The 71034-nt window shown below is 44.6% G+C and overlaps 2 protein-coding genes across 3 annotated transcripts; one reads left to right on the top strand and one right to left on the bottom strand.

The window, feature by feature from the left end:
• Nucleotides 1-22202: 22202 nt before the first annotated feature.
• ZIC1 (Zic family member 1) lies at nt 22203-27542 on the bottom strand. Its single transcript, XM_081301207.1, has 4 exons — nt 27465-27542; nt 25777-27088; nt 24156-24319; nt 22203-23477 (listed from the first exon to the last, which is right to left on the bottom strand). Exons 2-4 carry the CDS (start codon nt 26756-26758, stop codon nt 23280-23282), a joined length of 1344 nt encoding a protein of 447 aa, XP_081157333.1. The 5' UTR covers nt 26759-27088; nt 27465-27542; the 3' UTR covers nt 22203-23279.
• Nucleotides 27543-27568: 26 nt separating this feature from the next.
• ZIC4 (Zic family member 4) lies at nt 27569-46483 on the top strand. 2 transcript variants are annotated; one of them, XM_081301208.1, is made up of 6 exons: nt 27569-27704; nt 30374-30627; nt 32853-33029; nt 34214-34298; nt 40448-41065; nt 45603-46483. In XM_081301208.1, the coding sequence occupies exons 4-6, from the start codon at nt 34229-34231 to the stop codon at nt 46097-46099; spliced, it is 1185 nt and encodes a 394-aa protein (XP_081157334.1). In that variant the 5' UTR covers nt 27569-27704; nt 30374-30627; nt 32853-33029; nt 34214-34228; the 3' UTR covers nt 46100-46483. The 2 variants fall into 2 exon arrangements, with proteins under 2 accessions (XP_081157334.1, XP_081157335.1); XM_081301209.1 differs by lacking the exons at nt 27569-27704; nt 32853-33029 and having other exon boundaries at nt 30591-30627.
• The last annotated feature ends 24551 nt before the right edge of the window (nt 46484-71034 follow it).

Raw genomic sequence — 71034 nt, 5'->3', positions numbered from 1 at the left:
TAAGGTTCATCAACAACTGAGGACATATTTAAAAAAAAACTTTGTTAATGAAAACTCCATTCTTCCAGTTATTTGAGGCCAAAAACTTGTCAAACTTGACTTCTCCTTGAGTGTAGTGGCTCATGCCTGTCGTCCCAGCTAATTGGGAGGCTGAGACAGGAGGATCACAGGTTCAAGGTCAACCTGGACAATTTAGCAGACCTTGCCTTGAGATAAAAATTTTAAAAAGTGGTTGCTCCAATTTGCAGTCCCACTATCAAGGCAGTGTCTTCTACCTGAATGAATAAAATTCAAGGCTTTAGGCTTATGAACAACAACCCAAACCATCAGTTGTCCAACTCCCTCTCCCAACCTCCCAGATCCCTCAGTTACCCTGACTTGTCCACTCCCTGGCTCGTTCTTCCTCAGATTGCACAGGGGTCCTCCATGTTATGTGAAGATGCTATTTCCTCTGCTATATGATGTGTTGTCTCTAGATGACCTTTTTTAAGCTTGGCCACCTTCACAATGACTGTCCTTTGACTTCCCTATATATGTCTTATTTACTTTCACATTTCATTTTTCTCCATCGAACCATGATGTTCCCCAAGTTCCATATAATATTCTAAGTTGGTTAGTTTTATGTCTGCCTCCCCTAGAAAGTAAACTTCCTAAGGCAAGGACTTCTACTCATGTTGTCCGATGTTGAATCCTGTGTGCATAGAATTGATATTTGTTAAGTGGAGAAATAATTTATATTTTATTATGTATATTTTCTGTGGAATGTGTGCACCTATACACCTATCTCCAAATCAAGTTCAGCTTTATAGGGAACAGCGAGTAGGAAAAAAGTGAAAGGGCCATGACTGGCAGTAGATAAAGGGGGCCATCAAAATGATTTCTTATTTTTCTAAGTTTTTAAATGTAAGATAGTCATCAATATTTCATAGAATGGGGGACTAATTATTTGGTGATAATAATATATCACATGTGCATACTATGGACCAGGACATATATACCTAATTTGAGTTGGGAAAATCAGAGTATTTTTCATAGGAATTGGATTTAGAACTGGGTCACTGAGAGATTGAATCTGTGAAATTATATTGATTGAATCTGGAAACTGTATTCCACATGAAATTTGAGTCCAGTTCCAAAATACATACAAAGGAAACTTATGGAAAGATGAGATAAAGGGACCATGAATAAGGCCTTCCATGAAAGGAAAAACAGAGATGGAGCAAATATATATAGAGAAATACATGTGGTCTCCTACTTGGCAATGGTACTTCTCAGTACCATTCACTATAGAAACTAGGCTCTGCTTCCTGATTATTCTTTCCTTTCAAAAGTAGTCCTTGAAATTAGGCTAATTTAAATAGATTTCTGTTCTTTTTAATATTCAAATATTGAGTGAATATTAATTTTTTAATATTTAATACTCAATATTTGTCCTATAGCATGAACTAAGGCAACACCCTACATGTAAAAGTCAATTTGCAAAGTACCAAGAAATATACTCTGTGCTGAGTATATTTATCAAGCTTTTAATAAAAAGGCATGAGAAGGCTAAGACAGATTCTTGCCTTTAAAGATGGAGAAAATTCATACTAATTTTTATACTATCATTTAATTTTCATTGCTATTAAAACCAGTATTTTTTCAGCAAAAGCTCCTTAATTCTACCATACATTCCCATCCACTAAAACAGCTATTTTCAGCTTTAATATCTCAAACCTTCGGTGAGGAGAATCACATGTAATTTGCTACCAATAAAGAAGTACTAAAATTTATTTTTGCTTCCCCTTTTAATACATTCAAATGACTACGACTCCATCCTTCCCACATGCACTCATGAACTGAAGAGAAAGTGGAAGGGTTACAGGTAGCTCCATAGATTCACACACCATTCTCAGCATGGTTGTGTTATGTCCCAACACACAATCTGGATTATGCAAAGGGAGTGCATCACCCAAGCAGTAGCCTCATATTGCCACCTTCTGATTACACAGACCGTTTATTCAAAAGGGCACCCACTGACCCCTCAAGCCAAGGAAACCAACCCCAAAATGTCTATCACATTATTCCATAGCACTTATAATTAATTCACTTATTATTATCCAATATTCAATCCTTCCTTCCTCTCTTCCTTCCTTCCTCTCTTCCTTCCCTCCTCTCTTCCTTCTCTCCTCCTCTCCTTCCTTCCTCACCTAACTGTAAGTTCCATGAGACCTTGAACCTAAAGTGTCTGTTGTCATTGCCATTCCCTAGCATTTTAGAATACACTACTCCTGGCACAAAACTCACTCTCAGCAAATAATTGATGCAAAGGGGAACGAATGATTTCGTTTACATGTCCAGCTGTTTCTCACACAGGGACCTTTACACCTCTCTTTCCTTGAGTCCTCTAGTCCACATTCTTCTCCTGACTTGTTCCTTCACATCCCTTCTGTCTCAGCTCAACTGTCATTCCTCAGAAAGGCTGCCACTGATTCCATTAGCCTCTCCACTCTGGAGGCCCTCTCTGTTACACTGCCTCCTTTTAATTCAGACACAGAACTGAGGTTTACCTGAAGTAACTCTTCCTGCATAGCCCTTCCATGTCCAGTGTTGTCAACCTCCCACCCTGGCTAGAACTTACGTTCCACAAAGGACTTTTGAAGTAGGTATCCACAGAACCTAGAAGATGTGCTGGCACATATAAGCATTAATAAATGAATAGAAGACACAGAGAAAACTCACACAGTTATCTGATCCTTGACAAGGGCATCAAAGACATGCATTGGAGAAAAGACAACTTTTAAAACAAATGGTACTAGAAAAACTGGATATCCATAGGTAAAACAATGAAACTAGATCCATATCTCTCATCCTACACAAAAGTCAACTTGAAATGGATCGAAGACTTAGGAATTATACCAGAAATTTTACAACTGCTAGAAGAAAAAAAAAAGGTAACACTCCAACATATAGGTACAAGCAACAACTCCCTCAATAGGACTCCCAAACTCTAGTATATAGTAGGAAGAATTAATGAATGGGATGGAAGCAAATTTAAAAAGCTCCTGCACAATTAAGAACATGAAGGGAGAAACTTCAGACTGGGAGAAAATCTTTATCCACTACTCTTCTGAAAGAGGATAAATATTCAGAATATAAAAAGACCCCCCCAAAAAAAATAACACCAAAAAAATAATAATAATCCAATCAATAAATGAGCAAATAAACCAAACAGACATTTCTCAAAAAAGGAAATACAAATAGGATATTTAAAAAAATGAACATTCAACATCTTTAGCAATCAGAGGAATGCAAATCTGCACTGAGATTCATCTCACTCCAGTCGGAAGAATAATTATCAAGAATACAAATAATAAAAATGTTGGTAAGGAAGCAGAGGAAAAAGAATATTTATACACCATTGTTGGTGGGACTGTAAATTATTGCAACCAGTATATAAATCAGTATGGAATTTCCTTTAAAGACTAGGAATGGAGCCACCATATGATCCAGCTATATCACTTCATAGTATTTATCCTAAAGAATTAACATCAGCATACCATAGCAACACATGCACAGCCATATTTATAGAAGTGCAATTCATAGTAACCAAATTAGAGAACCAGCATAGGTGCCCATCGACAGATGAATGGAGGGCTGGGAATGCAAAAGTGCTTGCCTAGCACATACAAGGCCCTGAGTTCAATGCCTAGGACCACAACAAACAACAATAAAAATCAACAACAACAAAAAGATAATGAATGGCTAAAGAAAATGTGGCACATATACACAAGGGAGTTTCATTCAACCATAAAGAAAACAAAACATTGTCATATTCAGAAAGATGGATGGAACTAGAAACCATCATATCAATCAAACATAAGCCAGACTCAAAAGGCAAGGGTTCCGTGTTTTCTCTCTATAGGAAGCTAGTGAGAAAAAAGGGGAATACAGGGACCTCATGAAAACAGAAGGGAGAACAGTAGGAAAGGAGGCACTAAGGGAAGGAGGAGGGGAGGGCAAGTGGAAATATTTGGACAAGAAATTCATCAAAGTACACTATGTGCCCTTACAAATATGCCACGGTGATTCCCACTGTTGTGTATAATTATTGTGCACCAATAAAATTTTTTAAATTTCCTTTTTTTGTGTGTGTGTGGTACTGGGGATTGAACCCAGGGCCTTGTGTATGCGAGGCAAGCACTCTACCAACTGATAAAAGTTAAAAATTTTGATTTCAAAATTTAAACCCAAGTGTGGTATCAGTGTTCTTCAGTATTGAAATACAACCAATTGAACTGCTTTGTGTGCAAGTAGATAACAACTAAAATTTCACACAATATAGATCAAGTGATTGTGAAATTGTATTTCTAGATATATTTATGATTATATTTGTGTCTAAGTGGCTTTTGGTTAATACCAAGGCCAAATTTAAGAACCTTCACTTTTTAGTTTCTAAGAGAAAATATTTGTAACTTTGTTCAGGTAGGTTGGAAAATTAAATTACAAAGGAGAATTTGCTACGAATGAATCTCATCTGTTACGACTTAGCAAATGTGTCCCACATTTACATATGTATTTTTTTAAAGAGAGAGTGAGAGAGGAGAGAGAGAGAGAGAGAGAGAATTTTTAATATTTATTTTTTAGTTCTCAGCGGACACAACATCTTTGTTGGTATGTGGTGCTGAGGATCGAACCCGGGCCGCACACATGCCAGGCGAGCGCGCTACTGCTTGAGCCACATCCCCAGCCCTACATATGTATTTTTTAAGAAAAAAAAATTCCGATTCAAATCAATCCCTCACATAGGTACATCCCCACACAGAATTAAGTCACACTTATCAAAGTTTCAGATCTAAAAGGAAAAAAAATCCTCTCTCAGCCAGAGAATTATGATTTCCACAACCCAAATCACTGGTTGTTGAGTTAGTCCACATCAAACTGACTGAAACTATCAAATATGGAATCGTTCACCTCTAAGATCAATTCTATCTTACAGAGCTGCAGTCCTACCCCATGTTACTATCCCCAACATTTGTGGGCACCTGTGACTTCTCCCTTTTGAAAATCTTTCCAATTAATTCCATTTAATCAACCACTCCATCAATAAGTCTACAGGTATTATGGCATATCTTTTAGGTATCAAGGAAGTATGAAACACTTGAAATAGATGAGTGAATGAAACAGACAAGCCCTCACACTCACGGAACTTACAATCTAATTGTATCACATTTATGTTAAAGATAAGCAAATAGATAGTAAATAGAAGATATTTGATAGAAATGAATGTCTATGATTCTAGATACAAGAATCAGATACAAGAATACAGATACAAGAGATAATACATGAATATGTATTACTCTAAATCTCCCAGGTCACTCAGAATTATATAAGTAGTTTGCATATCAGGAATATGAATCAGGTAAGTTGCTTTACAGTTGTTTTCCTGTAACATCTTGTGTTCATGTAATGCTCATTATGGGCTTTCCTTAGGCAGAAAATATGTTGTTCATTTTCTTTGTACTACATTCAGGGGGCAAATTGTACAGTGCCCCCAAATAGACTAAGAGTTCATTAACTGACTGTTTGTTAAATAATACATTGCTTTTATAAGGTGCTTTTTAACTTTTAAAAGGCACTTCCATGTACATTATCATTATTAATATCATGTGCAAGTTCCTATTCTAATGCTAGATCAAGAAGAGTATAGTTTGCAATAGGAGGATGATAATAACACGAGTAGTATGTTTGAGATAACCAGCTTTGTTTGCTAAAAACCAGTCTAGTGTTTTTTGCTTGTTTCATTGTTTTCTTGTTTTTTTTTTTTTTTTTTTTTTTTTTGTTGCTGTAATTTTCTGAACTCTAGCAATTCCAGGCTCAAGAAACAACACACAGGCAGTTTCAAAGCACAACAATGAAAATAGGAGAAAGACAAAACTCCAGTCCAGATAAAACTCAAATCCAAGGTCACAGTCTGGGGCTTTAGTGAAAGATTTTTCAACCCTCACTTTATTAAGATGTACATCCCCGATCGCCAACCCTACAGAGACATTCTAATTCATTACAGTTAAAATAAAGCCCAGGAGTATCAGCTTTCAACACACACCCTCTAGATGGTTTTGAAGCAAGTCCTCTGAGAAACACAGGTCGAAGGACAGTGGACGTGACTACAAAGGTTGGTTGGAAGATGCCTCCTTAGTGCAGTAAGAGCGCATCAGACTCATAAAGATTGGGCTAATAAGGTCAGTCAGTTCGACCTGTGCCTCCCAAGCCAGGCATGTTCAGGTATAGTTTGGTGACAAAGGTCTACTATAGTAGATGTAACACAGTGAGAAGAAAAGCCATTGTTTCTGAGCACTGGAAGAATAAGCATGCTGAAGGTTATTCTTCCAGTGCCCATGAAGGTTATTCATATAGGCTAGAATCTGGTTCCGAGGATCAAAAAACCAGGATGCTGCTAATGTCCTAGATGCATAAGAGAATCCATGGCTACTTCATACTCCAGAAGAGAGCATGGCCCCAGGCAGGAAAACCCAGTGATAGCAAGCACAGGAAGCTACAACAGAATTCCAATATGTGGGTAGGATGAAGCTTAAGGAGAAGACAAGTTTGCCACTTTGAAAATGTCACTTACTCTCATCCTTAATAGTCCAGACCTGGTAAGGTGTGGGAAGGTAATATAAAATAAAAGTATATCTTAAAGACCCCAGTCTGAAATTTGTAATTTAATTCTAAATTCCATAGTGAATTATAGCTGAGGGTATTGTTATGTTCTCAAAATCCAACAGGAAGGGCCCAGAAATGAAGTCTGAGAGGCAGATGGTTTTGGGACCTATAATAGCAAGGCAGGCATTAACTCTGAGCTTCCAAAGTCCATATTTCCCACCAGGATTATGCTGTAGCAGTAATCTCATTTAAAAATCTATAACTATCATTATTTTTTCCTCTCTACTAATGTTGAATCATAAGCAATGCACAAAACAACAAGTGGAATGTAATAACTAGATCTTTTCACAAATGTCAAAATAATTAGATGGCAAACATTTAAGTAACTGCAAGTTCAAATTCTTACACAATATTTTTTTCTTGCAAGGTTTTAGGAGTTGACAGCTAATATACAGAATTGTCAGGAAAAAAATACTATCCCTTATTTACATGAGAGGAGGTATTTTTACACATGTAAAAACCCAAGTCAAGGGAGGCTCATTGGCTTATCCAGATAAACACACAGGTTATCCAGGATGAGGGAAATAAACTCCTAGTTATCTGACACCTCTTCTGATTATTAGATAGATTGATACTTTGAGGATGCTTTTCCCTTTTTATTTCATTTTTAAATATTTTACTTAAAAATGCAAACATATACTGAGGCATAGAGAATATTATTCGGAATCCCCAAGTACCCATCAGCTAAGCAATGATAATTTTGGCTCACCTATATTTGCTCATTCTCTCTCACCCAAGGATATTTGAAGCAAATTTCAAATATCATATCATTTCAGCCTAGTTTTCTAAAAGGTAAATTCTCTCCTCCTAAAAAATAAATAAATAAATAAATAAATAAATAAATAAATAAATAATCACAACATACGTCTTTATGTAATTTAATAAGAAAACATTTTATTTAAACCACATGAACTCATATCTATTATTTTACTGATAATTGAGAGGTTCCTCTAAGTAGTCTGAAGCTTAAATACAAGGGTTTTTAGCAATAGTTTTTTCAAGTACAGTTGTTCTTTCTATACAAGTACAAATTCATATTTCTTTTTTCAAAAAAGAATTTCTTAGTCATCACATCTCAAACTCAGAAACTTTTGAGTGAATTACTCTGTTTCCTTCATAACTACTGGACCCTGAGAATTATGAGATTCTCCACTTGAAACTTCCATTTTCATTGATTAGGATGATAATCAACTGAATTATTCCTTTCCTCCCGAGAACCACAGAGTTTCTTGATTCCAGTGGCTAATAAAGGCTCTGGCATTGGAAGCAGCTCTCTGTTAAAAGCAGTGAGAATAATGATCCAAAAGCTCAGAGTGGACGAGTTTCCAAAAGGCACACTAGCTGCCTTCAAAAACCTAGTCTGCTTCGTTGCAAGCATTAACAATATATTAGATAAATAATAAATATTTTCATATTAAATAATACAATGTCTAGGGTGTGCTCCAAATAATTTGGGGTTACAATTAGTGGATGCAAGTATAACTAAAACCATTGATCATGAGTGAAGAAATGTTAAACTGGGTAATGAAGGTTCATTATACTATTCTCTGTACTTTTTCTGTATGTTTAAATTGTTCACAATTTTTTTTTATAAAGAGGGTAAGAATCACACAAACACATATGCAAAGTCCTTAAGTACAGTTTGTAAGCTTCTATGCCACAATCTCTCATCAAAGAGCTAGCAAGTACTAATCAGGCTGGTCTGAGTTGCTCTTCTCTTCACTGTATCCGAAGGACAAAAACAGAAGAGAAAGAACAGGCCTCCCAAAAAAACACATATGGACTGGTTATTTTACCTCTTGTATTAGTTATAGATTAGCCCTACTTAGAACTTTCACCGAACTTAAATGCAACCAGTTTCAGAAAACATGAATTATTCCTTAGTCCATGGAGTAACTATTAGATGTTATAAGAAGGTCATAAAATTTCCCTGGAAAAAAATTGCCAGAGAATCAAGCCAGCCTCAGGGAAAGGGAAAACATGGTTCAATATTTCAAAGCAGATCGAAAATTCATGATAAAATTTGTCAGTATGCTGACACTTTTATAATAAATATTAAACAACTGCATATAAATGAATATATGAACAATAATAAAAGTTAAAAAAAGGCTGATCGTTAGTGACAAGAGAATCTCTATTTAGATCAAATAAGTAATGAGAGAAATTCTGCATAACTCTGTAAAATGTTAATGTCTTGGTGAACACTGAGGGTCCTTTTTCAAATATTTGCCAGAAGTTTTCAGAACTTGGTCCCTGCTCAGTCTGAATCACTTCACCCATGAACATGGGCATCCTGGGAGCAGAAAAGTTCAGACCAGACTCAGAGCCTAGCATTCACAGAGCCTGAGCCCATCCATGGAAGCCCAGGATAGCTGGCTGCAGATGGGCACTCAGACATAACTGTCCCCAAAAGACAAAGCCCGGGCGAAGATTCAGGCAGTAAGCTTGCCACACCAATGCCACCATTCTGAAAAAGGTCTTTTGAAAATTTTTATTGCCTTAGGTTCCAGAGCAAGCGTGAGCATAAGTAAAGGAAGAGGAGGCGAGAAGAAAGAGAAGGGGGGAAATGGCAGACAAAGGAGAGAGGGAGAGAAAGTTTGTGACATGGTTTCCTCTTCTCTCAAAGAATAAGTGACATCACTATCTTCAAATGAGATCAAAAAGTTAAAAATTCCCAAATCAAATTTTATTTATATTTTTCGTACAACAAATAATATATGTTAGCTTATATTTTGTTTAAGTATACTTGTCTCCGTCGTAATAATCCTGGAGGGAATAAGGGCATTTTAAAAAGCCATGGCCACTATAACAATGACTCTATTTGTCTTCAGAGCTTGTTGTGCTTATTAATTAATCAATTAATTGATCCATACAAGTACAGTCAACTGATAAGTGACAAGCAACAGCTGAGAACCTGTAGATTAGATAATATACCCAATATATATATATCACACTTAACCATGCAATGACAGTGTATAAGAGAGTTGCTAGCTGCCATCTTATTTGTTACCTTACATAGCAAACATATTTTGCATCTTTTCACATGTGGCCAGAACCTAAAGTTGACACTCTAAGGAATGTATGTCCTTAAGCAATTTAATTCAATATTGCACCCATCTCTAACCGTGGTTTAGGAAAACATGCTTTATAATTCATGTAAAAAAAAAAATTTAAAGATTGGGCTGGGGTTGTGGTTCAAAGGTAAAGCACTCGCCTACCAAGCGTGAGGCACAGGGTTCGATCCTCAGCACCACATAAAAATAAAATAAAGATATGTGTCCACCTATAATTAAAACATAAATATTTTAAAAATTAAAGATAAATAATTTTCAAACCAAGAGAGAAAGATAGGTTTATTTTGTATCTTTTCATGCTAAATAGAGTGCATATAACTGAAATAGGACTGTCAGAAAAGAAAGATCTTAACAATGAGGTGTTAAACAGGGATTGCTGTCAACTACATTTACATCCAAATCAGTCAAGTAATTACCTTGATTTAAGTTTCATCACCAACTATCTTAAAGTTGTTTTTTTTTTTCTCTAATTGATAATCAAGAGTATGCTAAACCACTGCTTTGAAAACTGCTTAAGAGTTTGGGGAGCATCTTGTCCAAGGCACTGAAGTTCACAAGCAAAAACCTAAGAGCCAAAAGTACCAACTGACTTTATCAGGTTGGAGGTGAAATCATGACTGAGGTAGCACCCAAAACAGCATAACCCCACAGAATACTGTCTAAATTGTGCAAATTATTTATCCGAAGAAATACACAAACACATATAATGACCTTAAACTTTGGCACTTTAATTCAATTATTTCCTTAAGTCTGTAAATATTTATTGATTCAGGAATCATAATAATATCAGTTGACTTTTTAAATGTAGTGAGTATCCTGGGGTTTTTCCCAGCCAGAGTGTTATACAAAGAGTCTGGAATATATCTTAGACACATAAATTTCAGCCTGCTGTACTAAAAATAGCAGAGCCCTCTGGAAAGACTTACAGGACATAAAAGAAGTAGTACATAAAATAGAAACACAGTACTGAGTTATTGAATGCTGATTAACTGTTGTCCTCAACTCCAAATATTTTTTTAATTCAGTGAGCACATATTTTTGGAATTTAATTAAAAGTCTAGTTATTATAGGACATAAAAATAGGTAAGATTCATTAAAGAAAAATACTGTGGACCTTGAACCTTTGTTTGATTTTTTTTATCTACTTACTCTAAATGGGTTTTCTTTTTCCCTTTTTGTACAGCAATCTCTTTTTAAAATAATTTTAAGATAATTCTAGAAAATTTTTATCGGATCATGTTTGTGGAATTTTGTACATTAGTGGGATCACTTATACTTTGTAAAGTGTTCCCTCATAAAGATATAAATATCATAAAAAGTTATGCTTTATATAAAAGTGAAGGAACTTCTGTTTTACTTACATTTTATAAAAATAATTACTGCCCACCTCTGAAGCACCAGTACATATATGATGTGGTTACTTTATAACTATTGATTAAAAACAAATTGCTAATTTTAGGACAAAATAATCACCATTATAATTCAAACCAATTTCAAGTGCTCTAAAAATTAAAACAGAAACTCAAAAATTCAGTCTGTTATTTTACTTTGTTAAACATTCCACTAACTATTTCCTTGCAACACTTTCTTCTGGCTGTTTCTATAACTAGAGAGGCTTTTTATTCTGTTCCTGTGGGTGCTGACAAATACATTTTACATGTATTTTCATTATTATAAAAGTAAGTTTTATTTTCAAAATCTGTTATTTACTAACAACATGCACGATAAATGTGAGTAGTGTTTTTACATACAAGATCTTTCAAAAGAGTCAATTAGCTACTTTCAAGGAAATTAGTTTTGATAAAAAAGATAATATTCAAGTTCTTTCAATTTGCAGGGTTTTTACTCTTATGTTTAAAAAATCTCGTAATTTGAGTAGGTTTTTAAGTTTAAGTATGATTCCTCTTTATTCGTTTGGTTTTTATCCTCCCCCCACCCCATCACTTCTATATCACCTGTGGAACTCCGATATGAATGGCATGCTTTTTTTTTTCTTTCTTTCTTTCTTTTTTTTTTTTTTTTTTTTTTTTCTTTGCAGGGAAGAGCCCAAGAGAGAATTCGCCTCTCAATGACCCTGCTCCACCCCGGTTTACTCCGCAGTGATCCTTAGAGGAAGAATTTTCATAACGCATTAGAATTAGAACCACGAACTGGTGTGATTTTGAAGAAGTTAATGCTTAGCTGTTTAAAATTCTATTTTAAGCTGGTTATTATAATTCCTTTTAAAACAAAAGAAAAAAGGAAAACCACTTTTGATGTTACAAATAAAAGGTTTCATTCCTGATGCCAGATTGCTCTGTTCGTTTATCTTGGCCCTATCGGGCGAAGACGGGGGGGGGGGGGGGGTGTCTTTTTATTGAATAACAACAACATCTGATCTCGGGCAAAGGATCTGAACCAAACGGGAAAAGGTGATATGAACCAGCTATATCCAGCTTGAGGGACAATGCCCCCCTTGGTTGATGGATATGATTAAGACCTTCATGTTTGATCTACAGGGAAGTTGCAGCGATGCGGTTCCCACATGAACAAATACTGGCACTTCCTTCAGGAATCCCCCGTAACTAGGTAGAAAATGCGTAGCTCGCTATCTACAAAAGAGTGGACACGGGGGTTGACCTGGAGGGAGGAGGGTGCGAAGTTAGTAACAATGTTTTGAGAAACAATCTCGTTTCTCTTCCTATTCTACTCTTCCTTTCCGATCCCCCCCTACAAGAGGGAAAAAATATGTATCAACCACGATCCGAATAGCTTGCGTTTTCTTTGCAACATTTCGTGCCTGATAATTAATGATGCCCGCGCCGGGAGCCTGTGGCCAGGGCTCGGGTTCAGGCAGCCAACAGCCCCTGACGTCAGCGACCGTACTGCCTGCGTCAGGTCCCTAGCAGTCCCTGGGGTGGCCTGGGCTAGAGCTGCAGGGGGGGATGTGGAGCGGGAACCCCTGGCAGGGCAGGATGAAGCCCCAGAGGGGGCGAAAGGGGCTTCCCTCGGCGCCCGCTAGAAACTCCTCTCCCAGTTAAAACCGCAAAGCTTGCAGCTCCGGAGGATTAGCGGGCACCCCAGACTGCGACCAGGTCTGTAGGCCCAAACCCCCAGCGTTGGCTCCCCGGGTTAGACCAGGGTGAGGGTTTTGGAGAAAGGGGCCAGAGAGAAGAGCTGGCTAAGTCTGTGAACACAGAGTGCTTCCTTCCTTCCTCTTTTTTGAGCGTCAATGCAAAGTTGTTTTACCCTGAATCCAAAAGATGTGGACCTAAAATGAAATGGACTCACCGTTTCCGTTTCTACCTTAACTCGACACAACGTGGAGTTGCTCGCATGGAGTTTCTCGCTAGAGATCAACCTGGTAGAAGAGGTTGCGGAGACCCGTCACTGGGGGAAATAACCCGACAGCGCAATTAACCATCCACTCTTTTTCCTCTCCCCAACTTCCTTCTTGTCCCACTTGTCACCTCACCTTTAGACTAGATTTTATCACCCTGCCAAAGTGGAGAGTTCTCAAGAATATGGAAAGGTTTGATTTTTCTACAGGGGACCTTGGCCTCTGCCATACAGAAAAAGTAGGAGTAGCCCACGTCCCAAGGTCGGAGGGACCCAAGTTTGGGGCGTCCTGGGCCAGTGCTTGGGACTGAGTCTACACGAGATCACCGTGGAACTGACCCTGGAGCTCCCATAGGCCCTGTCCTATCTAGATTTCTGCAGAATAAGTTTTCGAGAATAATCTCTCTCCTGGACTCCTTACTTTGAAAGTTTTGGGGCTTTTTTTTTTTTTTTTAATGATAGTAGTTGCCTTTCTCGTTAAATTTCCATCTTTTCATTTACACCCCCGGAGGGGGGGATAGTGGGGGAGGGGGGACGGGAGGAAGGTCGGGTAGAGACTCCCTGGGCAAAGATTTGAGGCCCCAAATTGCTTATTGTAGTTTTCTGCAGTCCCAAGTAGAAGCCCTGGCCGACCCAGCAAACACCAGCGGCAAAAGACAACTCAGGTGCAGAAAACGGAGGCTGCTGTCGGGGGAGACCTCTCCCCAAAGCAGCAGCTAAAGGAAGTCAGCGATTGGAGGGCCACAGGCACAGGACCAGAGCACGATTTCCCTTCCTCCCGCTTCCACCCTGAGAGTGGTTAGAACTCAGGCTGGAGCTAATTTCTCTGCCTCTCCAATTGAGAGCAGTCAGCGGGCTCTGTCATTGAAGGAAAGAGAAGAAAAGCATTTTCTGGGGATGTTGTTGTTTTTTTTTTTTTTTTAAGTTAAAGTTTTAATGACGACTTAATAAAAGGACACCTTTCCCGAGTCCAGTCCGTCAATACATATAGAGGGAGTCCGCGCACCCTCCAAGTAAGTGGCCTCCTAGTCCCGCCGCTGCAGCGACATCTCCAACTGCAGTGTCATCTGCGAGACCCCGGGCGCTGCAGGTTCAGCCGCGGCACAAGACCAGGACTCTGACCAGCCTGCCTTCCTTTTGTGGGCTCCAAAGTCAGGGAATAAGTCGAACCAAATTAAACTGAGACTCATCAACTTTGAAAAAGCCTTTAAAACCTGTGACTGTCCTGCCTGTGGGTGCCACGCTGACTGGTGGATATAAATAGTCCCACTCTAGTATTTCAAAACTGCAAGTTAAACAAGTAGATATATATCAGTCTCAAAAAAAAAAAAAAGTATTTCCTTAAATGAGGCACTACCTTCACAGGATTATCTGGTGTTAGGACTTTTCAGACAGGAATTCTAATTAGAACACGACCAGCCTTCCATTCAAGCCTTGCCTCCAAGTGGAGGCCTGAAGCGTTTCAGGAATGGCTCTGAGAAGGTTTTTGTTTTGTTTTGTTGTTTCTTGCTGTTTATTTGTTTGTTTATTTAAAGGAGCTAGGGATGTGACTTTCATCCAGCATCCTTCGCTGCCCTTTTCAGGCAGCGATCGGTTGGGCCCGCCTGACACTTGGTTAAGCCTCAGGACTTAGAAAGATCATTTCCTAGAACACTAATTTGAGCGAAATCTGGATTCAGAGCGTGGGTCTCCACGCCCAGCTCGAATGTCTAATGTATCAAATCCTCGTTAACTAACGGCCCGCTCCGTGGCCGTGTCAGCCAAAGGTCAGCCCCGTGCAACAGGGCAGAGTGGTTCAAAAGCCCTCTTCCAGCGCCCTGTCTCCCCCTCCCCCCCAAAAAAAATCCATCTTTCACATTTCAATAACAGAGCACACTGGAGCTCCCAGAAATGTCATGGCTGTTTTTCTTTCCTTCCTTCTTTCTTCACATCAGTGACATGTAAACGACGTGTCCTAAGGCAATTGCTAAAAATTTAAGTTTATTTTTTTCCCCCAGTGAGAAGGGAGTGGTGTTAGTGGACAAGGTAATTGTCAAAATGTCCTCAAGAGGCACGTACATTTGAGAAGCTGTGACGCCTTAAAATCTTAAAATAGTAATGATAATTCCACAGCATTTCACTAGAAATCAGGGGTAAATTTTGTTGGCGACCTTAGTGATTAGAAACTGCTTAGGGGGAGAGCCAATTCCCCTCCCCGCTGCCCTTCCCTCTTTAAAGACCCTCAGAAAGCTGATTTTTTTTAAAGATAGCTTTGGTGTCCACAAGGCCAGAGAGGATCCAGGAGAGCACGGCCGGGCCCCTCTTGCTCCTGCTTCATCGTGGAGCCCCGCTACACTGCTGACTACCTTGGGGTCCTCGGCGTTCACACGCTCCAGAGGCAAAGGCCGAATTGGCGTGGCTGCTCCGAACCGGCCCAACTTCTTGGCGCGCGCCCTAGGCCACGCGTGCGCGCGCAGTCGCGGGCCGAGTCCGCTGAGAAGGTGGTGGGGCGGGGTAGGGGAAGAACTCCACTTACCAGGTCTGGGGTCTAGATTTCGGGCAAGGTTGGCAGCCGAGAAAGGCCGGGCAGAGAGTCAGTCCTACTGGATACAGGCAATTTGGGCAGAGGCTAAGGCGCAAGTGAGGGGAAGGAAAACGCCTATGCGGTGTGGGGTCCCCTTTAGCCTTGGCCCCCACGTCCCCAGCCGCCGCCTCCACGGACTAAGCTCGGCCTGGCCAGGGGAGGCTCCTGAGCCCGCGTTGCCGCCATCAGCCAGAGCCTCCGGGTCTCCAGGGCTCTGGCGCCGACCCCGGGGACGCCCGGGGGGGAGGGGAAGGGGCGTCCCTGCTCTCCAGCCCAGGAGAGGATAACTGCTTTCCCGGCTTGGAGGCTGGCGGCCAAGCTGAGCAGCCCGGCAAGTCCGCAGCGCCCGGCCGGTGGCGTGCAGACCCCAACCCGCTCCCGCCTCCGCCCCTCCCTTCTCTCAAGCCCCTCGCCAAATGAAAAGGGTTCTTTGGGCCTTGGCCTTTTGGGAAAGACGCGGGAACCCACGCTGGGTTTGAGCTTTCTGCCATACAGGTCCTCATCACTAGCTGTGAGGCCAGACGATCTAGATCGGTCCCCCGACCCCCATATCCAAACACAGAAAGACCCAAATCGCAAAGGAGGGTATTTTGGGGTGACCCCTGTGGCGGAGATTCAAGGATTCTGCGACCCTGACCAGACACTGGTCGCCCAGGCCTTCCAGAGCCTCTGATAGGGGAACCCTCGTGCACCAACCAGTTTGCTCACAGTCACCGGGAATCGGAAGTGCGTGGCTTCTGCCAGGCCTCCCTCCACGAGCCCGACGCTGGGCGGTGGTGGGTGGTGAGGCAGGCAGAGAGCCCAGGGCAAATGCTCTTCTCTGGTCATCCCCGGGTTATAACAGTCTGAGATTAGACTTGAGCTCAGATGCTGGTTAGGAAGAAAGCCCATGTCCTGGCAGGAATGTTTCCAAAACCTCTCCCTGCGTCCTCAAGTTCAAAGCCAAATTCTTGGCGAGTGCTATTGGACGGGTGGTGTGGTCTCAGGATTCCAGAACTGGCACTCTGAGTTAGACTGTAATGTGAACTGCGTAGTGACCGAGGACTTTCCTGTTGTCAGTGAGGGAAGTGGGTTCTATCTATTCTGTTGCAAGTGAAATCCAGAGGAGGATTGGGACCTGTTGTTTGCCATTCCCGCTATCACCGGACCAAATATTTTGTAAAACACCCAGAGGCGTTAACTCCGCAGACATCGGTGACCCAGAGACGTTCCACTTCTTCTCTCGTTTTTTTTAAATTTTTTTTAAATTTTTTACCAGGGTGGGCCTCTCCATTGGGCAGGTTATGTGCTCTTTCTGAAATCAGTAAACACACTGACCACAAAGTACCATTCACTGTGCAGAACTCTAGTATCACCAAGAGAGGAAGTCAAACCTGTACCTGAACTCCAATTGGAATCTGAGAAAGGAAAGAGGGCAGGCTCCAGGAAAATTCCCCACTGCCCCGCCTCCGGCCTGGGCTCTATCTAGGGGCCAGGTGAGTCCAGGGCCCATCTTCTCTGAGGGGAAAGGGATCTAAGAAAAGCTAAGGTGTCAGCTCCCAGCTTGTTGGGGGGCAGGGGGATAAAAGGAGGTGGATTCCCGACTGGACCCGGTGTAAACCAGAAACCCGGCCTTCCGAGCATAGAAGTGTGGCCCGCTGGGACTCAAGCACCGGGGAGCCCCGGACCCTTGGGGAAGGGGAGACCCCGCTGGGTTCGCTCGGCTCGCAGTTCCGATGGCGGTGGCCGCAGGTTGCTGGAGGCTTTGCTGGCATTGTGAACTCACTTAAACCAGCGTGGTTTGAAAACAAACACGTGCAGCTTCCCTGCCGCACTATTTTGGGAGCCTGGCCAGAGACTTTCACAGGCCCCAGCTCCGCGCGGTTCCCTCCTCAGCTCACTAAGGGCGGGGGCGCTTCATGCATATTCATCAGCACGTGGAACCGCGGGCCACAAGCTGCGCATGCGCCTTATCCGTCCAGCACGGCCGGAGCCCGCCGCGGCGATTTGGAAAGCGCCCCGCAGGGCTGCGGGGTGGCGCTGGAGGCCCCTCAACCGCTAGCTGCGGAGCCTTCTGTGGAACTCTGGCTGTATTTCCCTGTACACCCACCCTCGAGGCCTGCGTTTCCATACTTTCAAGAAATTCTCCAGAGCAAACATTTCTCTTTAAGTACACCCCACCCCATCCCCTATTCTTTCTTCCAGTTCCATCTTCCTCCCCAACTTTAGCTTTCTTCACCACAGGTAGGATTTCCCCCCTCCCATGGACAGAAAAGAATTTAAAAGAATCACAGTATGAGCTTCTCTCACCCCGTTTACGTCCCTATTTTCTGTACCTTAATGGAAATTGTTACACAATGGAGATGAAATAACAATTTTTAGATTTGCTAAGGTGGAATGCCTTAGAACTGGTATTAATGATTACAATGTGTTTACACCCACACTCAATAGCTTATCTTGTGCTGTAGGTGGACTTATCACCGTGCACCTTTCGCATATGCCTACAGAGATGCCCCACAAGCATCAGAGGCAGTCAAAATGTTGTGTTCAGTTGACAGTCACAAGTCTGTGGCATCATTACTGCCAAATGTAGTTTTCATATTAGATAGCTAAATCTGATTTCTTAATCTTAATAAAATAACTCACCTCTAGTGTGCAGCATCATTTGGAATCTTCATATAGTTTTATTAGCTCGTCTTTCTCAAGTGGAAATCAACCTTAGGAACTGATGAACAGATTCCAGCTTGTGGGGTAAAAATAGCCCTTACTTTGGCCTGATGTGTTTCCTCTTGCTAAGGAAGAGATTCTGGAGCCAGCCAGCCTTGCATAGATTAAAGGAGAACATTGTTCATATTCTGTGCCTATTAAATCATCATATTTGCAATAGATGTTGAGAAAAAAGGCTTGAAAGTAACATGCTATAAGTTATGAACATTTTTTTACTTCTTGCCCCAATCTAGCAGTTATCATTTTTAAAAAATAGGTTGTTGTGTAGTTTCCCCCATAAAAATTTTACTTTCTGTATCTAACTATTTTTAAATAAATGGATATATATATTACAGAGGCAGATGAGGTGATTAAAAAGCTAAAAGAGAAGGTATTATAGATAAAGAGAGACTTTTGTGGCTTGACTGGCATAGATGGGATCAATCTTTCCACTACCACTCTGTTTTCAAGAATTCTAAAACCAAAGTGAGTGATATCAACTGTGCCTCTCTGAGAAAGCAACATTCCCCCACCCCAATATGAACTCATAGTTCAGAGAACTACATTTGTTACTAGAAGAGGTGAGAATTCTTTACCTAGAGAGAATGAGTAATCAGTATTTTAAGTTGGAAAAAGGAAACAACTGCAAGTAAGGAATGTGTAAAATCTGATGTCTTTATATCTAGTCAACAGTGGGTTAAGGGCACAAGCTCAGTGTCTTCATTCTGAGTGTGCAGACCCCATGCAGTCATTCCTCAGAACACTTGAACTGAATCCATTCTTTAAGACTCAGGACCTTCTCCAAGTCACTCTATGCTCAGGTTCCAACTCTTCCAGTAATGACTCACACAGGATCCAGGACACTGATTATACCTTGAAACTCAAAAGAGGAACTTCTGGAAGGTTTGGGACTGGGTGAATAATTTGAGGTGTAGTTCTGTAGCCAACCCTTTAAAAGTTCTGAGAAAACTTCACAATCAACAAATAAAAACATCTAAATGCCAAGCCCATCAGTGAAGAAGGTTAGTGCTATTTTCATTGTCAGCTAAAGCCAAAAAAAAAAAAAATGATAAGCAGATGGGGCAATTGAAAGGTTACATCTTTCTTTTGGAGGTGGTTTGCTTCTTAAAGGTTAACTTGAATGCTTGACTTTAAAAAATCAAAATCATCAGCTGCAAATGCTTAAAGCAGTTGGGGGTAGCTTTTGAAGAAGAAAACAAAGGATCTGAAATGTTTGAAAATTACTTAGCCCCCATATAAATGGTGCTTGTATATTTATATGCTTGCTAAATAAATGTACACACACATACCACAACTCATTTCTCTTCATTTCTCAAATATGATTGCTTGTACTCAGGCATTTTCTGTTGACACAAAATAACATTTTAATAACTTGTTAGCTGTTCTAATCATTTGGTAGTATCCAGAATACAATGCAGTCACAATATGAACAAGTACGGCCTTCTGCCTAAATCAAAATCCACAGCTATACACAGAAACCAGCCATTTGCAGCATCTTCAGCTCCTGCTAAATAGAGTCTAACAATATATTTCGCTGTTCACATTCATGTATTTCAAAACCTAATAGTCCATGAAGAAAAGTATGAAGAATACATCTCAAGAAGCAGACATTAAAGGTACCAGAAAAATAATAGACTACATTTAAGTTTGAAGCATTATTTTAGGCGACTTACATCATTAATGACTCTTTCTTTGTGGTGGGCGTTGGAGCACAGACTGCAGAAGTGGGGATTGCTATATATGTTGGCTTCTATTATAAAAGTGCCTTTACAGGGAGACTATTCATAAATACACATAAACATACACAGAAGACTCCTCAGATGATTACTTAAAAATTATTTGACCTTCAAAGTCTAAATAAATATTTGAAATATGAAGTTGTTTTGAAATAAACATTTACCTCTAAAATGTATCTTCAAAATATTCTACATAAATCATCATATGTTATATTTCATTATCACACTCCAAAGAGGCATGAGTTACATAACAATAATCTTAAATTTGAAGTAAACAGCATTTAGGGATGGTCAAAACAAAGGTAAATTCATCATTTACTATCTTATTGAATGCGGAAGCAAAACTCCAAAAGTACTGATATTATTATGATTATCACTACCATACTTATATTAGGTTCCCAGACAACTTTAATGAAAAAGGGAAAGATTATTAATTGAGCTGTTATCTTTCCTAGAGAGATGAGCTATCTTTATTCCTTTCTATTTTTAACTATTGGGCTCAATGACTGGAGTCACTTCAAATACTCCACTGTTAATCAATTTCATCTCTCCAAAGCTGTACGGGGCCAGGTTTTGGTCTCACAAATTTTTAGAGCTAGCAGTAATTCCTGCTTAGGTGTTCTACTTTCTTAAATATCTCCAAATTTTGCAAGGTGGCGCTCTTTTCATGAAAGGCCAATATTCCTGCAATAATCAGAATAACTATTTTTAAAAAGTTTAAAACAACACAGTCCCCAGTTTTCTATGTACTACTGGAAGGGCAGCAAACCCCTTCATCAGCAAATAAGACTTTGTTGCCTAAAAATGACAAATACAAATAGCAAGAGATGGAAGGAACAAGTCAAAGCATTCTTAAATACAATACTACATTTTAATTTTGGAATTGATCAATGGTATGGTTTGAAAATTTAATACTGATTGAAAACAGATATAAGGATCTTACTGGACATTCATACTTTGGCCTATGACTTCCTGGACACAGTTTATTAAAGAATCAGATCCACCTTCCTTCTTGCCCACAGCTAGGTCACTTTCTCCCGCCCGATCTAACACATCCACACCCTCGCAGCTATAGCCAAGGGCCTGATATGTGATCTCGGGCTACGTCGTCTGCCTAATGGGGCGATCATGCAAGCTACAAGCAGAGACAAAGAAGCCTGCGTTCTTACCAGTGAAGCTAACTTCATGGAAGCAGCATAGCTTGCAAATCTATCAAACTAAACTGCAAGAAAGACAATCTGATTTAGAGAAAAGGCGTTCTGCTACAGTCATTAAGCACAAGTAATTTAGATTTTTTATATTGTCTCCTCATTTACAAATTTACTGTATCAACGCCAGCCAATGGAACGAATTTCTTAAGTAAATGAGAAATAAATAAAAGAGATAGAAAGATAATCAAATTACATAAAATAATTCTCTGCCTTAGATGTATTTTTTGAGAGAACTAATAACAGTGGCAAAATTATAGGAATAATAACATATCATAGGAAGTAATTAATTTAAATTAGCATCACATTTGAAAAAATGTAAGTGAAACGTTTTATGGACATTTACTTTTGTACAAAGAAGGAAGGCCTGGAAAAGCATGCATCGACATTCTGAAAATTAGTTATGACCATAAATGGTTTAATTGAAGACAGCAATTTAAAATATGATATTGTAAATCTGCAACTCGGTTTCAGAACGGGGGATTTAATTTGGAGGACAGCGGAACCCTCCGCTGCAAGTTCATTTGCCAGGCTGTAGAGCGAGCCCCTGAGCTTCTCACCATTCGCCTACATTAATATTGATGTCGCCTGTGCAATCTATTTCTGTTATTTTTATGGTTGTTATTCTACGTCTACAAAGGTCATTTAAATTATACTGCGGCCGAAAATTTGTTTCATAAATTTTGATATAAATACTAATTACACACTCTCGGAGAGCCAGCAGGGTAGCGTTCATTTATCACGTTTATACGACCTGCAATGACAGAAAGGGAAGGCAAGGGACTAGAGAGCTTATCCAGAGACCCACCAAGACTGGCAGAAGAGGCAGCAGGTTGCTGGGGGTGTTGGGGGTGGGGCGGGGAATATGAAGAATAAATTCCTACCACATCACTGAGATTTAAGAATCTTTAATAAGGTACGAAAGGTTACCAAACAGTTCTGGAAACTAAAGTGTACATACGAGTTTCTCTAGCCATAAATATTGAATAGCTGTAACATGGATAAACCGGCCCTTTACATGCGGATAAATATGGAAACTAGGAATTATATACATTATGTGGTTGTATCTTTTGCCAAAAGCAATGGGCAGTTATAGTTTATATCTTCTTTTAATATCACTTTACATAAACAAATGGAACAGTTTGACACGCAGATCCAGGCTCGTACTATACGAATTCTTGACAGGACGTGAAACAACATTTTACTGCACTAAAGTACTTAAGACTTTGGGACGAAATGTTTGCACTTTATACAAAAAAAGCACATTAATACCAATAATAGTCTGTTAGGTCGACGTGGAGACTGTAATCGTACAAAGTAATTCACATTTTGGTACACATTTACTAGAACATTCTTGCCATTCAGTACAAACAGTTGGCTTTCGGCCGCCCACCCCCTCCCCCTCCCCTTCCCCGGGCCCCTCCCCCCTCCCCCAATGCAAAGAACACAACGCCACAATCCCACCCACCCGCTCCAACCAAGATATAACTATTTACAGAATCCAACAGAACAGTTTTCAGCTAATAATTCTGTATTTACAAGAAAGCAAAGAAAAAAAAAAAAAAAAAGCCGAAGCCCCAGAGAGCCTGTTTCGATCCAACAAGAAATTGGCCCTTGGGGTTGGCGGCATTTGGTCAGGCGGTCGCCTTCTCCTCGACCCCCCTCCCGCACCTCGGCTAACAAGCCTTTGCAAAAAAAAAAAAAAAAAAAAAAAAAAAAAAAAAAAAAAAAAATTAAAAAGAAAGAAAAAAAAAGAAAGAAAATGTAGTGAAGGAAATTTTAAGAAGGTTTGATACTTCCTCTCTCTGACTCAGTCCTGGGCCTATAGGCAGATTTAAAAAAAAAAAAAAAAGGACACTGGGGTCTGGGAGGGGTTGTTTCGGATTCGCAGGGTTCGTTCAATAATATTGTGTATACGTGTGTGTTCAGTCTCTTAAATAGGGTTTTGTTCGGTGTTTTATTTCTGATTTTAAACGTACCATTCGTTAAAATTGGAAGAGAGCGCGCTGTGGCCGGCTGTGTGGTGGACCGCGGAGGAGGAGGGCGACAGGGAGCTGGTGGTCGGGTTCTCTGTGGAGGGAGACACGATGGTGGGCGGCGTGGAGGACTCGTAGCCCGAGCTGGCGGCGGGCGAAGGCTGGGAGCCCTGTGAGGAGGATTCGTGGACCTGCGGGAATAAAGTTGCGTTTTTATGGAGATTAGGAGCCAGCTCGGCGGCCAGCCAAGGCTGTTGAAGGCAGCACTCTCCTCCCGGAGCCCTGGATCCCCCTGAACTCCGGAGAAGCAGGATGGTGGCACTGGGGCTTGGGTGCCCCCACCAAGGCCCGGAGGCCGAGCTCCCCGTGTACTCACAAAAGAAAAAAAAAAAAAAAAAAAGGCCTGGGATGGAGGACACTTCGTTTGAGGCCAGAGTCTAGGACGGTTAGCTCCCCAAGACTTTGCCTTCCCAGGTTTAGTTGAGCAAAAGCTCTGGCCAGGGCACCAGGCCCCAACTCTTCCGCTCAATGCTGCCAACCGCAATGGCGGCAGCTTCTGCAGCGTAAACCCGCTGCTCAGCCCTAGCTCTGGGCCAAATTCACGCGGCGACAGTTCGAGTGCTCACTTCTTTTAACTTTTTTTTTTTTTTTTTTTAATGAAACACTGAGTTTAAAACGGCCTTGGGTTCTCCTGTCCTCTTTTCCAGTCCCCATCCAATCTGCCCGGCCCCACTCAACAGAGTGGAACCGTCGCCTTCCCGCTAGCTCTGGCTCCTGCAGCCGCCCAGCTGCCACTCGCCGCCTGACCCCAGCCCGAGAGCACAGAGCGCTCCAGCTCTGAACGCCAAAGGCGAGAGCTCTGCGATTACCTTCATGTGTTTGCGCAGCGAGCTGGGGTGCGTGTAGGACTTGTCGCACATCTTGCAAAGATAGGGTTTATCACTCGTATGCACGTGCATGTGCTTCTTGCGGTCGCTGCTGTTAGCAAAGCGCCGGTCGCAGCCCTCGAATTCGCACTTGAAGGGCTTCTCCCCTGATGAGAAAGGCGAGAAAGAGAGGGGTCTTATTAGAATATATCCCGCCATCCTTTTCTAAAATTTCGATAGAAATAATTTAAAAAGTCAGAGGCCCAGGATTAGCACTTTGAAAGCTTAAAAATCCGGGACTTCATATACCTGCAGTGGAGTTATAAATATCTTAACTATTTATTAGTTCCCAGTACAATTAGACCTAATTTTATTTTTAGATTGTATTTATAGTAATAGTAGTCGTTGTTTTTTACATCCCAGTGTGGAAGCAGGTCTGGATGCTGGCTATTTTTTTTTTTTTTTTTGGCCTGGGGCTATACACACTATGGGTTGCTTCTACCTAAGCTCTTGGTTTCTGGTTTTTACCTAATTCTCCCGCTATTTTGCTCTTCTCTCCTCCCCCTATCTCCTCCCCAACTCCCTACACCCCCTCTTCGCCTCCCCCACCCCACCCCCTACATACACTCACATTTTATAACATAATCTGGGAAGTGGGGAGCTGGGCGCGCCAAGTTCTTCCCTGACTTGGGTGTTAAATCCAAAGTTCCAAGCGCGGTTCTCAGACATCACCGAGCACACCAAAATAGAAAAGGAGAGCGGATTCCCCACCTCATGGGTGGAAGAGGCCCAGAATGTCCTGCCTGTCCCAGTCTGCAGTTTTTGAGTTGCCATGAAGTTCTGTTTTGTTTTGTTCTTTTCTTAAACTGTTTTCGACTTGTCTTTATTTTTAAAGGCCAACGCGGGGATCCGGTATTTAAAAAAAAAACAAAAAACACAAAAACACAGTCCCCATGGAATCTAAACGACAGAAAGGTCTTCCTCGTCTTCCACCGACTCTCCTCGCCCCTCAAGCTTTCCCTCAATCCCATCAGTACTAAATTTGGTATCCTCTCCTTATGCATGAACCTACAAAAGCCTCCTAAATCCCAAATTACTTCCTCCCGCCCACCCGCATCCCTTTCTTTCTCTTTCTGTTTTGTTTCTTTATACATCCCTGAACCCTATCTCTTCAACTTTCTCAGCCCTTTCTTTTAGCAAAGTCCTCCATTAATTAAGTCTTGGAGAGGGATGTTGGCCACGAGCGAGCATGCAGATTTGCCTACAGCTGGATCGGCAGGCGCCTCTGCTGCAGCTCGGAGCCGGCCACCTCTTCCGGCTTCCAGCGCGTCAAGGGCTCTGCCAAGCAAAGCTTGGCTTCCTGTTCTCCTGGCCCTTTTTATTCCTCATTTAAAAAATCTATATCCTCATATCCTTTTCATCAGCCTTCTCTCCGTTTCCTCCCCCTCCCCATAATTTCCAGCCCCAAACTAAAAATCAGAGCACACCTTGGCTGCCTGCCTGCCAGAACCTGATGCCGGGACTGCACCGCGGCTGGATTTGTGTGCTTCCCAGACGCTGGCTTTCGGATTTCGGGTACCAGGCCCGGGACTGGGGAAAGGGTGTCTTACATCAGTTTCCGTACCTGTGTGCGTCCTTTTGTGGATCTTTAGGTTTTCTGAGCGCGCGAAGACCTTGCCGCAGCCAGGGAAAGGGCAGGGGAAGGGTTTTTCGCCCGTATGCACGCGGATGTGGTTGACCAGTTTGTATTTGGCTTTGAAGGGCTTGCCCTCGCGTGGACACTCCTCCCAGAAGCAGATGTGGTTACTCTGCTCTGGGCCGCCGACGTGTTCCACAGTGACGTGCGTGACCAGCTCATGCATGGTGCTGAAAGTTTTGTTGCACGACTTTTTGGGGTTGGCCAGCTGCTCTGGCTCGATCCACTTACAGATGAGCTCTTGCTTGATGGGTTGGCGCATATAGCGGAAGAAGGCGCCAGCGCCGTGATGCGCGGCCATGTTCACGTTCATGGGCCCGTACCCGTGCAGCTGCGGGGCGGCATAGTGCTCGGATCGCGGGCTGGTCACCTGGCCGTACTGTTCGGGCCGCGGGTACATGTCCCCAGAGAAGCCGAGCCTCATTTGCCCGTTGACCACGTTGGGCGAAGCGTGGCCCGCCGCCTGCTCGTGAAGCCCGGGAAAAAGGAGGTGGCCCGCGGCGTCCGTATGGCCGTGTGGGCCCCCGAAGCCGCCGGCTGAAGCAGCGAAGAGGCTATGCTGCGCGCTGGCTGCCGCCGCCGCGTCTCCAAAACCCCGGTTGCGAAACAGAAAGTCCCGCGTAGAATTGAAAGCTGCACTGGAATAGGAGCCGACGTGGCCCGGGTGGTGGTGATGACCCAGGGCCGCAGCAGCCGCATAGCCGGGTGCCTGAGACGTGAAGGCCGTCTGGCCGGCCGAAGCCAGCTCGTGCGAACTGGGGTTGAGCTTGAAGGCGCCCATGCCGTCGGCGAACGGGTTGATGCCCAGGCCCACGTCTCGCTCGGCCACGTCTCCCGCCGAATGGTGGCGGGATGCGCCAAAGGTGGTCACACCGATCGCAGGATACTGGGGGCCGGCGTCCAGGAGCATCGTGGCTGCTCGGGGCAAGCCCCGGCCTCCCCCGCCCCCCCCACCCTCGCCCGCCGAGGAGGGAAAATCGGGAGGAGGAGGAGGAGGAACGGGAGGCGGAGGAAGAGGAGGAAGAAGAGGAGGAGGGAGGGGGAGTCGACCCACCTAGCGAAGTCTTAGCCTGCAGGCAGTGGCGCGGCGCGTCCCGGCACCCGCCCGGACAAGCGTGGGGAAGCCGGACGGCCGCAGGCAGCGAGTAAAGCGGGCTCCAGTGTCCGCCGCGCAAACCCCGCCGGCCCGGCTCTCACTTTCTCGCCGCTCAGTCTCTGCCGAAAGGGCCTTGAATCAAGGCTGCCCGAGGAAAGACATGGAACATCTCAGCCCCCCAAAAAAACTTCCTCCAGGATTTGTGGCATAGAGGAATGTGAGCGCCGGAGCTACGACTGCTCGCCCTCTCTTCGCCTCGCGCCGCGCGCCCCTCCTCACTTCTCCACTAGCTCCTCGCCCTTTCTTTTTTCTCTCTCTCTCTCTCTCTCTCTCTCTCTCTCTCTCTCTCTCTCTCTCTCTCTCCTTTCTCTCAGGCTCGCCTCCTCGCTCCTTCACTCTCCTTTTTTCCCTCTCCGCTTTTTGCAAAAAAAAAAGGGGGGGGAGAAAAAGCCAAAGAAAAGGCGCAAATCATGCACAATATTGTCTTTTGCGGTTTATCTTCCTGGGGAGAAACTTTCACCTCCTCAGCCGGGCGGTGAGCGCGAGACTGATAGCAGCAATCATTCCTGCAGATAAATGAATTGAAAGGACGACACCGTCCCCCCCTTGATGAATGGGAGCAGGGGGAGGTGTCACGTGCTGCCGACGCGGGCGCGGATTGGTGCGCCCTCACTCCCCCCGCCCGCAGCCGCCGCGCCAACGGAGGGCGCGCCGAGACGCCGCGCGCTGCTCATTGGCCCGCCCGCCTCATCAATCCCAGGTATTGTAAAGCGCTTGACATCCCCTTTTGACAAACAGAGCTGCCAGGAGTAGCAACTTTTTTTTAGCCAATTTTTTTTTCCCTCTTCTCACGGAAATTTTTTTTTTTGCCACGAATTCTTTTCTTTCTCATAGTCATCTCTTTCTCTTCTCTCTCCTCTCCTCTCCCTCTCTCCCTCTTAACCCCACCCCACCCCGGTCCTACTTTAAACCTGATCTCCACTGAGCGATTACAGACTAGAGACTTCGAGCGTCTCTGAGAGCAGGAGGCGGGGATGGGGCTGGTAAACACAGCAAAGGCACTTCCAGAATGTCCCGATTCAGCAACTTTCTTTTCTTTCTTTCCCTCTTTTCCCCCTTCAAGGGCAGCAAAGGAGGCTTTTGTTATTTGCTTCTTTTGAAGTTTGCTTCCTTCTTGCCTAGTCCCCCTCCTGTTTATAATTTAAGATCTTGGGAGCACACTTGCACTCCTCTCTTTACTAGAAGTGTGATTTCTCAGTGTAACTAGTCGCCTCGATTTTTTTTAACTTAATCAAATCAATCACATTTCCCGTATATGCCCCCCCCTAAACACAGGTGGATAGGGTCTCTTAACTTTGCAGATTATTGAGGTTTGGGGGTTTGTTTTTTTAAAGGGGAAATTGCAAAGGTTGTTGCAATTTTCTTTTTTCACCCTCTCTATGTGATTTTTTCTCTTTTCTCCCTTCCCCTTGTCTCCCTTAGCCGCCCCCGCTAACCCCCTCCCTCTGCACTCCTGTTCCCATCCCGGGCCCCTTTCATTCAGGTAAAACTGTAAATTTCCCTACGCCATTGTTCCTCTGGGCTGCCCAAAGCTCCCTAGAGATCCCCGAATAGTTTTTTTGGTATTTAAATCCCCGATAGATAGGACCAATGTAAATTTTGTGACATTCAAACCTTTTCTAGTTCACAAATCAGTCACCCTTGTCACAGTTATTGAAATTCCGCAACTCGCCACACCAGGACGGTGGAAAAAGCGGGCGCGGTCTTTGTTGCCGACCAGGCTTTTGATCGCCAGAGAAAATTTACTTACCTTCAGATGAGTGAGCAGAAAAAGAAATAACACTCCCTTTGATTTAGTTAGGAAAATGCAGACATTTGGATTCAGTGCAAACATACAACACTCGCTTGTTTTCGCGATGCGGCCCTCGATTAACCTGTCTTTGCCCAGCGCAAAGTCTATTCAACAACTGCGCGTAGTTGCTTTTTGTCCCATCCACAAAGAGCCATTGACTATATATTAAAATGATTGTTGAAAGGTAGAGGAGTATGGCACTTAAAAGCAGGAAAAAAAAATCCCTGTGACTCAATCAATTAAACCGAGCAACATTTATGCATTTCAAAAAATGCACGCGGATGCGGGGGGTTGGGGGATGAAGGTTGCATTTCTCCTCAGCTCTGTTTAAAAACCAGCAGCTCGGCCCAGGGTTTAGCCGAAGCGTCTGCATATTCATTAGGTCTAATTATTTTCTAGTAAGGAAAACACAAAAAGCCAAGAGTCGGAATCCTTCAATTTGCCCTTTGTTTCTAACTTCATTTGGCTTCTTTGCAGCTGAATCAGAGCCCTAAACTCTTTTTCCAGACAAAGAAACCTCAACTCATCCTTTCACAGGCGGCCGGGTTAGGAAACTCACCAGAGTGCACTGGCTAGAGGAAAATGAAAATGATTTTTTTTCTTTCTTTTCTTTCTTTTTTTCCTTCTTTTTATTTATTTATTTTTATTTTTTTTTTTATTTTTTTCCTTTTCCCTGCCCCGTCGCCAGCGCTGGCTTCCCGAGCTGAAGGAAGGCAGGAACAGCATTGGCCACTCCTCGCCTTTCTGGTTTTCTGGTCTTCTCACCGACTAAATTCTGATTTGGGGTTGGCGATCTGGGCTGCTGCCCTTTCACTGTGCTCTCTCCGCTCAAATGTCGGGTGGTGTATCGGAGAAGGTTTCCTGGTGTCTGAAGGGATTTAACTGAGCATTTGTGCTGGAAAATAAAATTTCTAGGAAGAGGAAAAAAATTAATATCTGGTCTCAGCAACAAGTCTGAGCCCAGCAACCAGAATTTTCTAACTTTGAGTGGAAAGGTGTGAGGAGTGGAGGGCAAGGGTTGGGGCTTGAGGGAGTTTAAAAAGAAAAATGTATGTATGTGTGTGTATGTGTGTGTGTGTATGTGTGTGTGTGTATATGTGTGTGTGTGTGTGTGTGTGTGTGTTTTAAAACAATAACTGCTCGGTTGTTTCTACTGTCTACAAGGGGAAAGTTAGATGCTGCAATTATAATTTTTTAAAAAGAAAGAAAAGGGGGAAAAGAAAAAAGAAAAAAACCTTATCTGCAAGGAGAAGTTCTCTCTAGAGGCTGTACTGTTCTCACTAGGGAGAACAAATATTGAGCCCACCTCGCCTGCCTTTCAAAAAAAAAAAAAAAAGCAAGGGAGGGGACCTGAGGGGGAAGGGTAGCTGTTGGGAGAGGGGAGGGAAAATAATTCTTCAAAACAGAAAAGTCAGTCTTCTCTTCTCCAGTCCGTGGAAAATCCAACGGGGACGTTGACAAGAGGGTATTTTTAGGAAATCCGTCCAAATATACAGGGTAAGAGTGAATGTGAGAAAGAAAAAAAAAAGTTGTGGGTTGTAGAAGTTATCAAGTGGGATTTGCGGCGCTCTCTGCAGGAAACGCGAGCGGCTCCAGTTCAAAGCCACATGCACCAACGTGACATATAAGCCATTAAAATATCATCCTGACGGCTCATTTCTGCTTCATCATACATTCCCTAACTGCTTCCCGAAAGCTGGAAAAGGAGAAATGAAGGATGACCGCCTCGATGGAACCACAAAAGAGAAGCTTAGAGGGGTTTGTGGTCCCCCCTCAGCCACCCCGAAGTGATGTGGAGAAATGAGGTGATCCGGGCAACAGGTGGAGCAGGGTAAGTGCTGGAGACCAGGGGCAGACAGGCGAGACCTGTACCCCAGCGGCCGCGTAGTTAATGTCCTTACGGGGGGCCTTTGGCACCCAAACCCCACTGGGGGAAAAGGCCCAACCAGACTTTCTCCCAATCTCCTCCTTCATTGGCCCCCCAACCTCGGATACAGGCCCCACCCCACTGACTCTAAGGCGGGAGGGGGCCCTTCCGCGGAGGGGCAGTGTTGAGGATGAGTCCATCCGTTCCTCGCAGAAGGGGGGCGGGGGCAAGTAGGACAAATGGGGCTCCCACTGGCACCCGCACCGAGAGCAGCTTGTTGCCCGCCCGCCTCCCCCCCACCCCCTACTTGTGAATTGCCTGGGTGCCCCACCATGGTCACAGGAAAGGCAGGAATAGCCCAAAGCTTTCCGAACACGGAGTGAGCAGGGCGGGTGCCCGGAGAGGGGGGTCCTTGCAGGCAGCTTTATCTGCCCTGCCCCAGAGGGTTGGCGGGGAGGATCTTGGCTTCCCCTCCCTAGGGTCAAAGAGCCAAGTTAGATCTGCTGGCAGGAACACGATGGAACTTCGTCGCCCCATTCTGACTGAGGATGCCGGCTGGGTGCGCCTCCGGGCCCGGCTCCTTGCCCTCGCTCATCCTGGTTCTGCTTCAGGATGCTGACCGCTGGGATCCGCTCTCTGCGCACGCGGGCCGTGGGTTCGGACTTAGCTTTCTCTCTCCCGAAACGAGGGCTGCGACTTTCTCTCTGAGTAGCAGGCCGCAGCCTGTAGAATTCTGGCCACTACCTTTAAGTCCAGGGACACGGGAAATTGGGGGCAATTGGAAAGGTAACAGATTTGGGTTGTGAAGAAGAGTTAGAACTATTTCACAGGCTGGGTCTGAAAGTTTAGGGTTGAGTAATGGCCCAGAGGGACATTTGTGAGTCACGGAAGTCTTAGAAATGGAGAGGGGGCATTGGAGGGCCGCATCTCCGCCGGCACTGTCTGCAGGATACCTTTTTCCAATTCCGAAGTCATATTTCTCCCACCTTTCCAACAGTATTGGCCTGACAGCGATCCCCGCCACTGCCTCATTTTCCCTTCTCTCTTTAGATACCTGTAGTTTGGGGAAGGAGATTCAAAGGGACGATTAGTTGCCCAGACTTGGTCACCTACAGGTGACTCAGGAATGTAGCGGTGCTGGGGGAACCCAGGCTCTTCCCTTTAAAGAACAGAAGAATGAGAAAAGGCCCTAGCACAACCCCAGGCTCTTAGCTATACATCCTGGCACTGAGGACCCAAGAGAGAGTAGCCAAGGAGATGGGGGTGCAGCTGGCCGCAGCAGGCAGAAACTAGGAGCTGGATTTTCTCCTTGACTTGGTAGCTCCCAGCCAACCTTCAGGGTTTTTGCTCTTACACCGGCCAGGACCAAGCTGTACCCAGAAGCAGGCATGCCTTTGCCGAGGGTGCCTGCCAGTTAATCCCTGTGGGAGCAGCCCTGGAACTGAAATCTCTAGCTGTGGCTGACCTCTGACCTTGGATAGGCCTGTACCAACTAAATCAGCTTCTTAACATGCAGCTTAGGAGAATCCCCAAATAAAAATACTGCCTTTTGCACCTACCCACTGTCTCACATTTTTGGATCTCATGGGGCACTATCAATTACTGGGGCTCCCTGGCAACCTTTCCTCTTTTCAAGGTGCAGGATGAAAAGCAGATTCCAATAAGTGTCCTCAATGTGCTCCATTCTGATTTGTTGTGTGGGTGGATGGCTGGTATAAGAAGTTGTGTCAGGAGCAAGTGTTTGGGGAAAATCAGATCTAGCCATTTTTGAGGTTTCCATATCCCAGGAACCTCAGGTCCAGGGACCCAGGGACAATTCACAAATTCTTTCTCCTCCTGCCACTACATGGCTGGCTTGGAAAGGGATGTAAGATTTAGAATCAAAGGAGATGTTTACTCTGTTTCCCTGCACAGGCCGGTGATGGGAGCTGCTACAGAGTTTCTTGAGGTCCCTGTTGTCTGCCCTGGTCCAACCTCTGCAACATTTGTTTGCATGTCTATGAAATGGTTTGTAATGGACAAAGGGATGACAGGACCTTGGGAGCAGAAGTAACCCAGACCTCCTGGAAGTTGGGCTGGGGCAGCATTGTGGGTGGACAGAGGTCTCTAGGAAACCTCTCACCCATTTCTCTCAGAAGCAAAAAAGTAAATTCTATTATTGCCAACCAACCAGGATTTGTCCCTGCCAGATATCCTGCCATGAGGAAATTTCAGAGCGAGGACACCCAGCATGCCGCCCTTCTGTAGGAATGCAAAGTTGGGCCTCCTTTTTTTCCTGATCTGTGCTGGAAGGAGCTTTTTACCTTTGGGGAAGGATGCCTTTTGGTTAGAAAGAATTGAAAATAAGTAAAATCCTCTGGGAAAAGGTGAGTCAATCCCCTTGCCCATCCCAAGCTTGGACCTAGAAAAAAAGGGAGAGGGAAGGGTAAAAACAACTAGACAAGTTAGAATCTAGTTTGGAGGTGGAGGGGAGGAGAGAAAGATCATTGAACATAGAGAACTGGATGCCCTTAGAGACAGCAATCCCCACTTGGATTCGGCCTGTGGGTCAACAAGTTAAACAACGCTCATTCTGTGGACTGGAGTGTCAAGACAGGCAACCAGTCCTCATTGACAGAGGGCTTGCTGTGTTTGTCCAGCCTGAGACCTTTACAATGACTGTTTGTCTTTCTAGGCCAAATTGAGGGTTGGGACTGGGTAGATCGCCTCTGTTTAACTGCTCTGCTGCCTTCAGCCCCATCTGAGGGATGCAAAAGTCCTCCAAATGCTGTTAAGAATTTATGATGACAAAAGGTTTGGCAGTTCACGCCACTGACAAGGAATCAAATACATAATCAAGTACAGATCTTGAAGAGGAAGTCTTCCTCAAACCTTCTCAGCTATAAAATAGGAACAGCCTGGACCAAATGATTAGGAAAAAAACAGTACCTGTTTAATCCAGTGAATTTTATATTAACTTAAAAAATAGAACAGTGATAGCCCCCAAATTGGTCTGGGGTTCTGGGTCATTTGAGGCTAAAGGTTTCTACACTCCCACAGAGAACAGGATCTAAAAATATACAAAGAAGTTTGTCTTCTCAGTTCCAACACTTACAGTGTTTAAGACTTTAACCTGCTAGCCCCTCTGAGAATAGGGAATCCTCCTCACCATACTTTGATAAATAATTAGCTGGAAGGAATAATGGGGACTTCTCTAACAATCATTTCAAATTCTAGAAGTTACAGATTTTTGAACACTAGTTGGAAGAGTATCCACTTGTACCAGCAAAGCAGGACAACAAATGCACTTTAGATTAAAAAAAATCTATTTGGCAAATTATAATTTTTCAATATTTTATTACCCAGGACATACACTTTTGCAATAACTATGGGCAGTTACCAGCAGTTTTTTTTTTTCTTTAGCTTCCAAATTTACAAATGATCAAACACCAAAAGACTATTTTCAGACCAACACTTTTTTTCATTTGTACATTCAGGCCACAAAATCTTACCACAGATAGAAGTATGAAATTGTTTAAGTAATGGCAGTCCCTCCTTTCTTCCCAAACAGGCTCAAAGTTAAAAAATGAGATACAAGACTTCCTTGGTAATGAGGAAACGATTGCGGCTTTACCGAAATAACCTGAAAGAGTCAGGTAAGTTAAAACCCCCTTTTAAATATTGATTCACTGACATTTGGGGGTTTGTTTTTTGGGGTTTTTTTATGTGCAAAAAATTTTTTTTGTTGTTGTTTAGTTATGCCGAGTCTCGGTTCTGAGTTTAGGTGAGTCTCTTGAGTTCAGATGAAACTTAGAATAACACCTTGGTGTTCAATGCATTTGCACACAAATCAATGACACAACATCCTATCAGCAGCTAGCTAATCCTCCTCAATGCCTACTCATCTGGATGTTCTAGAATTAATATTTGATGACTCTCTCATTGAAACAACCACCCCTGACCTTCTGCAATTCCACTGTCACATTATTCTATGACATATTCATCTTGAATTCATTTCCGGACGATTTGATTGGAATGAGGTTTGACATGTATTGGCTTCCATGAAAGAAGCAGACTTTGATCTTGGTGATGGGGTTTACATGATATGCATCATCCTTACCAGGGACACCAGCCTTCTGCAATGTGGTAACGACTCGGTTCCCACAATGTGGTGTCTGAACAGGGAGTGACTGACAGCCACTCTGTCAGGAATACCTTCATTGTGAAGAATTTAATTTAATATTCCATTTAGAATGAGCCTATGATTTAGGGTTGGATGTTTTCCTTTCCAGGCATGTAGTTTCTTTTATTTCACTATACCACTAGCTAACAGTTACTTCCAAAGATATTCTCTTGTTGGTAGGCAAAGCAACCTTCTTAACAAAAGTAAAGTAAATGATTCAGAGAATGGCTCTCTTATATTATTTTGGGAAGATTTGATGGGCAGAATTCTCGAGAGACAGATGTGGTTATTATGTAAATTCCATTGTTTTGATTCCTTAATACTGTTTTGGAAGATCCTTTGGTAATGTTTCCTAATCTTTTGTCAAAAGACATTTTGCAGAAGCCTTGCTTGAAAATTAAATTTTGTCCAAGTATGTTTTCTTTCAATCTTAGTGTCATTAGTGATGATTAAAGCTCAAATTTCCCCAGTAGAAGAGAAGAATTTCTTTCCTTTCCAAAATCCTGATAGATCTCATCTCCTTTGCACAATTCATGCTTGAACATACAGGCAGCCTTCTTAAGTTATCTCTTTTCACAAGACTGGAGATACCTCCCATTCTGGGAATCCTGAAGTCTGTGTGTGAATGGCTTCTAAAGAGATATATTCCACATTTGGAGTGGTAACCTGGTCAGAAACAGGGAAAAAGAGCTGAACAAGTGGCTGCAGTTTCAGAAGCAGAACATACAGATGTCAGAAGCTGTACTTGGCCAGATTCTGTGCAGTGTGGCCCTCAACTACTGAGATTATGCTCTGGGCAAAGTCTGCAACAGGTAATTATCAGTTAGCATTGCTTAAAAAATCAAAATGGAAAAATAGCTCAGCTATCGATTTATAATCTCCTCCATCTCTTTTTCCTTCCCAAGGGAGAGAGGTCAGACATTTTTGAGCCAGTAATATGAGGAGCTCTGCCAGATGGTAGAGCCACCAAATGGCCTATTTCTAGAAAGTAGGACTAGAAAATCACTTGTTTATGACACTACATTGGCCTGGCTGTGGTGAGCAAAGCATTTAGGGCATGATTCTGAGCACCAGTTTACATGCAACTTTTGCAGACTGAGGGTTGTTTGAGGTCTGGTGGTGGAATCTACTCCAACTGAAACCTTTCAGTACTTCTTTTTTGACATCTTTGAAAGACCTTCAGGCTACAGGATATTTGTTTACTCTCCAAGTCAAGCAGGAAAATGGACCTAATGATGCTGTAACACTGGGAGAGGCTGGGAATAGAATTCTCCAGCCAAGCATTTGTGTTGGGGTAAAGTGAATTGAGATAAACTTCTGAATAAGAAAGTCTGAAAACCAGTGAAGGGACACCACTCCTCAGCCTGACTAATTGGCAGTCTCTGGAACCTGTGTCCTTGCTTTCTCCAAGTTCAGAGTAATTCCTCTGAAGACTAAAACATGCCTCCAAGACATTGGTGTTCTATCACCTAGCATTTGTGGTTAGCTTGATACTGTTTGGGCACTTATTTTAAAGAAGCACCTTGACGACTCTTATGCAATTGCCCAAAGTTCATTGCCTGTAAATATTTTGGGGTTTACAAAAGAGTTTTATTCTCCCTATCACTGTTTCTGGGGAAAATGTCCTCATAAGAGAATGTCTGGTCCCATTGCTGTGTTTAGCCAACCAAGCTTTGGACCATATGGCTCCAAGAAACTTGCAAAGATCAGGCAGTCTCAGTGACCTGCAGGTCCACTGACCCCTGGCAACTCAAGAAGCATCTACCCAGGATGTGGCCAGATGTTTTTTGTGCTTCAAGAGAAGGTTGCATCTGGGAAGGAGCTCCTTGGGGCCAGGTTACTGTCAGTGATTTTGGCTGAATCAGATGTGTCCGCCCTTTTGCTGCTGGCACAAAAAGTCATACACATGTTCAAAGCTTTTCAAGGGCAAAGTTAATAAGAGAAAGTATGCAGTATACTGACAGTCTCTCTATATATAAAACCTCTGCTTTCTCCCCCTTGGAGTCCACAGAGTCAGTGCATAGAATTCAGGAGGTACATGAACTTGGATAGATAAAAATATGCATCTTTTGCAACCTGCAAATGGAAAGTGAGCATTTTCTTCTATGATAAGTATGAATAGTAAAAACAGGACTGTTAAGACTTTACAAGACTCATCAGACTTTTAAAGTGGTCCCCAGCCTAAAACAGCTGCTTATCAATAGCTATTCTGTCAGTACTGTTATCAAAGCTTCTAATGGGGATAAGGTCACAGTATGTATATAAGGGATCATTTTGGAGCAAGTCAGAGTGTTGTCTTTTTCTTTTTCTTCTCCACAATCCAACCCACGGCCTTGCACATTCTAAGCAAGCATTCCACCAATGAGCCTTATCCCCAGCCTGAAATCAGGGTCTTAATCAAAGCTAAAGTGGATGATGAGTTTGACAAACATCTGGAACAGTTAGTTATAGGTCATCAAGGTTATAGTGGAAGTAAAAATATTTTAATTGCTGGAGTTTTGCAAAATGTCCCTGCACTTAAGCTTGAAAAACCACAGAGGCTGACAGCTTCATCTTGAGATATGGATAGTGGAAACAGCTGGTGAAGAAGACCCAAGGAGAAATACATTGTTTTTCTTTTGCCTTTTTTTTTATATTTTATTTTTTGTTTGTTCATTTTTGCCCTTCCTGGGTTCAGCCCAGACTCACATGGAGAACTGCCTCCTTCTGCACTGTGGTGAGATTTGAAACTACTCACTGACACTTGGGAACAACTTTCTTGGCCTAACCAATCATGGAGTAAGGAACCAAAAATCAAGGGACAGAGAACACCTCTGGGTGAAGAGTAAACCAGGGAAAGTGAAAGCCAGGAAAGAAGACAAATCTGATGTCAAATATGTAAGGAAGACCTTGATTTAGAGAGCAGGAGGGGTCTGCCAGTCAACTGCTCTCCTCTCTCTTAAAAAAAAAAAAGTTTTTAATTTGAAAAAGAATCTATTGGCAGAATTGCTCAAGCCCTTCCAGCTGGAGGAGCAGAAAGATCCAGACTAGTCAAAGCAGAGAAATTGTTGTGGAAGTTAATCCCTCGATAAAGTTCAAGAGGGGAAGGATGTGTTAAATGAAAAGTCTGAAAGAATGTGTCAACCTTTATAAATGTTAATTATTTTTTTCCTAAATGACGTAAAAGAAACCCTTATTTACTGATCGGGAAATGTTTAAGAATACTCCTCCGTTCTCGGGATGGATTGGGCAGTTTGATCAATTCTGAGTTAGGAGGTTTCTTGTAATTTACCCAGATTTCACTTGCCTCTGCTAATGGGGCACAAGATATTTTATCCAATCTTTAACACTTCTCTTCTAAAAATCCAAGCCTTTCTGTGTTTGGGGGCGGGGGTGCTTTTTACAGCGGTCAGGGAGGTCCAGGCATTTCGACTGGTATTTTCGACCACAGCAAGCAGGCAGAGCTAGGGGCCAGCAGTTCTTTAAATCTCCGGACGAAGCAGCTGACCCTAGCTGGCCGGTGCAGACAAAGGACACTCCCTCCTGTTTATGACACACTCGACTGGCCCAGAACTGAAGTTTTCTTCAACCGACCGACCGTCCCCCACTCCACTATGGTGGTGTTTCGGCGTCCAGGCTCTAGAGGGCCTGGGAGCCTGGACCGAGCGAAACTTGGCGTCCACTTTTTACACAACCCTGAGGCCAGCAAAAAGCGAGACAGGCTAGGCCTTGGGGCAACAAGTGGCGAGAGCTGAAAGTGGAAGTGATCCCCAAAACCCTTTCCCAGAATCTCCATTTGATGTCTGGGTACCTAGCTCAGGACCCCAGATTAGCCCGGGCAACCCTGAGGGCGAGGACCTCTTCCTCCTAGTTGCTCGCCCCTCGCCTTTGTGCCTTTGTTTCTTTGGCCAGTCCTCCAGCAGGTCGACGTGATTCCGGACGGAAAGGGACCTCTCAGGAGACCCTGAGATGGGTTCGAGGCCAGCCTCTCCCAAGCCACTACCGCCTCAGGCCCAATCCTGGCTCTAGTTAGGACCGGATTCTGAGGTTTGAGAGTCCGGTAGGGGGGCAGTCACAGGGGGGAGGTGCCAACAAGGCTAAATGGGGAGAGAGAAGAGACGAAAGAGACTTGGAAGGGAGAAAAGATACCATCAGGAAGACAAAGGATAGTAGGGGGTTCAAGGGAAAATGGGGAAGAGTAGAGAAAGGTGAGAGCAGAGAGAAATTTCGGGAAAAGCAAGCAAGTAAATTGAGCTGGAAGGCCACCGGCCTGAGAGTTTCTCTGTTCCCAGCAGCCTAGTCTGCAGCCTCCTCCCCTCCCAGGATCTTGACCCCCTCCTCCATTCAGCTCCTAGGACAAACTGCCCAAGCTGACCAACATCCCCGAGCACCGGTGCTGCCCATCAACTCCAACTGGGTTGGGTATCCAGATCTGCCCAGATATTACACATAGCACAATTACAATCTCCCCAAAGTGGTGGAGAAAGGGGACATAACCCAGCCCCGCTCACTTCCAGGAACCCTGAGGCAAACTGATTCCCCCCAGCCCGAAGCTTTCTGGAGGGGAGAAGAGGAGGGGGGTAAGGGGGAGAGAAAAGAATCTATGCCTGGGTCAGAGCGCATGAGCAGTAGAAGCGTGAAATGCCATTGGGGTGGGGGTGGGGTGAGGGAAAGCCGGTGTATTGGTGTGTGTGTGTGTGTGTGTGTGTGTGTGTGTGAGAGAGAGAGAGAGAGAGAGAGAGAGAGAGAGAGAGAGAGAAACCCTGAACGGCTGGACCTGTCATCGCTGACGTCGGGCAGGGCGGTGGGCCAATGGGCGACCTAGGCGATTGTTCCTCTCAGTGGGCCCCGGCCACGGCCCCGAATCTCTATTCATTTCCTCAAGCGCCCTGCTGTTGCCTCTGTAGTGTACGGGATTTCACGTAGACATTAAAGGCGGGGGTGGGGGGCAGCTAAAACCCCAAACCCAAAACTTAACGGGGGAAAAAACCCACTTTGTACAAGTTTTTTTAAATCTTTGCGTGTGTGTGTGTGTGGGGGGGGAGTATCCTTACCCCTCCTTTCTGTCAGGTGACGGTGGCATTAGTGACTGGCACGGGAAGCTCTGGGGAGGACGGGCCAGGATGCTGCAGGCCGCCCTCTCCCAAACAAGCAGGGCACTGAAATTAATATATATGACTGGGGCACTTCAGAACCACCACCACCTCCAACATCACCACCTCCAACACCACCACTTCTTATCACCTCCACTCAGGGGCAGGGAGCGGAGTCCCGGATCGCCCCAGGGTTCTGGCCTCCAAAGTGAGCTTGAGGCTTAGGTCGGATCCCCTTCGGGCAGGGGCCAGGTTCCCCCAGCAACCCACAGACTCATCCTTGCTGCCCCTTCCACCTACCCTACCGCTACCATCCCTCACCAGGTCAAGGCGCGGCAGGGGACTCTCCGGAACAGCAGCCTGGCCTGACCGTGGTGAAGGCGTATGGCCTTGCTCTGTCTACCGGGTTCACAGGGAGAGCAGACTGGCTCCTGATCCCAGCTGACCGCAGAAGCCGCGGTGAGGCTGGGCTGGGCCTGCCCCCCGGGGCCCAGGGAAGTCCGCTGCCCACGCCACTGGTTCTCACGCGCGCTATTTGTCTCGACAACAGGTAGCAGCTCCGGACACCATGGCCCCCAGTTCGCCGCCGCTTCCAGCCCCTCGGTATTCCCAGGCCTTCACGAGCAGCCTCACCAGGCCTCTCACAGCCGTCCTTTGAACGGACTCCTGCGTCTGGGGCTCCCCGGAGACATGTACGCACGGCCTGAGCCCTTCGCGCCAGGGTCGGCGGCCCGCAGCGACGCCCTGGCAGCTGCTGCGGCCCTGCAGGGCTACGGCGGCATGAACCTGACAGTGAACCTCGCCGCGTCCCACGGCCCTGGCGCCTTCTTCCGCTACATGCGCCAACCCATCAAACAGGAGCTCATCTGCAAGTGGCTGGCGGCCGATGGCCATGTGCCCCCACGCCTCTGCTCCAAAACTTTCAGCACTATGCACGAGCTCGTCACGCACGTCACCGTGGAGCATGTCGGCGGCCCGGAGCAGGCCAACCACATTTGCTTCTGGGAGGAGTGTCCGCGACAGGGCAAGCCCTTCAAAGCCAAATACAAACTTGTAAATCACATCCGCGTGCACACGGGCGAGAAGCCCTTCCCCTGTCCTTTCCCGGGGTGTGGGAAGGTCTTTGCTAGATCAGAAAATCTCAAAATACACAAACGAACTCACACAGGTCAGTATTCGGCGCTGTCTCGTGCGGACCTTCTGGGGAAGCAGGCCCTCGGGTCTGGATTTCCTCAAGTTCCAACTGAGGGGAGGAGGGAGGTATTTTGGTATTGTTTCCATGAGCCAAATCCATAAAATATTAATTATGCGCTTCTATTCTTAGAATCACAGAAGTTTCCGGAGGCTGTGTGTAGGGAGAACAGTGCAGGATTTCTGCTCTGGGGGACAAGGGTGAACGTGCCTCCAACATTGTATAGGCAAATGTATGCTTATGGAGTTCCATTTATTTATTTATTCGCGGGGCTGGGGATCTAACCCAGAGTCTCACGCATGCTAAGCAAGTACTCTATCTCCGAGCTACACCCCCAGACCCTGGAGATTGATTTTTAAGTCATTTCAAAAACAGCTCAGCTCCTCAAAGTCTTAAAAACAGGGGAACAATTGCCTAATTTTTCTTCATCTCTTTAGCATGGAGGGACAGAACTCTTCTTCCTGTCAGCCTCACAACCTGCCTGCCACTTGGACTGAGGGGTCATCAGATCCTTAGCACTTTCTTTAGGATTTGGGAGTCTCATAGGCTAACTTTTACCCTTCCTTTTTGGTGAGTCTTGCTGGCCCGACAGCAGAAAGGTTTTGCTAACCCTCTTATCTTAGCAGAGACCCAACGGGACTCATCCGACTTAAATGTCATTTACCGAGCTGTTAAGCGAAATAGGGACATGTGTCAACCACATCTGTTAGTTCTAGTTAACAGAAAGAAAAGGAGCCTCGCTCAAGAGCTTGCAAAGTTGAACTCTTCTGGCCAGAAGCACCTAATTAATACAATTGCAAGAAGAAAGTTTTCACACTTCCAGAATAGCATGTGAAGTTACATTAATTAGTTTAGCAGCCATTGTTTGCACGCTTCTTACTCCTCCCCCTCCCTCGAAGTTTAAGAAGTCGACATCTCCCCTCCCCCATTTTGGGGGCGGATGTGGGGGGGGGGAACCAGAAGATGAAATAAGTTCCGGCTTGGTGCTCCACTTTTACTACCCTGCGCCTTGCCTTACTCCTTTGCTTGCTTCAAAACCAACCATTGTTACAGTCAAAGAACCCCCTTAGGTTGGAAGTGCCGAAAGAAGCTTGCTAATCTTGTTCTAAACTCTTGCCTTCTCCGCGAAGGTCTAGACCTAGGACACGGACATGCTCGGAGGAAAGACCAAAGTCCACTTTGAATATTGTATTTTATTTTCGGAGTATATCTGGAGGCTTATTGTTTTCTCGAGCTCTTTCTGGGGTCCCCCACCCTCTCGCAAGTATCTGCCCCCTCTTTCCTTATATCCCCCAGGGTAGGGGGGGGATGGGTAAGATCCTGACCCCGACCTGCAGGCCTGCTACTCCAGGAGCCGGCAGCTGGCACCTGGAAGGTAGACGCGCAGTTCTAAGCTGGAGAAGAAACTCATCTTTAATGACAGGGGATTTTAAACAAACAAACTTTTACTGCTCTTTGCCGGCCCACTGTTTGAAGTCTGTGAAGCAGAAAATGGTTAAATTCTTAGCGCAATCGACCTACAGCAGAGAAGCAAGTTCCGTGCGCCAGGGCTGGCTCTCAGGTTTGCATCTATTCAGGACAGAATTCTGTGCGTTCTTTTGCTCACAGTCCCGATTCACTACCGCTTGAGTTAAAAAAAAAAAAATCGACAGTCTCTCCTGCTCCAGCGTTCCCTCAAACCCCCCTCCTAAGTAATGAAAAGAGAAGAGAGAGACAGAGAGAGGAGAGAGAAAATGTTTCTCAAATGGCAATAGACCTCACTACAAATTATTCATGAAGACAGTTCTCGATGCAACAGGAAAATAATTGCCTTTTCAAATATTAATGGCGTTTCATTTCCTCGAGTCGCGGAAGCGGCGAACAGGAGCAGATTTCTCAGGAGTTGAGATTCTCTCGGATCTGAATCCCAGGCCCGGCTTTGGAGGCGACTGCCCGCGCCGAAAGGTTTCACTTTGTGGTGGTCACAGCGATCCTGGAACAATGGTGCCTTGGCGAACGAGGCGCGGGGCCAGCCACCGTGCTCTGCCAGGACCCCACTTCCAGGCGCCCCTCCCGGAACCCTTCAGCTAGGGGGGAGGTACCCCCACCTTCCCCAGCGGCGGATAGAGAGTCAGGGCTGGGGATCCGAGGCAGAGAAGCAGAGACTGCGCTGGGGCGGAGTCACCAGGAAAAGCAGACCCAGCTACAAGTGCGAGAAAATGGCGCTGGCCCGGCCGCCCCTACGCTTCCGAACTTTGTCCAGCGAACCTGACTCGGGGCAGGGAAGGAGGCCTTTTCCAACTGCAGAGCCCCTGGGAGGAGATTGGGCCTTTCACCGCGCAGTCCCGGGCTCAAGCCGCTCCGGGCGGGCTCAGAGCCGGGACCAGGGGGAGGGGAAGGGCGACAGCAGACTGTCGGCGGGGGGCGGGATGGATGTCAAGTAAGGGGACCAGGGCGCCTCCTGCAGCTCGGGAGAGCGCTGGGGCGCGGCTTCACCTGGCCTCCCTGGGGCCTGCGAACTTCCAGGCTGTACGAATCACCTCAGTACACTGCTTTTTTTTTTTTTTTTCCCACTTCTCGGCTCTTCGTCTGGGTTGAAATCAGTTTGTTTTATCAGTTTGTTCAAGAAACAGCTCACAAGACTGGATTAAGTGTGTGGCGGGAATTATTTTTTCTGGGGCGAAGGGAAATCAGCCTCAGATTCTGTTCCTCCACTATTTTATCAGACTCTTGTTCTTTTTTGCAGGCTCTGAATTACATGATTCTTTTTATGTGTGATTTTAGAAAGAGAAAGGAAAAAAGGGATTTTTTTTTTTTTTGAATTTGCAGACGCTGGCAGGGATCCGTGGGGAGAAAATAGGCGCAAATAGGGAGTATCTTTCGTCCACCTTTTTTTATAAATCGTTGACAGTGTCCCCTTCCAGAGGGCCTAATATATAGCACTACGCCTGCAGGGGGTGAACCCAACGACTGGGCGGTGTCCGAGTCCCGGGTTCACAAGCCGCTGCCTGAGCAGATGCTTGTGTGCAAACCTCTGGCTCAGCGGGAGCCTCATCAGTGCTAGGAATAGAGGCTTTGTTTGTTCAAACCTGGCAAAAAGCACCTATCTTTCCTGGAAGCGACCCGAGAAGCAAACACAGAGCCAACAGTACTTCTCCCGCACATCTCTTGCTCTTCAGCTCGACGCTAGGTAGCGATTCCCTCGACCCAGAGCTCTCCGCTACATCCATTTGTTTAAAGCCCTAGACACCTCCTTCTCCGCCCCCATTTCCGCAGCATTTGCAGCTCGGGCAGGAACTTGGGCTTCCGGGTTCTCAGGGTTCTTTCCTCCCCCTCACGCCCGCGAATTCAGGCTGCAGTGAGCTCGGGGATTGGGGCTTGGTCCCGCGAATGTTTCACCCTATCTTGATCTCGCGCCTTTCCTGGGCTCTGCAGGGCATCGCAGCCATGATCCGAGCGGGCCTATCCAGGCCACCGCTTGGCCTCCGAGCGGGACTTGGCCTGATCGCAGCAGTTGCGTTCACCCCCCCCCCCCCCAGCTGCGGTGCTATCGGACAAGGTTGGGAGAGAGACCTCAGGTCAAGAATTGGCTGGGTGGCTCCTCCCGCGCAGGCCCCTAGGCTCAGACCTCCCGAAGCCCAACAGCGGACGGGGTGGTCCAAGGAGGCCGGGAGACCTTGCACAGTTTGGACTGAGAAGACGAACTGCACACTGCAGGGTCTCCGAGAGATTGCTGGAGGTGCATAATAAAATATAGCCGATGAACCTATCTGGAGGAATCGAATGGTTTAGCAAGATTTGAAAAATGCTGCTAAATGCCTGCCCTCAGGGGGTAAAAAAAAAAAAGAAGGGGGAGGAGGCTTCAGTTCCCTCAAAAGTCGCCTTTGAGGTTCATCATTGCTCCGAATACCTTCCCCCGAAGCAAGGACCTATATTATGCACACTTCGTGTGCATAGGTTGCGTAACCTCTTAAATCATTTCATCGCTTTTGGCGTTTTCACAAAAGCTACTTTTGGGACGGGAAGGGGTATGTGAGGGGTGGACCGCTGGGCGGGAATGGTGGTGGCAGAGATGTTTGGCTAGAACTGCAATTTTAAATAGAGCAGATGTGAGCTCTTCAGTCAATTCTATGTATTCTCGGGGCAAAGGTGCCTCTGGCTCTTAATGGATAAAATTTGGAGGAAAACAACCCGAGTGAATCAGATTTTCGAGAATGAAACTCGACTAAGATGGAGTCATTGTCGCTCCTCCTCTTTACCCTCCCCCTAGGTCCAGAGGGAAGAGGGGGAGGGGTGGAGGCGTGAGGGAGGGGGTCGCCAGGAAGCCGGGGAGCGCTCTCTGCGTGGAGAGGGGTGACCAACCTGAGTGTGGAGGAGAAGGATTTCTAAATATATATATATATATATATATATATATATATATATATATATATGTGTGTTTTTATTGATAAAATGAAAGAGGAATGGAGGGATGGCAATTGTGAGCCTAGGACTCGGCCCACGCGCACTAATGTCTCTGCCTTGCCTCCGCCAGGAGAGAAACCTTTCAGGTGTGAGTTCGAGGGCTGTGAGCGGCGCTTCGCCAACAGCAGCGACCGAAAGAAGCATTCGCACGTGCATACGAGTGACAAGCCATACACGTGCAAGGTGCGCGGCTGCGACAAGTGCTACACGCACCCCAGCTCTCTTCGTAAGCACATGAAGGTGCATGGTCGCTCGCCGCCGCCCAGCTCTGGTTACGACTCTGCTACACCATCTGCCCTCGTATCGCCCTCGTCAGACTGCAGCCACGAACCCCCGGTGGCCTCCTCAGCGGCGGTGGCAGTGCGCAGCACAGACCTGAGCGAATGGTACGTGTGTCAGGGCGCGGGCCCCGCCGCGGCTGCTCCTGCCGCGACCCCCAGCCCCACGGCACTTCCTGGCCCTGCTGCTGCCGCTGCCGCCGCCACCTCCGGTATCAGGTCTGCCTCTGTGGTTGCTGCTTCAGCGTACACCCCCACTCGGAGTCTAGGCCGGGGTACTGAGGCTTGAAGACAGAGAGAAAGGAAGGAAGGGAGGGAGGGGAAGGAAGTGAAGGAAGAAAAAGGAAGCAAACCGGCGGGCCGGCTACCACTAAAACTTTCCAGAGGTCAATGAGTATTGATAATTGAGTATGTCAACATACTCAATTATCAATACTCATTGAGTATGTTGATTAAGCATTATTTTAAAACAAAAATTGGTCCCCATATTTATTCTACAGTTATCCCCTACACCCCACCCCCTCATGAGTGCATGAATCCAATGTTGAGGATAAAGGAAGAGAGGCATATGGAACAACAACAAAAATAAATCAGAATTTATATGCAATTCTGGCAACTGCAGGTGGCAAAAGTAAGGCCACCAAAGTCCCCACCAGGTTCATAGAACGGGAAAAAATTTTCGTTGAGGCCTGAACTGCCCCCTCCCCCACTCCCTTTCCTGCTCCCAGTCGGAGCCTCCTTTTCCTGTCCCCTCCCCTCTCTCATCAATCCCAACCTCAGGAGATCAGATTCTGGAAAGTGGCCTACAGAATTTCACAGCCATTTTCTTGCCTCCCATTTCTTTTTTCTTTTGCTCCCCTCACAACCCCCAAATTTCCCCTTCCTTAGTTTTCCTTTAAAATAATGCCCAAATTCTAAATTTTCTCATAACATCCATACAGGAGATAAGGAGGTGCTTAGCCCCTTTCTCTGGAAGTCATATATCTCCACCCCCATGGACTGGCCTAAGTACTCAAATATGTAGGTCTGCCTGCCTGTATGTTCAGGGATTCTATATACATTGTATACTTGGGGTAGGGAGTCCAAAACTACAGGAAATACAAACAAAAGAGCTGCCAGAGAGGCTTCAGGATTCAACCTTAGGAGGCCTGCGGTCCTCTTACCCACCCCCTATCCCTGTCCAGGCGCTGGCCTTTCAATCTTGTAGGTGCTTGGGCTGGGAGTGTGGAGCTGGCTGATGACGTCACTGAATCCAGGCCTCCACAGCCAACAGGGCTTGACCTAGGCAACCTGTCTGGGTGAATGGCATCAATTCTGTCACAGTCTTTCTCAAAAATCACCTAACGTTGTCTTATTTTAAAGGGTTGGGTGGGAGAGAAACAAACTACAAAAATAAAAGGAACAATATCAGTGGGTCTAGATTGAATGTGTATTTGATATGCTTAGTGTGAAGTCCCTAGAAGAAAGAACCAGATGTTGGGGGCGGGGGAGAGGGAAGCCTTTGGAATTGTTGCCAAAGGGGTTAACAACAACAACAAAACAAAACAAAACAAAACAAAACAAAACAAAACAAAAAAACAGAAAAGGGGTCTGTTTCCCACTCTTCCACCCTCTGCAGGGAGAATGGGGGCTGCCCCACAATCCTAGCTGAGATATGAAGAAGAAAAAATATGAAAGGCAGAAGAAAAAAGAGAGGAGGTTTGAAGGACCCATGGCAATTCTTTAAGAATTTGGAAACAAGTGTATGGGGGGGGGCACTAAATTCTCCCCTGGGGGAAACTTCAGCAGTTCAAATTTAAAAGCTGAGCCCTGATGTAAGTCAGTGCTGTAGGTCTTGACTAGCATGAGTGAGGCCCTGGGTTCGAACCCCAGCCCTGAAACGAACAAACAACAACAACAAAAATTCCAAAACAACAACAACAAAACCCAAAAGCTGGAACAAATTCTGCCTCTGCCACTCTGCGGGATATTGTATTCGCTCCTCTTGAGAATCTATTAGACAATTCTCACGCCTGCCCTGCAACCCCCACAACTTCCACCAAATAAAATCCTAACTGAAAGGGACCGTTTTGATCGCCCCTAATAAAAACCGAAATCTTGCAAATACGTCTTTGGTGAATCTGTTGTTGAGGAAGGGAGACTGCAATCCCTTCCTAGCCCCCACTACAATAGGGTCCAGAGGCCGTCAGGCCAGAGCTGCAATTGAGAGGAAACTGGTTCCCATCAGGGCACACTAGCCCCACCGCCAAGGTGTGGAGGGCATCTGCCAAACTTGCTTCTCCTGGAGGTGTTTAGAGAGTGGCCCTCTTCAAATAGGAATCGCTTCTTTCCCTTCTGTTTCTAAAGCACCGCATTTCGTCTTCACCCCAATCCAAAATAACGAAATAAAATAAAAGTGTTTGGTCGATCACTAATCGCCTTTAATTTTTCATTCGCTTGTTACAGATGTCCACCGCGTTGCTCGCAAGGTAATCTCGCCCTGCGCAGCTGAGCGCCCGCATCTCGTGCCTGCGACATCAAAGGGCCCGCACACAAAGCAGTGTTTCTTCGCCACGGTGCATCTTCATGGTAAGTTAGGATTTCTATGGCAATGGGCAAGTCGCACTGAAATCCTGAAAGGCCGAGCCTGGAGCCCGTCCAGGCTTTTCATTAAGGACATAATATTTACGTCTAACAGGCCTTTTTTCTTGTGTATACAAGTATATATTTTTGTTTGACGTGGACTAAATCATTTTCATTTAATTTCCGGTAAACAAAACCCACGCGAATGGGCACTTGTTCCCGATCATAATAAAAATGGATAATAATGTGAGGGAAGAAAAGGGCCGCTTGAATCGCCGCTCAGCCCTCTTTGTTTCTGCTTTCTGCGGTGATCAGAGGGCGCATTTGGGTTTGATGGCGAGTTTCTAAAGGCGAGGAAATGGTTTGTAAGAGGGGAAAGAAAAGGAGAAAGGTCTAATCAAGCTCGGGTTGTTCAAAGAGTCGGGTTTTGGGGTTGAAAGTGTGAGTTTGACGGTGCATCAGCATGCCGTGTTAGGCTCGCCATGGAAATGCGCGCGGGGAGCGGCCGCTTCAAAGGCGGCACACTTCACTGCAGACACTCTATTAAGATACATTTGCGCTGACCTTTGCTTTCACGCCATTTAATACTGTCACTGTGCTCTCCAGTATATACTTCCTCCCTAGGACCTGCCTCGCCTGAGTTTAGGGGTTCACCCTGCACCCTGATGTAGGGGGCTTTGGCGCCCGGACGCTTTCAGGAAAGGGAGGAGCCGGACTCTGTGCATCTTGACTGCGCCCCAAAGAGGCTCCAGGGTCAGGAGTAAATGACTTTAGGGCAACCTCAGAAGCTTAACAAATGAGCATCCCTAGCTCAGTTTTGTGCGAAGCGCCTCTCTGGATCTTTAGCAGGATGTGGGTTTGAATTTGATGAAGGATTGGGGGGGAAGGGAGCCACCCTGGGGAAGTCTGGGGAAATCACACTGTTCCACAGGGACATTTCTACTCTGGCTCCTGGTACTGGTCTCTGACCCTCCATCCCAAAAGACTCTTGCAACCCCTAAACTTTTTTTCTGCCCAGGGACTGGGGTGTGTGTTATCCTTAGGCCTGGGCTGGCTTTGGGTACGAACTCAAAAGCCCAAGGCCAAGGGGATAGGGAAGATGGCAGGAAAGTTAGAAGTCCATGTTCCCTTAATTGTCTTGTTGTTTATTTTATCCAAGTACCCCAGTGAATAGAGGAAAATAAACACGGTGGAAAAAAATCAAACAGTGGAGTCTTCTTTAGTGCCAGTCCTTGTGGTTGAATAAAAAGGATGGTCCGCTTTCTATTGAGCTGAGAAATCTTTGAAGTGGGAGTTATTATCTGAGACATTCCTGCTTGTCGTCCTAACAACGCTGATGAAACGTAAAAGGTTCTTTGTCAGCGATTTGTTCTCCTCTCTGTCAAACTCCCTCTACCCCGTTAGTTTCAAACCGTTTCTAAAGAGATAAAATCAAACTTCTTTTAAAAAATATCCACACACTACACCAATAGATAACTTTAGGGATAAGTCTTGCTAAGAGAAAGACAAAAGCACTGCCTAGCCCTCAGGGTCAGGGCCTGGTGAAGTGTGCAGATGTTGGGGGACCCTTTGCTCCAGCTCTGGAACATGGGAAAAAGAATGCAGAGAGGGTGCAGGCAGAGGGTACATACCCAAAGTCCATACTTGTATGTCTGCTGCTCTTGGCTCTGGCCTGCACTTTATCAGCCCAGGTTGGGTTACCTGGAGGAGCTTTCTTTGGAGACCCCTCAGGCTTTAAATTTTCTTACCTGAGATTCTTGGATCCTGAGGCTACAGTCCAGGTTTTTTTTTTTTTTTTTTTTTTTAATTTCCTCCTTCAAAGGCAACTCTTGCTAAAAATAGACCCATTGTGTATTTCCTCTCCCTAGTAGCAATCAGCAAGCCCTTTATGCCATTAACTAAAAGGACAGTGGCTGAAGGGAGAAAGACATTCTAATAATTTTCTATTTTCTTCAGAATCTTGGTAATTGGAGTTCCGAAGGTTTGGACTATGTGATAGTGACCAAAAAGTGCATGCTAATGCTCATTCTCCCCTCCCCCACCTAAATGTGCAGTTCTTCACTTTATATTGTGCCTAGGAAAGAAACTTTCACCCTTGTTCAGGTTCCCCAACCTCCTGTTGTGGTTTTAAAGGTGGTTTAAATCAACAAGGATGTGCCCATCCCCCCACCCTGTGTGTGCTGACTAAATGATTTGTAAAGAAGTTTCCCCAAGCTGTAACCCATGCTGTTATTATAGTTGCTGCAAAATGTTGTCTCTTATATTGATTTTATTTGTTTACTGGAGGTCTCCATATGTTTGTTTATATCGCTAATTTATGGGAAAATGTAATGATTGCAATGAATGTGAATTATACAGACAGGCAAACATTTTATAATCATAATTCACACATACAGGAAAGCCTGGTGAAACTCTAGACTATTTGGTACCTTCTCTACCCACACTTTGTGATTTATCATCTGTCCCCTTAGCATCAGTTAAATTATGAACTAATTTGAAAGAAAAAAAAAGAAGTTGTTATGTATTTGACTGAAAGTGATTGTTGAATGAACTTTGATTGTTGAATCAAAGTTGAGGCTCATAACCTTTTTGGAATCATGTAAATGTAAATGAAATAAAACCTGCAATTCTTTTCCCCTCTGAAGTCCTTTGTGTACATAGAGCTCCATTTTGCTATTTTATTTGGAAATAAATGATGTGTTGTTTTCCTTTCTCTTTTGAATCTGGATGTCCTGTTATTGCTTCACCATCATGGGAGAGATTTGGGGTCCTACCGCAGCCCACAGTTCTCTCCCCCTCTTTCTTTATGGTTTCACAGAAACATATTTGGGGCCTCACCTAGGCAGCCCAATGGAGGGCCCACCAAAATGGCCATCCTGGGAAACACCGCTCTTGCCTCAATTTCACCCCAATGGCATCAACTGATTTACAGAAGGGAAAAGGGTGACTGACCTGTGTCTGCCTGGAAAGGCTTTATTCCCATGGTCCTGAGGGCCAGGGGTGAACACTCTCACAAACCACCTTTGAATTTGGAAACTCTGGTGGCTGACAGGAATCAAACCAAGGAAAGAACAAGAGAGGTCCAGTTGACCCCCAAGTCCTGCCTGAACTCTGGCATAGTACCTCAGAGGGCACCAAAGGAGTCTTTCTAGCTGATTCTTGCCCCTTGGACAAGTAGGGGAGGCACCATCCTCGCTTCAGACATCTGCGAAGGTCCTAGCCTTGACACTGAGAGGCTACAGCCCATATGATTCTTCCTTGGACCCTAGTTGGTACCTTTGTTGGGTTTCAGCATCTGATGCATATGCCCAGTTTATCTGGCCTGCATTTCAAATGTTTCAGAATCACTAGAGTCCTCTTCCCTGTCTCCACTAAAGTCACTGCGTCACCAGATTACCAGCACCCTTCTTCCCCTCCACCACCTGGCTCAGACCGGTGACTTCCAGCTAAAGCTGAGAAGCTGAGAAGTTGGTTTCCGTGGGCCTGGCTGGGACATGACGTGGAGGAGAGGACGGTGGCTCTTGTGGTGGAATTGCTAGGTCTCCTTAGAGAACCAGTTCACGGTTCAAGGGCAGCAGCCCTGGACAGAGCACTGGGGAAAGGGATCCCAGAGCGCAGAGGCAGGAGGGAGACCCGCGGGGTGAGTAGGGAGGTCACCAGGGGAAACCAAGACTGTCCGTGTGGGCGAGAGCCCTGGGTGTGGGCACTACACCAGGCTCCCCCTCCATCCCAATCGCAGAACCCCATCACCACCACCTGCGGCTCAGGGACTGCTTGGAGGAGCCCCTCTCTTGCTTTGGTCTTCTCAACCCAGTCTGTCTCAACTTTGAGACAGCTCACATTAAATCATTGTGGTGCGGGAAAGTGGCGATTAAGAAAGAGGTCGATACCCCCAGTCAGGGCCCTTCCTGGCTCAGTGCTCCCTGCTCGATGATGTGGCTGTTCCTACTCACAGCTGCTCCTCCTGGGGCCCAACTCCCTGTCCGGCCCAAGAACGCCCTGCACAGAGAAAGGAACTGGGAGTCAAGACCTGAACCATTGGAGAGAATGCAGAGAAAACGGAGCATTGCAGGGGCAGTTGCCCTGTCATCCCACGTTGGGGTTTTGGAGAAGCAAAGCCTGCCTTTGAAACTTCCTAGTCCGAGTTAGAACGGAGGAACCCGGGGGCTAGAAAGAGAGGGAAGAGGAAGTGCTGGGGACACTTTGATTCCTAGCCACCAGGAGAGAATGCTTTACTTTCAGGTGCTGCTGCTGCTGCTGCTGCTGTTGTTATTATTATTATTATTATTATTATTATTATTATTATTTTAGCAGTTTGGGATGGTGTAACCTTTGGGTCTCCTAGTGTCCGCAGCAAGCCTCATCCTAGAATCATTTCACTTGTCCTTTGGGAAAGTTACCCATGCCTACCCTGCAGCAGTAACTTGGGGCACTATTAGCCTGCTAATGACCCTCCCTTCCTTACCCTCACTCCTCTATTCCAATTCCACATTAAAGCACCTGATGAAAACTGTGACTTTGGTGGAAAAACTTTGAATAGAAAGAGACTGTCTGTCTCACTTGTTCACCTACTAACTTTCTGCCCTTCCTTGTGATTCAGCTCCCTGTTTGTATAATGGAGGGAAATGAACCGCCTCCGTGTCTTTTTTTTTTAAATATAATGCTGTATTATCTTCAGCGACTTTGTGATATAAGACAACCTTGAAACCTTTAGGTTTACTGGCTGCTAGTTGTTATTACTATGACTTGAAATTCCATCTTTCAGACATGCCCCATAGTGCCTCAGTAAACAAGATGGCTTTCTCTAGTTCCTCCTAGAAAGTTTGGCATCTACCTAGGAAGGGGCCCCAAGTTCCCCAGCAGTGTGCGCCTCCCTCAGGCAGCCTGGAGAATAGATAAGGGTCCTGGTACTTTATTGACTTTTTTTTTCCCCCCTAAGAATTCCAGAGCCCTGTGCAGCCAGAAACTGAGGCAGAGAGGCAATTTATTTTTTAAAGGCCAAAGAAAAATTAGAGAGACCTGAGTTTATTTCAGTATAGAATAATGCTGAAAAAACTGATAGTCTTAATGTCACCCTTATGACTTGTTAAGACTTTTGCATTGTACTAAACTCCGGGGCCCAGCCAGCAGTGATGGTGATTTATTTTTATCATAAGTCTCTGCGGTTTATTGTGAGTCCCATGTGGGGCTTCTTAAGACTCAAGTGTGGAGGCCGGTAAATGTGAGAGGGAAGTAGAGTGACAGGGCAGTGGGCATAAAAGTGACCAAAAAAGTACTTTCCTCCTAGGAATTCACCAGGAACTCTTTCACAATCATGATTTTTTTTTCTTACTTAATCCTCATTTCAGGGAAAACTAATAACCTCTTGGTCACCAAGTGACTGAATATTCTACAATGACACTCTGCTGTTTCCAGCTTTCTATCTGGGAATCAGGACTGTACTGCCTTTTCACCCAAATATCTCCCATGAAGAAGAGAAACAGAACTTTTCTAGGAAGGTCATCATGGGCTCAGACTCCAAAGTCGTTCAGAAAAAAAAAAAAAAAATGACGACGAATGAAATTCAGTTTAGTAGACAATGGGGGAGGGGGGTTGAGTTTCCTCTGAATCTTCCAGTTCCTTTGCAAACATCAAAGGAGCTTTGTGAAAAGAGAAAGGGAAAAAAATTCCTTAGGATACAGGTTAATCTAATGTAAATATGGCCTAGCAGGTTGACTTTGAAATTGGTCCCACATTTTTTTTCCTCCTATAGAGCCAGTGTAGATGACATGAATCAAAATCTGGATTGAGGATATTGATCAATTCAAAACAAGATGAGCAGGGCTGTGCACAGGGTTCTGAGCCTCAAAATAAATGGAAAGCCCTGGGAAATGTGTGCAGAAGGAATAAACCAAAATTAGGCAAATGCAAGGTGCTATGCCATGCTATTGCAGGTAATGGCAAAAAGAAAGAAAAATATCCACCACCAACATCATCAGATGATTAATTTAGAATATCAGAAGGATGATCCAGTTTTCTCTTGTGTTGTGACTGACTGGCTGGCACACAAGATCATATTAGCCAGATGAGGTCAGGGTATTCTTTGCCAGAATTAAGGAGAAGTGCAAATAGATCAAGGTCCTTTCTTTTTGCCATAGCAAGGTCTTACTCAGAGTTTAATGGAGGCCTCTGGCATTTGCATTCATCAATGTATTACATTTTTTTAAGTTGATGATAGACTTTTACTTTTTCTTTCTTTCTGTCTTTAATTTATTTATATGTGGTTCTGAGAATCAAATCCAGTGCCTCACACATGCCAGTCAAGTGCTCTATCACTGAGTCACAACCCAGACCCTGTATTACAGTTTTTAAAGAATATTCTGAGCATTTTGCTAAAAAGCATTTTGCTGGAAATGTGTACATTTCTAAGTCAAGAAAAATATGTCTGCCTTTCCAAAGATTCGCTTATTTATTTCTTCTGAGAGAATTGAAGAGTTGCCTGATGCATATAAGCAATTCCTATTCAGCCATTTCACCTGAGAAAAATATAAATATTCCGAACATACCAAAAAAAAAAAAAAAACTCCCCATTTTTTTCTGCTGCTGCACTTACTGAGTAAGGAATCTGTAGTGAAATGTTTTCCATTGTCAAAAAAAAAAAAAAAAGGAAAAGAAAAAGAAAAAAAAAAGAAACTGCCAATTTTCTTTAAAAGGAAAGAAGCAATAACAACACCAAAAAAAAAAAAAAAAAACTGTTGTAGAAAAACAGCCTTCTTTAAGTGTGAAATATCATTTCATTGTAAAAAGTGAAAAAAGGAGTGGTAATCCAACTTCCGGAAACTGTTCTGAATTATTTCACCAGACCCTTTTAAAAGGGGATTAGCAGGGCTTTGGGAGCAAAATCCTTCTGTTTTATTCAATCTCTGATTTTATGTTATAATTACTGCCTGTAAAGGCTCTGGAATTAGTATGCAGGCACCGTCAAGACACGATGCAGGTGCTATTCTAATGGTTCAGCTTTTTAATTAAGAAAAGAGGTAAGAAAATCGAATCATAAAAACACTTTTGTGAGAGCTGAGAACATTGCAGCCACTGCATGAATAAAGCCTTTATACCTTCCCCTGACAGGTCAGCTACTGAGGCGCTGACTTACGACCTTTTCAGGGCCAGACAATAGTTAACAGCTTTCTCACCTTGTCCCCACAGAACCTTTTCTTCAGGGACAGATCTTATGGAAATTGCCTTAAGTAGCTTGACTTCCACAAAAGGTATTGCAGCTAGAATGCATACACATCCAGACTGAAATGCCCGCTGGTAGTTGCCTACTACAGACCTCTTGTTCTCTGCATCGCTTCTCATGGGTGGGGGAGGGGTACATGTGGGAGGCATAGAATGGACGGGGGATGGAGTCTGCCCTGCAATAGCCGCACAGGGGCACACAGTACCAAGGCCAAGGTGGACTCCTCCCCATTCCCTGGGAAGACAGAACCGGAAAAGGGGGGGGAATTAAAGCATGGGCTGCAGGTAGTGCTGGGGAGTTTCTGAAATAGTCTTCCCTTGCAGGAAGGAAATTTGGCCAGCCTTCTTGGAGGCTGCCCCACCCACCCAGAACACTTGGGTGTACTTTAGTGCTTTTTAAGTTCCTTCAGCTTCCTGGTTACCCCCACATGACCTTCACCTGTTACCAAAATCGTTACCACCAAGGGCACTTCAAGACCAACTCTCCTACCCGAGTGAAGCTGGAGCTCCCCCAGCATTGACCTGATGGCCAATGGAGGAGCCCCCTATCCTATCCCAGGCTATGCCAAGGCCCTGTCCAGATGTGGACTCTCCCCAACTCTGTCTTTCTCTGGCCTCAAGGACACTTCCACATATCACCTTTTCTTGTGGGCCCCCGACAAGGGGATGTGGTTGGGGACCTGGTCCATGGCCAGCAGCCCAGGACGTGCCCTTCATGAGGAGGCCGGGCACGCCTGGGCCGGACTGAGAACAATGCTAGTATTAGGATATCAGCCGCCCTCGCAATGATCACGCGTTCAACGATTTTGTTTTCACGGCTGAGGGGGCTTTTTTCCAATGTAAATCAAGCGCTTTAGTTATTAAGGCCGAACACTAATCTCCAACAACCTTGACATAATGTGGCCGGGCGCGCCGGCCCAATTCGCACCTGCAGTCTGAATAGGGCTCCTTGTCAATGGGGGACACGCTTGTTGCCCCGGCTTGCAAAGGAGGGGAGTGAATAAGTCAAGCTTTGTGAATGCCCATGCGCGCTCTCCCTCTCGCCTTTGATCACAGAAAATGTCTTCTAATTTGTCCCTTTTTCATTGTAACAACGTTTTCAAGGCCCTTTCTATTTTTCCAAACCACATTTTTATAAAGAACATAAATCGCCCCCCGAAAACAAAAGGGGCGCGCCCCGGCCAACTGGCGCTATCACGCTTCAGCGTTTCGCCTCTCCGCAAAGGTTGTTGCTTCTTGAAGCTGCCCTCTCATCAAACTCTGGTGGAAGGAAGGCCCGGGCCGGGCCGTCCGGAGCTCCAGATCAGGGCTTCTTGGAGGAGGGTGATGACAGAAGCTGTGGGAGGGGATTATAAAAGGGCCTCCTTTGGGGGGAGGAAGGGGATCCGGTGTGGGGTAGGCAGTAATAAGACAGATCAGGCTAAGGTCCAAACACTAGGATCCAGAAAGGGATGTGTCCCTCAGGGATGTGATGCAAAGTCGCTGGGGTCTCGTGAACTCAGCTGGCGGTTCTCAGACTTCGTGTAAGTGGAAATGAGTGATCCACATTTCTTCCATAAGGCAGACATGGGGTGCTCACTTCACTCTGACCACGGTGTTTTGAAGTCACTCTTCTCCCTGGTTCAGGTCACTCTTTCAATCACTTGCTATCTTGAGTCCTTCACAGAGCAGGAGGAGTTGGGGGACAATCTAGAAAGACGTCCTTGCTTCAGATAACTCCCAGATATTTCTTTGGAAGTTAGAGGGCATTTTAGGCACAACCTCGCTATAAAAATTCTACAGGAAATCAAAACAGCACTGTCATTTTATCCCTAGCCATGATTGGAATTCACTCTAACTCTCTATCCCTGAACACACAAGCATTAATGATGTTGATGTCTCATTTGGGTGGGATATTAATGATCACATTGCAAATCAAGGAGCAACTTCTTTTCTCCTTACCCCACCCACTCCCAACACTAACTCAGTTTGGATTTCCAAATACTTTGTGGCACCTCCTGCCAGGACACTTTCCTCTTAAACTTTTAAATTTCCCCTCATCTTCCAGAAGATCCAATATTTTTTCTTGGATAGAGGGAGGCCTGAAATTCTTTTTTCTTTTGATTTTTAGTTATTACTTTAGCACAAGCTCTGGGTATGAAAACTAACATAACCCACTAATACAGTTTAAAATACTTTGATGTCTTGCCAAGAAACACACTTCCTTCAAGAGAGAAGTCAACATTTGTTTTTCACATTAAGTGGCGTTTAGTTGCCAGTGGAAAAAAAAATAATTCTAAGGACCACTTTTTAATTCGATGGATAGCAACCGCAGGGGTCTAAAAGAAAATAACGACGATAGCTATAGACACAAATAACTAAATTACCAAAACGTTAGTATATCTCCCGGCTTCATTAATATGTAACAGACTCCCCAGTTAATCTCCAAAAGCTAGTGTTCCCCCTGTAAAATAGCACTCTGGGACGAATTGTACATGAGATCAATCACTGCTAATGCAGGAAGGTTTACTGCAAGAAGGGGGGGGGGGGAAGCTATTTACACCTTCAAATAGAAGCTTTTCAGATTTAAGAGTAAGAGCCATACATCACCAAGAATAAATGATTATGAATTGGTAAACGCGCCCTCCAGCCATTAGCTATGCGACGCTATTTATCATTTCTTGGGTGGTGATGTTGGTAGAGTTTTTTTTTTTCCTTCCTTTTCTTTGCCTGCTTTTAAAATCATCTGTTTGGAAAGAAAAGCCTGACAAGCAGAGGAAAAGAAGAAGTAGAGGAAGAAGGGAGGGGGGAGACTGTGAGAAAGTTTGTTTTTGCATATACTATAAGTCATCAAAAGATGGCTATGTAGATATAAATGGGGTCGTGTACAGACAGCTTAGTAGGAAACAATGCAGCCCTCTCATTGTTTCATTTGTTATTAGGAGATTGTTTGCCCATCGGAGTTGACAAATCAGCAGGTATCATTCCCCCCTCCCTCCTCTCTCCTTACTGAACCCTCCTCTCTCATTACATTTCATCCTTCTGGTAGCCCACGAATGCAGGTAGTTCAATTCTAGTGAAATTCAGTTTTGAATCTACGAACTCTTCCTCATCTCCCCTCCTCTTCTCCTTCCATGAAGAAGGAAATTTTCTTCGTATACGCACGGGGCGCTGCGTGTCTGCGAGGGCTCGGGTGCGTGTGGCACCGCGCCTGTTCCTAATGCTTGGCTCAGCCGCAGTTGTCCAGGGAAACTGCGCTCCCGCCAAGGCATGAGGTCAGGGACTCCTGGGGACCTTGCTTGCTGTTTGCAACACAAAAGCATATGCAGCCCCTAAACATTCCAAGAAAAACAAAGGCTGGAGCTGAAGACGCCTTAACCCTGGTTAAAACTAACCCACAGCCCCCCCCAAGCCCCCCCCCCGTTTAACCTGATGGAGCCCTGGAGGCTGTGGGGCAAACAAGAAGGCTAGTGACAGGAGCTTTCAAACTTAGGCCCCTGTCTGGCTTGGGTTAGGGATTGATGATGAGGCAATCCTTGTGGTAAAGTGAGAATAGGCAGGGTGGAAGAGCGGAAAGGTGAGGAATGGGGATCCAAAAACTGAGCTTCCTGTCTACCACCAGGAATGCTGACTGCCTAGTTTCTGGGGGGAAGAGGATTCTACCTTCTCCTGATAAGAGCATCAGCACCTGCAGGGTTCTGTCATCAGAAGTCTAGCAGAAGGTGAGGTAGAACAGAAATCTCTGGGCAGGGACTTCTGGAGTCCAGGTGGGTAGACCCTAGGACTGTGGGCAAGAATTCTAAGGGTCTGAGCTGTTAGACCCCCAGAACTCACCTGCCCACTGTTCTATAGAAAATGTTGGCCACCTGGACCAAGCAGTGGTCTGTCTTTAAGGGTGGTCCACTTTGAATAACTGGATGGGACTCTATGGAAACTCTATGGTTTTTAAGACCCCAGTGCATCTGCATCCAGCTGGGGGTGTTGGGTACTGGGACTGGGATGAATGTGAAGCTTTTGGGGTCAGTAGCTGTGGCCACTACTAAACTCACCTGAAGGAGAAGACTCTAGCACAACTATTACATGCTCCAGGTGATACCTACGTTTAGAATCTGAGTGTGTCTGGGGCCTGCTTTCTTAGGTGGAAGAGGGGAACTGGCCTGTAAGTCTGTAATAGCAGGTAAGTTTCCCTAGGGGACAATTCAGGTCAATTTACAAAATATCTCAGGTTTGTGGAATGAACCCAGGGCATCCCCCAACCTCATAGGCAGAAATAGGGCCCAAGCCAGGTCTACAATATGATTGATTTTTAAAGTTTATGTGTTTAAGAAAAACATCACATCTGTCAATACAGAAGGAAAGAAGACTCTCCCTTCACTCCCCCACCCCAAATAACAAGAATAGTTGGGGGCTAAATATAAGTAGGTGATCACGCACCTTCAGATTTAGAAGATATTAGGGATCCACTACAAATTAAATTAAAATGTGGGGAGTGGGAGGAGGAATGAAATGTCCCTCATTTTTATTTTATGTCTTATTACGTAAACTTTTCTTGTCTTTTCCTCCTTGGAATTTTCTCTCATTTTGAGAAATTCTCATAAGCTGGTCTGCTGAAAGGATTGGTTCAGACCTTCAAGGAAAGGAATTTCTCTTTTACTTTTCCAAAGTTGGCACAGTCCTGTGCTTTAGAGAGAAGAAATGGAGACAAAGAATGAGCTCAGGAATTTAAAAAATGAAATATATATTCCTCTTGACTCCCTCTCCCAAGAAGCCTTTAATTCTTCCTACCTAACACTGACTCTGGGAAAGAAAAAAAATGTTGATAATAAACCCTGTGAAATAAGCAAATTGTCATCATGAAGATTTAATTTTGTAATTCCAGCAAAGAATATTATTCATTTACTTTCTATTGTTCTTCAAGATTTTATTCTTAAGTTTAAGTTTTAATGCCATTATTTTCTCATGTACAACACATTTTTGAGATAAAGGATTCCCTTTATGATATGTTTTCAATAGTGAAAGTCTCTGAAGATCTATAATATTATTTATCTGAAATTTGTAGCTCTGAGGGCTGTATACACGATGTAATTGCTTTAACATGTTTTCATAAATTACATTCAGAAATGTGTCATAGTAAATTACCTTTGTAATAAAATGTAAAAAATGCAAATGGCTGTTGTCTTTATTACGTTTTAAACCATTGGTTTATCTGCACTATTTCACTTGTCACTTGCACAATATGTTGGCTAAAGGGGCGGCACAGTTTGATAACAGAGAGCTGGGTCCTGTGTGTAATCTTGCAGGCACGTACAGTTTGGGTCATTTCCTCATCTCCCGCAGAAAAGACATTATCCCGCTCATATTTACATACTTTTCAATATTTGTCAAACAATCATAAATTATAAATTAATGAAATGTTCGACAGTCTTCAGAGATCAGACTAATGAAGACATTTACCTTTTTGGTGATTTTGAGTCTCATCTTTGTAAGTTTAATGACATTTTGACGCTCACGCTTTATTAGGCTTTATTAGATTTGTCCTTCACTCCCGCTGTCATTCAGATGTCTTTGCAGAAACATCACCTGCTTCAGGTACAAGAACAAATTGACTTCGCCTAGGAACCCTTAAGAACAGGGGACTCCACAACCTTAATTCTAAGGAATTTATGTCAAGTTGAGATTAAAAGACTACTGTTTACCCTCAAAAATTTTTTTACATTTATTTCTCCACCAAGCAATGACATGAATACTCTGACATAAAAGTAGACTGAGATAAATAATAATTTCAAAGTGATTGTATTACAGCATCACTATCAGAAATGGAGGGGGAAGTAGCCCTGAACCTGATTTCACCTTTTGAAATTTTATGAAATTTCCTTTCAGGCTGGGACAGTTTGTCAAACCATCTCTTGAATTCAGAGGCAGAGGGTTTATTTAGAACTTGGCCTAAGTCAGGGCATGGACACTGTCTGACTCAGCTCTGACCCTAATCCAGTAAAAAAAAACCTCTCCTCTTAAATGCTACTGTACTTTGGGTGCTGCCATTGAATCTGAATCCACAGAGGAAACCACAAGAATGTCTTTTCAGCCCAGAACAGGAAAAGGACCTTAGAAGGACCAGGTGTCCATGAGTTGACACATTTCTCTGGAAAAATCTTGGCTCCCCATGCTCTCCTTATGATTGATGGCCAGTGGACTTTTTAATAAAATTACAAGTGATGAATCTAGTTTGAAACAGAGAGGTCAAATGGTTAGTTTTAAGATTCAAATGGTAAATCACAGAGGCACAAATGCATATCATCACCACCCATCCCCAGTCAGAAGAGAGTTGGAGCTTTGGGCCATCTGACTCTAAACAAAGGGCAAGGAACCCAGGAAATAGGAACATCAATGTCTCTGTCATCAAGTTGCATAATTTTATTAGCTCTGGCAAATTTCATCAACCCAGTTAGTACACACCACCCCTGCGGTGCCACCAGACGCCTTGCTTTCCTGAGTCTGGCCCATCATTCAGGACATTGCTGGTGTTGGTATCAGTGGGAAAGAGGTGCTGGGACATGAGGGGTAACATCACTTATATTTAAGGGGAGTGTGTGTGTGTGTGTGTTTGTGTGTGTGTGTGTGTGTGTGTGTGTGTGTGAGAGAGAGAGAGAGAGAGAGAGAGAGAGAGAGAGAGAGAGAGAGAGAGAGAGAAGCATAGCTAGAATTTTTGAGATGCCTGGTTTTAAACCTTTCCAAGGGTCTACTACATTTCTTCTATGATAACCTGGCTCTGGCCAGTGGAATACAGGCTGGAATGCAATGTCTCCAATTCCCTCATGGAGCACTGACTTAAAGTTTAGCCTTTGCCCCTTTATAAAAAATACATCAGGAATAAAACAGCAGCCCAATAAAAGCCACAACCAGAATCTATAAAAATGTTGGGAGCGACTTCAAAATATTTTCAAACACTACTTTTTTTTTTTTAATACACAATGGAGAGTTATTAAGAGACTTCTTGGTGAAACGAGCATGGCTTCCGCAATCATCAAAAATTGATATGTACCGCTAGTAAAGTAATTATGCACCATCCTGAGGATAAGGGAGCCGGCAATTGTTAATCCACTTGCACACCCGTTGACTTGCAGCATCAAGCTGCAAATAGCTTAATTAAGTCATACACGTGGACTATAACCATATTGCTACATTGCATTATGCACACTATATCTCAATTTATTGGGACAATTAATGCCAGAGACCCACCTCAGGCGGGAACGTCATCCACCCATCGTCCATGTTTCTTTTGATGGATACTGCCCAAGCCAGAAAGCCACGAACAAATGAGAACTAAGGGAGAGATAACTGGTTGGAGTGGGTGTGGGATTTTTCCCGTGTAAACTTTTGGGAACCAACAGAGTTGTCCAAGCAAATTGCTGCAAAAGCTGAGGCCAAGCGAATGCTTTGGGCACTACAATCCAGGCCGGCCAAGTGCTTAAGGTGGGCGGAGTCCCCGATAGTCTCATTAAAATTGTAAAGCGCAAAGCCAAGCCCTTTCATTAATCATAAGAGATCTTCTGCCCAGTAGGCCGCAGGTCTGTTGCCACAGTTATTTAAATGAGCCCCTCCCCACTTCTACGCACATCTGTCCCGCACAGGTAGTTCGTTGAGTTTAAAACTACAGATGGCTTCAGGGTAAATTCTACCGATTTTTCTTATTGACAAACGACTAAGATGCTGAGTTCTGTCCGGGAATTCCTCTCTGCCCCACCTCCATTTTTCAGAGTTTGAAGATCCCATCCCAGGTGATGCCGCGCCAGGAAACGCTGTCGCTCGCAAGGCCCTTGTCAGCCCCAGTAGAGTGTGCGGGCGCGGTGGAGGGTGCTGAGGCCGCCTGCACCCCAAACCAGCAGTCCTACACCCCAGCTTTCCAGGCAGGCTCGAGAGAGGGCCTGAGCCAGGATTGGACCCTTGATGGCCTTTTCCTTGTAGACGCGGGGTACCTGCTCCATTTCTTTTCTTTCTTTCCTTCTTTCTTTCTTTTTTCTTTCCTTTTCTTTTCTTTTTTCTTTCTTTCTTTCTTTCTTTCTTTTTTTTTTTTTTTTGATACCGGGGATTGGATTCAGGGGCATTCGACCACTGATCCCCAACCCCAGCCCTATTTTGTATTTTGTTTAGAGACAGGTCCTCACTGAGTTGCTTAGTGCCTCCCTAAGTTGCTGAGGCTGGCTTTGAACTCACGATGGTCCTGCCTCAGCCTCCCGAGCTGCTGGGATTACAGGCGGGCGACCCCGCGCCCGGATCCTGCTAACCTGGGGGCCAGGCAGAATTTCATTTTGAGATGGCCTGAGAGTCGTTGTGATGGTCAGGCTAGGAAAAATATGGAACAAGAAATCTAGTCCTCGTTGACTTTTCAGAAACGAGCAGAGATTAGGAATCAGTCCCGCATGTCACCTGTCCCCCGATTGAAGACTGGGGTTGGGAGGCGCTGAATGGGAGAGTGCAACTAGAGAGCGAGAGGCCCGGGGTTCCATCCCCAACCCTGCGGGGGAGGGAGAGAAATCACACATAAGTGGGGAACCCCTAGCGGAGGGGAAAGGACTTCTCTGACATATGCCACTAAGCACTCTTGATGTGGACTGACCTCGTTTCTTGCGGATTTTTTTTTTTTTTTTTTTTTTAGCTCAGTTGTATAAAACATAGGGGAAGACATTCATTTAGGCAGGGTATTTCCGAGGTGTGTCTTGGACTCCGAGCTTTCCCCACATTCCGGAAGCTGTTGGGGGACCGGATTCCCACTCAGGGAAAGACAGGCAGCATTGGAGAAGAGGTTTTACCCTAGCGTCTTCTGCAAAATGTACTTGATTTGGGTGCGGGTGGTGTAGCGGGTGCAGCGCTTGCTTAGCATGCACAGGGTCTTAGGTTTGATCCCTAGCACCGTAAAAAAAAAAAAAATCTGTCTATCTATCTATCTATCTATCTATCTATCATCTATCTATCATCTATCTATCTATCTATCTCATACACACAAAAATAAATAAATAATAATACTTGAACGGGAAGACACTTGGGTGCTTTGATTCTATCCTTTCAGTCACCTCCTTGGTCTCCCCTCAGTTCTCTGCTCCCCTGGGTTATTTATTTCACTTCCTCCAAATAGAAAAGTGAGAACTGTGAATTTCCAAAAGACTTCTTCAATACAGTTTAGGGGAATTTCTTTTTCTGTCTCTTAGGATTCCAATAACCTGGGCTTCTAGGGAAGTTGGCGGGCTCTGTAGACCAAGCCGGGAAGGGAGGGGTGGGGTGGGGGAACTGGAGCCAGATTGAAGTGGTCAGAAGGACCTCCTGGGGTCCAGGACCAGACGCTTTGGGATCTCCAGAGGTGAGAGAGTGAGAGCTGGGGCCAAGTGTTTTTCTTGGTTCTGTTGCAGGAAAGCCTACATCACCACATACTGGAAAAACCACAGCCACCACAGCACATCAGTATTTATTGAGAATTTTCTGGAGACACTTTGCTTTCAGTTTTATTTAAAACAAACGAACAACAACAACATCAACAACAAAAAGACCCCATTTGAAACAGATTCTATTTTTTGCACTCATGTTACAGAAGAGGAAACAGTTGAGGGGTGATTAAAGGATTTTGCTAGGGGTGACTTCCCCTGGATGTGGCAGAGGAGAAACCTGGAGACCATCAGTGCCTTGCTGAAGGGCCTCATCTTTTTTTTTTTTTTTTTCCTTCTTGGATTGGCATCCTCTGGAAAAGCTGAGGCTCAGAAAATCCAGTTAAATGCTTCCCTCCTTTTCTCCTCCACAGGCTCTCAGGAGCCAAAACATCCTTAGTACTTGCCTTCCCTTTTCTTGTCTGTCTCCTGGTCCTCCCACAATGCCCCCAATCCTTTTCAATGTGGCCTAGGAGGAGGAATGGTCTCCTCTGCCCAGGATTGAGTTGAAAACCCACCACTCACCTTTCATCCTTAGACGAAAGGACAACAATAAGCTAGTGTGGATCTCTCTGGAGGCCTTCCTGGTGGTGGCAAACTCTTAGACCCAACTACTTTCTTGTCAAGGTAGTGTTAAGGGGTAGAATCTGTGTGGCTTTGAGTACCCACACATCTCCAGAAGAAGGGCCCCAGGGCTAAGTAGAGACTTCTGTTATACTTGCAAAGTAAGTTTCTAATTCCTTCACCTCATGTGTTTTTGCTTGACCATCATCTGACTCCAAGAACTTGACTCAAAGAGGAAGGTATATTAATTTCATAACCTCCATTTCAAAGTTGCTGGAGCCACTGTGAGCACCCCAGTTTGTGAGTCTCTCATCCCTAAGAAAATTATTAGTGGGTGGGGAGAGTGCAAATAAATTTAGCAGCAACACAAGCAACAATCTATCCCTGAAGTTCGAGTGGGGAGGATCCGTGGGGATAAGATGCTGGAGGAAGAGCCCAATCTCTTTTCATTTTCCTTGGTTGTAGTGGGGAAGAAAAGATTTGAAATAAACATATTCGTTCTTATATTCAAAAGCCTCCACTGCCCCAGACCCTAAAGGCGGGAGGAATGTGAACCTAGAACCTGAGGGTGGCCTGCGGTGAACCCGCCCACCGCCTCCGGAGTTAGCTTCGCTCCAGGCTGGGCTACTGGAAAGTTTAACTCTATTATCCAGGGAAGAATTGAAAAGTGACTTCTGCAAATCCCAAGACGTGGGGGGAGGGGGGCTCACCAGCAGCTTCTCGGGTGGGGAGCGGGGTGGGGGACCAAAAATGAAGTGGGAAAAAAAGCGAAGAAATCAATTGGGGAGAAAAAAAAGATACACGCGGGATTAAATAAAGTAAGAGGCTCAGCCTTCGGAATTCTAGATCTGGGTTTTTGAAACCAAGAGGATCCCTCTACCTTTGGCCATCTGGCTGTTTTAAGCTGTGCCCCATGCTGTATGATTTTAGCTGAAAATCTCTTCCGTTGCAGCTTTGCTTTTATTGAATTCATCAAAAGCAAACTTTCCCTGAGTTTTTTTTTTTTTTTTAAGAAGGCTAAAATAATACGCCGACCACTGTGACATTCTCCGCGCCCAGGCCATTTTTCATAACGCCGCGGATCCGCTTTTGTGCCTCTGAGGCGACTAAACAGATGAATAACGAGCAAAGTCTCCCTAAAGTAAGCTAGCAGCTTTTCTCAGTTCGGAAAAAAGTTAACTGAAATGAGAGGTGCATGTAAAATCCCCACACCCAAAGATGGGGGCCACACTTTTATTACTCTGAAGGACAACGATGTCTTTCTAAAGCAACTAACTCCCCACACCAGCACACACACACACACACACACACACACACACACACACACACACACACCACTAGCACACTTGCTCACACAAACCATACAAACTTTAAGCCTGTGAAGCTGCCCAGGTGGTGTTTGGAGAATTTTGGTAAAGAAAGAAGTCAACAGTATCTGAGGCAGATTCTAGCTGGCAAGATATGAGAAGGGTAGAAACTAGTTTTGTTTTATTTTTGTGTTAGTTCTTTTCATCTTTTTTTTGTTTTTTCTTTTTCCCCCCTGTAACCGAAGCTAGTTTGATAGTTGGTTTCTGGCAAGAGGAAAGAAAAGATTGCCGCACTAAAGGAAGAATCAAAGTGTTTAAAGGACGCTCAAAATGTAGTATTGTGGCAGGTCGGGGTAAGTTAAATTTACTTCTGTTTTTCTCTTTGGTTTCGGAACGCAGTGACGATGCTCTGATGTTTTCAAAAATTAGAAAGCGACTCCCAGAGTCTTCCTGGGCTGTGTCCTGTGACTTTGCTCTGAATTTGTGGGTATTTTAAAGGGAGACTCTTTCTCCTTGAGCCTTGTCATCACAGTCCCAGAGGGCCGCAAGCCCTGAGTGGCCAGGGTTTGGAGAGACGCGGCTCGGGCCACAGAGGCAACAAGTCGTGGACTCTCTCGCCCTAGGCGAGCGCCGCGCCGCGCCGCGCCACAGCTGAGCCAGTGGCTTGCCCTGACTCTCAGGAATGAATTTTGCACGTGTAAACTACTTGCTTGTGGACGCGCACAGCTGCGACTCTCGGGTTTATCAGGGGAAAATTCTCTTCCCTTAAATGGACGATTTGGAAAAACTCTGCCATTGGTTCTCGCCAGATGATTATTGATGCAAAGTAAACCCTATGGGTTGGAGCGCGCGCGCGCGCGTTTGTTTAACCCTAAAAATATCCCACTTCCGAGTTGCTCAAGTTGACATCCACTCGAAATCATTTGTATTTTTTCCCCCAGGGGATGGGGAAATAACTAGGCATGATCTGTGGGAGATAGTGCAGACATATTAGTGTGGGAGGCATATTTCACCGGAAAGTGATGCCCTGTGTTCGCTGAATGTAGAAAAGTGGCCCCCAAGAAACCCGAAACTCGGCTCCCAGTGCGCGCGCACACACCGTTGCACATACTTGTGTTTCAAATGCGTAGTTTATATGCACTCTGTTGCCATTGACACACGGCTTTGGGACTCAGTTCTGTGGTTTGAACAATATTGTTGGTCTGCTGTGTATTATCTTGGCATTTTTTTTTTTTTGACGTCTGTGCCGAGTGGTAGTACATTTAATTAAAAAGCGACCTGTAAACATCTGCTGCTTTCCCTTACCCAGGAACGTGGAAATAAACACGTGCTGTGCCGGAGGTTGGGCAGAGCTGATCCAGATGTTGACCAACACGTCTTTGCCAGTTATATTTCTGAGGAAGCCCAGAACATTGAATAGGGAACAGGCGAGACATTGACCAGGGAACTAAGTGATCAGAGGCGATTTTGTTCATTAGCAGGAACCGACTCCTGCGCCTGGGTCTGGCGGGGCGAGCATATAAAATGCAACTTTTGCCCCATTGGTTCGCTAGGTGAATTAGCACATACTGGGGCTGAACAGTCCTTGACCTTTGCCTTTATGTTTGCGCAAATGTTTGCCTAAAACACAATCGGCCTTGACAAGGGAGCATGCTACCGTGTGACACTGCCTATTCACCAGATAGATGTTCCCTGCCACACACGACCCAGAGCAGCCTTTTAAATAGCTTAGGTATTTGTAAAAACCGTATAAATTAATGTCGGATGATTGCTAGTTGCTGGTTAAATAGAAGACCATTTATGTGTGAGATGCACCTCTCTCTCTAGCTCCCCCATTCCTGCCTCAAAATTCGGTAAATGGCCAGAAACAGGACTGAGAGTGTAGGAAAGTTTGTATTTGAGGAAGTCAACAGATTGTTGTTCGCTCAAATGGCCGCAAATGACTTTTCCACCAAGATAAGGAATGGGTAAAGAAAGAAAAAAGAGGAAAAGCGGGAAAAACTGGGAGGAACTAGTGCCAAACACAAGTGGTAAAAGGGAGATTTGGGGTATGAACCTGAAGACCCTGGAGGGTTTATTTTTCCTAGGGGAGCGCTGGCCAGTCAAAAGGCTCTCAGGACCCTGGAGATCCTTTGGGACTTGGAAAGTTCTCCCATTTCCTGAGCTTTCTCCAATAAAACAAAAATCTTTAGCAGGAGAAGAAAAACACCTTGTAAAAATTTTAAGTTGGTTTAAATCCTCTTTTTAAACTTCACACTATAGATCTGAAATGATTTAGAGGAATGAGTTGCCTTTTCCTGAACTTTGACATAGGAGGAGAAAAAAAAAAAAAAAAGAAAGAAAAGAAAAGAACTCTCCTTGGCTGTGGTTTCTTGCTGGGTTCAGAATTTCCTACATTCTTGTCATTACCGGGAACTTGACAAGATCTCACCAATTTCCAGGGCTCAACTTCTGAGGCAGATAGGACTGCTGAGACAGGGAGAACAAATTAAGAAGAACCAGGGCATTTTCAGTATCCCTTCAAGGATTGTTATTCCTTTGGGAGAGAAAAGAGTTTATTTCCTTCATTCCAAAGGGGTGCAGTTGTTCAGGGCAGCAAGACCACTGCCTAAAAATCCGAATGTCTGAGTGGCATTGCAAGGTCATTTTAAGGTTTCCTTCAGCTGTCTTCAGGTGAAAGAGATGGTGGGTCACCACCTTTCCTTTGGAAGCTCTTTTTCTTCATCTCTGGGCAGAATTCACCTTCTTTCTATTGGGCTGTGGTTCAGGGTAAAAGAGAGTTTGTTTAACAAAAACCACATTCCAGATCAAATTTAGAACAAATAGCAGAAAGGTAAAAACAGCAATTCCAGAATACAAGGGAGGAGGGGGAGATATATTTAAGAACAAGTATCTGGCAGAGAATTGTGATATAAAGAGGCTTGAAAGAGTGCACATAAGTGTATACAAGAAGAATATAAAAACAACAACAATTTCTCAGTATTCCCTTGAAAGAACTCATTTGCCAGCAGGTAATTTTTGAAAAGTATATGCTAACTAGTAGTACAGATTTTTTAGTTCATGCTTATTATTTAACCAACAAGGTGACAGGTATGAACTATTTCAAAATAGTTCTTTAAGTTGGCTAGAAAACAAAATGAATGGTAGCATGTGCATTTTGGCTTTAGGACCAGAAATGCAGGAAACTATAACTGTGCTTGGAAATCACAATTTGAGTTCTCAGAAGATTTTGTCCATTTTATTAATTATATGATCATCTTAGTTACTTTTTAAAAATCATCTTAATTTAAAGTAAATTGACTGTAAGTATTCTCTTCTTTCTCTGTTTTTTTTTTTTTTCCTTCCCAACATCTCCAAATCTTTTGGAGAATTTGGGACTTAAAAGACATAGAAATACACATTTTTAGGGTCCCATTTTCTGAGTCATTTTATAGTGACATGGAAAAATCAAGGCAGCATTATATTTTTAGTCTTTGCTTTCCTTTATCCTTGCTCATGGTGAATAGTGGGTCCAAGTTTATGAGTGAATTGGAACCTAGAATTTACAATCCATGATGATGAACACAAGGAAATTAGGCTTACTTCTAATCCCTATAAAAATCAGTTTAGGAATTCAACAAGTTTCAAATTTGTTTAGTTTGAAATCAAAATATTGTACTTTTGATTTTTTTTTTTTTCAGTACTAGAGATAGAACCTAGGGCCTGGCAAATGCTAGGCAAGTGCTTTACCAATAAGCTACATTCTCAGCTTTAGAAATATTTCAATAAAATACATAAAGTTAGAAAAATATCCACCTACTATCCAAAATGCATTTCATATATATCTTAACTGTTAACAATTTAAGTATTTAATTCATTCATTCAGTTATTCAATTACTGTGACTTAACTGAAGATGAGGGATGGTTACTTTCACCTATTGCTAATAAACATTAGGTTTTGTGCATATTCCTGGCCAAAGCTAAAATTCAATTAAGTATTTTTATTTTAAAATATGTAGATGGTTTTGTCTATAAGTGTACAAGAAAACATATATGAGTTATGAATAAAGACACAACATAGTTGTCAAAACTGTTCTTATTCAAATGAGTAGTAACTTCAATGGGGAAGAAAGAAGGAAATTATTTTCATCATTTCTGGACACGGTTCAGAACTTATAGTAATGTTATTTTTCTGAGAG

This window comes from Spermophilus citellus, assembly GCF_964194105.1.
Source record: "Spermophilus citellus genome assembly, chromosome: 7".
Taxonomy (NCBI): Eukaryota; Metazoa; Chordata; class Mammalia; order Rodentia; family Sciuridae; genus Spermophilus; species Spermophilus citellus.
The sequence above is the reverse complement of the archived record's forward strand: the minus strand, read 5'-3'. Positions and strand labels throughout refer to the sequence as shown.

Coding starts and splice junctions, on each gene's coding strand:
- ZIC1 (XM_081301207.1), bottom strand. CDS start 26,758: ATGCTCCTGGACGCCGGCCCCCAGTATCCTGCGATCGGTGTGACCACC. Junction 24,320..25,776: donor CCACAAAAGGACGCACACAG/GTACGGAAACTG, acceptor CTTTCTCATCAG/GGGAGAAGCCCTTCAAGTGC. Junction 23,478..24,155: donor CGCTGCGCAAACACATGAAG/GTAATCGCAGAG, acceptor TTATTCCCGCAG/GTCCACGAATCCTCCTCACA.
- ZIC4 (XM_081301208.1), top strand. CDS start 34,229: ATGAGATACAAGACTTCCTTGGTAATGAGGAAACGATTGCGGCTTTAC. Junction 34,299..40,447: donor AAATAACCTGAAAGAGTCAG/GTAAGTTAAAAC, acceptor TCTCGACAACAG/GTAGCAGCTCCGGACACCAT. Junction 41,066..45,602: donor ACACAAACGAACTCACACAG/GTCAGTATTCGG, acceptor TGCCTCCGCCAG/GAGAGAAACCTTTCAGGTGT.